At 32.6% G+C, this 72,089-nt stretch overlaps 1 protein-coding gene across 1 annotated transcript; it reads left to right on the top strand.

The window, feature by feature from the left end:
* The first annotated feature begins 30,226 nt into the window (after nt 1–30,226).
* Tfec (transcription factor EC) lies at nt 30,227–58,582 on the top strand. Its single transcript, XM_026410300.2, has 6 exons — nt 30,227–30,406; nt 48,709–48,823; nt 50,753–50,809; nt 54,163–54,238; nt 57,162–57,309; nt 58,202–58,582. Exons 1-6 carry the CDS (start codon nt 30,227–30,229, stop codon nt 58,580–58,582), a joined length of 957 nt encoding a protein of 318 aa, XP_026266085.1.
* Nucleotides 58,583–72,089: the final 13,507 nt, after the last annotated feature.

The raw sequence follows: 72,089 nt of genomic DNA, 5'->3' as shown, positions 1-72,089 counted from the left end.
AATTTTGAAAAGGATTGGATAGTCAAAAAGGAGAAATAAGGAAAGGAGAAACAAACAAAATAAGGAAAGGAAAAACTAAAGAAACAAAATGTTCTTATACCTTGGTTTCACAAGTAAACTCAATGGAATATGATTCAAATGGAATTATGACATGTATTGACATAATAAACACTGCATACATATAGAAAAGCCATCATTTAATCTTATATACAGCATTGCACAAATAAAGCTTCTTAAATCAGTTAAACATTCCAGATTCTTCATGGAAATAAACTCTTGTAGTCAGAAACCCTGGTTTAAGAAATGGAGCAAGATCTAGAAAGACAATGCTTAGAAACAGCAGATTGCTCTTGGCATCTAAGCAAAACAGATGTAGAGTGTAAAATATAGTTGTTGCTAAGGTTTTGCTGGTGATATTTACTAAGATCATGGAGAATCATTTGTGAGACATAGAGCAGTAGCAAAAATATAACCTATGAAGAAAAAAGTTAATAGTGGGTTTGTAGGAAAGGAAAATTAATATACAAAACTATATTTTACAGAATTGTGAATCACCAATTAAGGAATCTATGGAGTTGGGTTGTGAGTGTTTGGAAAAGTATCAAAATTTGGTAGACTAATGAAAGTATAGTTGATGGTAAAATAATTTCGTGATTCTTTTAAATTGGATTCATTGGGACATGCCTTGGCCACTTCCCAACAACAACAACAACAAAACCAAATAATAGTAGAATAGAGGTAGTTTATGTTAAACATTAAGAAAATTGAGGGAATCCATTTAATGAAAAAGTAAAATACTCATGAGATATCCTTAGGTAACCAGATTTAAAAATGGACTGTTCAAGTAGGAGAAAACTCTTGTTCTTCATTTATTAATTGCTTGCAGGATCCAGAGACATTGAGCCTGATGATATTAAAAATCACAAGGTTGCATTTTTCTTTTATCTTTTCCAGTTTGAAAGAATAAGTAAAAGTTTGATCTCAAAAAGATCTCTTTGATCTTTTTTAGAGAATGTATCTAAGGGAAGCAATTGAAGGAAAATGAGTCTAGGAAGTAGAGGTGGACTTTTGATAAGGATTCATATGCCCCATGTTTGTTCCCAAGAGTTACCATGGAAGAGTGTTTCCAAATCATCTCTCATCTTTTCTGAAATATTCTCTTTCTGCTTGCTTATCAAAACAGACTGTATTCAACTTTCTTTCGTTGGAACAGACTTCTTCCATCATCCCTTCTTTCTTTCTATATTTCTTCCTCACAATTATGTTCCAAATGCAAAAGATGAATAAATTAAGTTCTGGTAGATATTTGTCTTCCTTTAGATGTATTTCCACTCAAGTAAGAATGGAAGCCAGGTTATCTGTTTAATCAGCATTTTAGTTTTATCCGTTTTTCCCCCTCTTTGCTAATACTTATTTTATCAAGCATCTTTCCCGACTCTCTAAAAACTTAGGTCAATACTTATTACCCTGGCAATTGGGTTATAGCAGGTCATGATCTCTGCCAGTTTCAACAGGGAATTCCCTTTACCCTTTCTGCTTCCTCTGAGTCTGTGCAGATGCAATACATTTGAATTTATATATATATATATATATATATATATATAATTTTTAAATTTTATTTTTTTACGTGGCCCTGAGGATCAAACCCAGAACCTGGCACATGCAAGGCGAGCTCTATACCACTGAGCCATAACCCCAGCCTTACTAAATTTACTGAACCTTCTGCAACAGAAGTTTTGTCAGCAGCATTTTCACCACCAAACTTTAAATTTTGGTAAAATTCTGAGTTTTTCCTTAATTAATCTGAAGAGACATTCATTTCTTTAGTCATGCTCTCAAATATTTCTTTTCAATAACTTTCTCTCTTCTATAGATATGATTGCTCTTCATATCTGCAAGGCAGTTTTTCACATGAAGGATGATTTGTCCTTTCCTTGAGATTTAGACCTAACATTAAAGACTGTTTCAGTATGTATATTCAACTTCTTTTTAATTTTCTCAAAATTTGAAACATCTGTTGATTTGGTGGCATTTTTATTAGCCTTTTGAATACTTCTTGTGAATAGTTGGTGAAATAATTCTTGGAAAACTCTGAGCCTATCTACCCTTAAGCTGAGTAGGAAGAACCAGTAGGATAGTCTGCCCAGTGAGTTAAGTAACGACACCATTTTCTAAAGAGGGCAGAACATATATTATTTTAACATATTAATATTTATGCAGATTTAAATATGTTGAAAATATATAAATAAAGAAGTGCACCTGGTGCTAGGCTAGGTCCTGAGGATGCTCAGATGTCTAAGATAATGTATCTGCCAATGAGCAGTTCAGGGATTTCCACAATTAATTGAAGAAACCAGTGTATAATAAAAGTATATGTGAATTCTCTGTGAGTTTAGGGGTATGGGAAGGAGTCAAAGAGATGATGGTTAAAGCATGTCTTGAAAATAATTAGCTATTCTCTATGCAGGAAATTGGTGGGAGAAAGGCCAGAAGACTGGAATGTGCAGAGTTATGAGGAGCAAGGCATATCCAAAGGCCCTTGAGCAGAGCTTGGGCTATTGTGGGAAATAACATGAAGTCCAGAGAGATAACGTGGAGACAGACAAAGGAGCACTGTGCTTTTAAGAGTGGTAGGACTTTAACAAGAACAATAGTTCAATCGATTTATGTGTCAACAGGATCTCTCTGTCCTAGCCATTTGGAAGATTAATTGGAACATGAAAGACTGAAGTCATTAGTTTTAGGTTTTCATTGATAGAGCACTCCTGAATCTACTTTAAAGGAGTAAAGGTGTGTGTGTGTGTGTGTGTGTGTAGAATCTGGGTAATACTTTGCAAAGTAGTTGTGCCTTTGGGCAAGAACAGGGTGCGTTTGCTAAAAATATGATAGAACCTACTTCATGAGATAATCAAAGGTGACAAAAACAGTCATCTTTTCCACTGGAGAAATAACTATTTAAACTGAAAATGGATTAGTCCCCAAGCAAGTGGCCCAAGCCAATATGTGCAAATGATTCAGTGATTTCTCTGTGGTTGCATGGCTTGGTGTTGATGGAACACTCTAAAATAGGAAGTCAGAAGTTCAGCACTTTCAGCTTGCTACCAACTTGCCATGTGACTTTGAATAAGTCTGTCTGTGTTTATAGGCGTGTTTCCTGAGGATTTTAGGTTGCATTAATATCTGGTACGGACAGTGAAGTTTTGAGGTTAGGCCTGAGTCTAAAGAATGGGGAATCTAGTGGTGCTTAAATTCTGCTCCTGTACCAGAAGAGTTGCTCTGACTCTGTCTCTAGGAGATCATATCTATGTTGGACATAGGTGCTCTGGGATTGGAAATCCAGCTCACAGCAAATAACTTCTCTTATTCTCCCTATGAGGCCTTGACCCACAATTCTGATAGATTTTCATAACAAGAAACTTAACAATGAGCCAATGTCTCATACATCTGGTTTTCTCCCCCTCAATATCATCTCCTATTTAGACTGTCTTCAATACTCTGCGTTAGGAAAGAGTTTACAGAGAAAAAGGAAATAGAGAAAAAGCAACTCTGCATAATTTGGGAAGTAACTCTTGATTTGCTTTTTCTTTCTAGGGCTTTTTTAAAAAACTGTTCCATGTTTTGTCAAAACTTATTTTCATTTCCTTTGCATTTTCATTGGTTTGTGTTTGAAACCCTGTTGTACTAAGTTGTCTCCAAATTCCCTTAGATTCCTCCCACTGGATTCATTCTGTGAGATGTAAAGCTTTCGAGCATTTTTTAAAAGTATATTCGTCTAACGGTGAAACAAATAGCAACATCAACAAAACTAGCAAGCAAGGTTATTCCAGAATGTGCTAATTTATAAAACAGGCAAACTAAAATAATAAGTTCTTTACTATAGGATGAAAGGGAGACCCAGAATGCTAACTACTTCCTGCTTGTGGGGCAGTTTTCTTAGAAGGGTTTTAGTGCGTATCAAAATCAGCTACATTTCATGAAATCCTTCTCTTCCCTCCTCTCCTCTTCTCAGGTTATATTGATTAAACTCTTTGTGATTAAACTCTTTTCATGTGCTAAGGTTTTATGTGTATCACTTCATTTGAGTCTGACAATACCTTTGAGGAAAGTGCTGCTATCTCCATTATTCAGAAGAGGACAGTGAGGATTTTGAAGGACAGGTAACTTTTCCCAAGACACCAGGGAGAAAGTGGAGTGGCAGAGACTTGGATCTAGGATGATATGGTGCTCAGACCTAGATAAATTATGCAAACTTTTCTGGGACACTTAAATTTAAACTTTATCTTTGTTGTTCTTTTTCTTGCATTTTGAACAAGATCTGGCTTCTATCGAAGAAAAGGAGAAACAGTTTGAGGGGGCAGCATTGGGGGACATCAGAAACCATGGTTATGCTAAAAATGTTTCCTGGGCTTACACATGGATAACGAGGCCTTTGCCTGTATTCGTTTTGCAGAAATAGCAGATGCAGAGGTAACAGGGGAGCAGAAGTGATGGCTCTATTTCATAAAAGGAAGGAGCAAAGTGAAGAGACTCATTAATGTTGAAGCAGTAGATGGATAACCAGTGACAAATATCAAGTAGATTTGCTTCAGTTTGGGCAGAGAAAGGTCATTGATTATTTTTGGTTAAACTGGTTCACAGAGGCCAGGTCTCCACTAAAAAAGGGAATTAATTGCTTCCATTTCCCACTAATTGCCTCAACATTTCCCTTTGCTTTGCCATTGGAGATTTGGTCAGATAGGCGAAAAGTCAAAAGTCAGAGTTTGATGGAATCTACATTAAAAGGGAATCTGAGGAGACCAAATTATGGCATTTGGTGTAATAATGATAATGATATTTAGCATTTTTCCCTGGGAGTGCTGTGGATTTTTAGAGCCCTTTTCAATCTTTAATCAGACCATAGGGCACATTTAAAAGAGTTCACTGTTTTTATTTCCATCTAGAGGATAAGGCATCACAAAGAGATGAACTGACCCAGGGCAGGACTCCTGAGATGTTAATCCTGTATGTTAGATTACACCCTCCGATGCTGAGTTTTAGCTGGAAGCTTGGGCTCTTCCCAGCGGTACCATTCATTCACCCTCCTTCAGAGTCTTTAAGCTTTTTGTACATCACTGTCTGAGATTGCTACCTCTATCGAGAACTGAAAAAAAATCACCTCCCAAAATATTATATTACTTGGTGTCTCAAACAATTTCTTAGCTTTCAGGCTTTAAATTCATGCATGAGTTGTCTTCATATAACAAGGCTTTCTACTCTGTGTTTGCTGAATTAACCAGTTTTGAATCCTGTGTATGCCCAGATTCTTTGGATCCTGCTAGTTTTACCTTTCTGATATTTGTTGTTTGGGAACCCAAAGAATCAATTTAGAAAATAGAAACAGCATAGGAAGGACTCAGGATATGATGGAGCAGGTTTGAATCATCCTGGTTCCTCTTATTTACTCTTAATACCTTTGGAAATTCAATAGATGAACATTTTTCTTTAGGAAGACACAGCCTGCAACATCAGCCATTCTTTGCTATAATATCCATAAATATGGGTAATTATTAGTTAGATTTTTTTTTTGCATTATGAGTTCTTTGAAACATGATGAATTAGAATGTGCATAGGTTTAAAAACCAACTTTAACTGAGAATCTGTTGAATCTGAGACAAATTGTGCCATTTAATTGGCATTTACTTCCTTCGTCTGTGAATCTGATGTACTTCTAATATTTTCATGGTTGTTAGAGGAGAAAGTGAGGGTGAAGCATCTGGTTAAAGTCTGCACAGAATGGGGAGCTTGTACTGTTGCCATTATGCTTCTCAGAGATTATGAAGATATGGAATGATCGAACTGTTAACTAAGATATGATTTGAAACAACATAAGATGCTGATATGAAAAAAAATTCAATACTTTATAAAATCCTTTATTTAAATAAGATGGTCTCATAGTTAGCACTGCGTTTGAGCTAAGCCTCCTCTGGCCCACAGTAAGTCCTCCTTACCCTATTTGATATGCTGTATCCACATTAAGTTATCTAGGATTTAGAGCAACCCTGGAAATTGAGTAATACTATTGCCTCCATTGTACAGTTAAGGGTACTGCATATAGGTAGGAAAATATCTAGCCCAAAATTACACAGCCTGTCCGTGGGGAGCTCAGGTTTGAAGTCAGGTTGATTGATTCCAAGCTTGTGATCTTAACTGCTGCTCTCACAATGCATTTGAAACCATTGGATTGCGTTTCAGTGTTGGCATTTGTTCCTGCTAAGAAATTAAATTGCCTTCACCCCATTTTAAAATTTATTAAGGAACTTTTTTTTCAAGCTTATCTTTCTTCTGACAAAAATGGTTATTCACACTAGGAATACATAACCCCTGTTAACATGATATCAGTATTACCCACCCCTCCACTGGATTCTTTTTAAATGTTTTTATTTAATCCCAGAAAGTCTGACAAGCCCATTTCCCTGTCAGGACACATGTCTTAGTCCCCTAACTAGAAAATGTTAGCAGCAGGGCATGTGGATGACCTCCATGACCAGCTTCTGTTCATGGCTCTCAGGCAGGGCCATGAGGCTTTTTCTCCTGGGTGGGGAAGCTGGGGACTAACTCAGAGGGGATCTTAATTGTCAAACTAGTTGCTCACAACTTTTTCAACTTGTTTCTCTTCAACACTGAAGCTTGATAATACTTCCTTCAAACATATAAACAGGACACGCCTACGGAAACAGCAAGCGTTGAGACTGTGTATATGGGAAATGTGGTTTGACTGTTTTGATGAACTTGACTGCTCCAGTCAGTCAAAAAGTAATCACCAGTGAAGCCAACCATTTTGACAGATTTTTGGCCCACAAACTGCCTACTTAACTGGTTTGCCTGTCAGGTTGAAGTGGTCAGATTGACTGGAGACACTCTAAGAGGGAAAAAAAATTAACTTGGGAAGACGTGGGTGTCTGTATATCAGAATCTACTTTAAATAACTTTATTTGAATCTGTGTCTAAGTTTTTGGGACCAGCGAGAGAACTTCGAAAGACACATTGCAGCGTTTGGCTTTCTAGAATGAGATGTCTTGCTGCTTGTTAGAGGTGACAGTGTATTTATAGGCTGTAACATGGTCCCATTTTCCTATACACACAGTTATTTCAATATGATGGAGCCTCTACCCCAACTCAGGTAGCATCCTAATAAGGCATCATATTCTCTTGCTTTTCTGAAGGGTTGATGATAGATATGTGACAGTAAATCACTTCCTGGATATTGGGTTATCAATTCATTGTCACTTGTGGTAAGACATAGTTGACCTTGCCATTAATAGTAGTCCTTTTAAGAAGAAATTGAGAGAAAAACCAAAGAAAACCATTTATGAGAGGCAAGAGAATGTGGTTGAAATTATTATTTGAGCTACTTTTTAGAAGCAACCTTCTTTATGTATCCATTATTGTGTTCCTTTAGTAAACTCAATTTGAAATGAGCTCCTGGATTTGGGTAAAATAAAAATAACACTATAGAGAGAATGATTTATGCTCACATTATAGTCTTGGATATTATGAGAAGAACACAACAAGGTTATTGTCTAATGTAAGAACAGTTTTATAAGATTGGGCTTGTGTTGGTGGAGCATCCCAATGTATTTACATTGAGAATTTGAAATATCCTGTTATGGTTTGAAATATTATTCACATGCTGCTCCCTAACTTTCCTAAAGTTCTAACTTCTCCTGTGAAAATGTTTTGTAAACATTCAGGACTTAGATGCTATCTCACATGATTTTTAAAAGTCAATTCAATGGTAACACCAGTTATAAGTTAGGATAACTTTAAAGAACGACTTTAAAATGGTGACACATTTCTTAAAATAGCTTAACAGTCATATTTTCTCTGTTCGAGTCACTTTATGTATCTTTTTTTTTTTTAAATTTTGTGATTAGTAGAGGAAGAGGAACTTCCTTTAGCTTTGCTTCCCAACTTTGTACTTTCTAGTCATTCCATGAGCCGTTCCTATCAATAGAGCCTTTTGACCTGAGGAAATGAGAAAGAAATAAAATCCTACATTTTAAAGAACGCTATAGGGAGGTCATTGGCGTATATATTTAAATGTTATATGTTCTTGACATTCTAGAATCACAGTTCGTATGGTTTCAATGATCATCTTGATGCTTCAAATCTTGTACATATTTGGGATAATTTCCTCAGGCTATCCAAATGTATTATACAAATTCATACCCTTTGTGGCATTTCCACGGGTATCTTACATTGCTCCATCTCAGCACTATATATTCTCATTAAAAGTATTTGTTCATTTAGCTAGGCACAGTGGGTCATGCCTGTTATCCCAATGGCTCAGGAGGCTGAGGCAGGAAGATTACAAGTTCAAAGCCAATCTCAGCACAAGTGAGGCATAAAGCAACTCAGTGAGACCATGACTCTAAATAAAATACAAAATAGGGCTGGGAATGTGGGTCAGTAGTTGAGTGCCCGTAAGTTCAAGCCCCAATACTCCCTGCCTAATAATAATAATAATAATAATAATAATAATAATTTGTTCATGTGAAAAACAAAATTTTAATAATATTGACTTGAAGCAAAGAATTAGTAGTGAAACTAGTGTGGATCTGAGTTCTTGTTTTGCTCCAGTGCACTTTACTGTTCTTTATCTCTGGCTTCTCATGGATGTGTGAAAGAGCACAAAGGTGCTGGCCTTGCTGGCCTTATGTGATGATGATATGAGCAATTCATGTTGGCAATTCAAGTGAAGTAGAGGCACAAGCAATGGGCCTGATTCAGAGCAAGCTTTCTGTACCTAGTAATTTATGTGATGATGATGATTAATACTGTAATTTATTATAGTAATATAATTTAAATTTTATTTTTAAATATATTCACTAATTATTTATATAATAATTATTTATTTACTCACCATTGAAATGAGATAGTAATAGTTCCTAACTCATAGAATTATTGTGAAGATTAAAGGATTAGTACATGTTAAATGCTTAGAATAGTTCTTGACATATTGTAAGCACTTCATACATGGTAGTTATTAGTGTCGTTATTTTTTTCTCTTTTACTTATTTGTTTATTTAACAAATGCTTAATGTCTTTTATGAAGCACAGTGCACAGGACTGAATTTCCAATGATTAACAGAAGAGACAAATTCTTTGTCCTAAAGCAGCTTTTAATGTGGTAATAACATAGACGATAAATTAAAAAGCCAACATGAATTGCTTGTTACAAAATGCTGACATTATGAAAAGTTAAGAAATGGAAAATATTAAGGAAATATCTGTTTAAATAGTGGTCAGGAGATACTGTAACCAAGTCCTGAGAAGAGACTTGTAGAACTCAGGATAGAGCATCCCATGCTCCTTTAGGAAGAAAAGCACCTCCAAAGGTTCTGAGGGTGAGATGATGCCTTGCTTATTGCAGAAACTGAGCAAAAGAGTTCAGTATGGCTGGACCCTAGTGAGCTCAGGGAGAACAGTATGAAATTAAGCTGGGCAGGTAGCTTGGGTACCACCTATTCAACTTTTAAGCTATGATAAGGAAATTGGATTGTATTCTAGATGAAATTGAAAGCAACTAACTGCAAGATTTGAGACAGGAGAAAGAGTAGTGCATTTTGTGATTCTAAAGGTTCATTCTGAAGGTGGCATAAAGAATGGTTGGAGAGAGCAACCGAGGAAACTGTCAGTATGGAAGGATTTACAATATGGAATGATGGTGGCTTGAACTACAGATTTGGTAGTAGAGATAAAGCTGGATCTATGTGAGATACATTTGTGAGCTAGAAAGGATGGGAGGTTGTATGTTGAAGATAAGGAAAATGAAGGAATAAAGGAAGACTACCCAGTTCCTGAAAGGGGTTAAAAATGAATATTTGGGGCACATAAATTTTAAATTTTGAGATGTTTGTGATTATAGATATTGACATAGTATACAATACTTATACTATATTATATATATATGGCCTTCTTTAAATAATATACTACATATATAATATATACTATTGATAATTTTTATTATTGATATATAATACGCTATATATCTAGCTTTTATATGATATATATTGCATATGTATAAAGCTGTACCTCCTGGAAAGAATGAAAAATTTCTGGAGCAGAAACATACTGTTGGGGTTTATGGTTTGGGATTTATGTTTTATTAGCATGTAAATGGTATTTCTACCTCTGGGAGTAGATCTATTATTGACATAGGAAATAGTAAATAGGGAAGAGGGCATCTCCAATTCACATCTCAAATCATTGCATTCTAGCTTCTACCTCACACAGATCTGGAACAGAAATGCAAACTGGAGAGTTATTAGCATGTTGGTGGTATTTCACACCAGGAGGACAGATGAGTCCTCCCTGTGGAGTGTGGAGAGAGGAGCTGGTTCTTCTGGACCCTGAGGTTTCCTCACTCAAAATTCTCTGAGTCCCTTCAGTCCCTGCAGGCTGCCTGCAATTCTTCATTCATCCCTGAAAATGTACTCCTGAGGATCACCAGTGACCCAGTTTTCCCCAGTCTGCTGGCAGTACCTTCTGCTCTTTCTCGTCCCTCATCTCTGTGGTATTTGGCTTTGTTAACCACTTTTTTCTTGAAACTCTATTTGACATTGGCTTTGTTATAGTGCACTGTACTCATTTTCCTTGTCTTTTTTTTTTTTTGGAGATTCTTTCAGTTTCTTCTTCCCCTTAGATCTTGAAGCACCTCAGAATTCCTGATTTAAAGCTCTGTCCTTCTAATTCTAATTCTTCAACCTGTGTGACTTTATCTTAAACCCTAATTCAGTGACTTCTGAACTGACCACCAAGTCTGTGTCCCTGACTCCACACATCCAGCTGTGCATGAAGCCTCCCTCTTGGATGTTCCCTAGGCACTCTGATTTTGTTACGTCAATGCTGAATTTATCACTTTCCCTTCAAAAGTTTCTCTTTTACCTTTATTCCTTATTTTGATAACTTCATCATCTCCTTTTCATAACACAGTATTGTATTGGAATTTTTGCTTCCCCTTTGCCACCTGCATAAACCAATCAAAAGTCCAGCATGTACTTTTTCTTCAATTCCTCTGTATTATGAATAATATTTGGTCTATTTTCTTTTTACAATTCCAGATATCCACGATTGCCTTAGCTTAAATCATCTATTATCCTCTCCCAGAATATTACCCAAATACTACATATATATGTAATACATATTGTCTACATTATATATAAGGTACTGTATAGTAGTATATATTATATATGTATATCTCTCTATATAATTATATATAATATATAGTATTATATACTACATATAGTATTTACATAGTATATACCTATGTATAATATATATCTTTGTACCTAGGATGGTCTTTCAATAACTCAGTCTCCATATGATTGTGTGAGGGATATTTTTGAGATTCTGATTGATCATGTTTGTATCCCACTAATATCTGTGAGTGGGTTAACAGGACTTTGAGAACAATTAGGACTTGCATATTGTTATGAGCTATCTTCTGCTAATTTCTATTTTCATCTACACTTTGTGGAAATAAAACTTACAAAAGAGAGGAGGAGACAGGGAAAGAGAGAGACAGAGGGATAAGGGATATTTTGCCTCTATAACTTCTGCTACTGGGCATCTTAGTGACATCTAGAAGTTAGTTAAAACATTTTATTTGAGGAACTGATCTTTCTTTGAATTTTCCTCAAGGAACTTCAGCTGTGAAATGGGAAGTTCATATTATCAACATTTCCAGGCAGGCTGTTTCTTAGAAGTCATCAGCAACATTTATAATGTTACAAGAAGGAGAGAATAAAACTCAGAATTAAAAAAAAAAACTATAGATTCATTTCTTTCCTCTTGTTTCTATGGCAATTTTACCAAACATTTAATGATTTTAAACCAGGACAGAAATGTATTAGCGTTCAGTTCTAGAGGACAGAATTGTAAAATGAATTGTACTGGGCTTTACTCTGTGTTGTCAAGGTTTAGTTCCTATCTGGAGAGTCCAGGGGAGGATCTGTTTTCTGTCTTTTCCCATTTCTGGAGGAAGACCACATTCTTGGGCTCTGTGCTGCACACCCCCCTGACATTTGCTTCCATAGGCACAATTCCTGTCAGATTCAGTCCTGCCTTCCTATTAAGAGCCCTTGAGATTGCACTACATACATCAGCATCATCTCTCCATCTCATTATCCTTAATTTACTGGTACCTACAAAGTACCTTGTATAATGAAAAGCTACATATCTAGAGGTTCTGGGAATTAAACTGAAGACATATTTGGTGGAGGAGGGATTAGTATACTTTCAACAGAGTCACTGCAAATAATTGGAAAGAATTTTAAAAGACTAAGACAATTGTATTTTTAATGTATTTTTGTTGTCTCCTTTTAGTTTTCATGATAAATCTTTTTTTTCTTTTCTTTTATTAAGTTGGTATGTCTGCTCAAATCTGTATGGAAAAAGAATCCTGAGTCATCCTCCCTGAAATAATACTAAAGTACTTTACACATAACCCAAACTACATTATTACACAGCATTTGATTTTTTAAAAATTTTTCCAAAGCAAGATCTTACAGAGAACTTTTCTATCACTTTAATTCTTGCCAACTTCTTATATGCATTTGTTCTTTTCTTACATTTATTCCTCAGAGAAAGAAGTTAATAGGTACTATATGGAATAGTTATATTATTTGGTTAGAATAAGCCAAACTAAAAATAAAATTATTTTTTTACCCTCCTGCTCCCTTCCTCCCGGCCCACACTTTCCCTCTTGTGAAAAGGAGTTAAGAGATTTTGGGGAAGTGAAACATTAAGATAACAGCAAAGATGGTATAAGGAAACAAAATTTCTCTTGGGGAAGAGGGCTGGGACTTCAGTGTGCTTTTATTACATAAATCTTGAGACTAAAGTGGAACAAGATACCTTAAAGAAAGAAAACACTTCTCTAGAGTTAATATTTCCTGGTGGTAGATTTTGGTTATAACATTGTCCTGCACTGTATGGAGAACCCAGATTTTACAGCATGAAATGGTAACAAAATAGACAATTAAATATTCAGTGAAACAAAAACCAGAATAGTGAGAGAATCAAAGCAAATTCTACTAATAATGAGAAATAAACTGCAACTAGTTTTCATCAGAGTCAGGTAGCTTGTCTCATATTTGTATATCTCTATAGGACACACTTTTTCACCTTAATGGAAGAGCACAGAGTTAAATTTGATTATTGTTGTGCACTCATAACAAAGAGCTTTCAGTTTGAAAGAATTAACTACTTAGAATCAAAAGATGGGAAACTGAGTTTACTTTTCCCCTGTGTTGATATAGCAAATATAACCGACTTGAGCTTCAGTTTCTTCATGAAAGTGGGTAGGGGGTGTCCTTACTTACATCACTAGGATATTTGATTCAATTTAGGATGACTATTACTATTATTTTACATTCTGGTGCTTTGACTAGTGCATGGGTCCTGTTATTATTCTTAATCAATTAATGTTTCATGGCTATGTGCATTTTATAACCATAAAAATTTTATGCAGAAGTATGTTTCTTTGATTCTAAAGGAACATTGTTCTTTAGTTATGAGGGAAAGATGAAACTATGACAACAGTATAACTGAAGATCTTTCCCACAGAGAAGCATAATACTTGAGAAACTTGATTAATGTAGATATTCTCATAACAGGTGCCTATAAAGCACGGAAAGCAAAACCTGCCATATTTACTAGTTAAGTGAAAAAAGACAAGATCCATTTTATCATTTCTCAGAAATGCGAGCAATATCTACAAAATTTGAGTGATAGAAATGTACTTATGAAACAAAGCCATTTTCTGCAGTTTGTCAATCAAAATGAATAATCTAAAAGTCTCATTTTCAATTAGATTATTTTAATATTTAACTACCTAAAATGCCCCAATCATATTCTTTAGAAAATGGTTAGACTAGAATACTGCAGTTCTAATGATGACATTTTATTATGATAGAAATGACTTCATTAATTGATGATAATATATCAACCCATAAAGTAAGTGGATAAAGGGTATAAAGAGTTTTCCAGCTAAAGATAGTATAAAACCATTTTAATTGTTTAGGATTTTTTTCAAGAGTAAACCTTTATGATCCTTGTTCTTGCCAAACTGTGCAAATTTCTTTATCATAAACTCAATTACATTAAGTAGCCTATGAATTTCTTTTATAAGGTCTGAATAGTTTGATGCTATATTGATGTCATCCCAAATCCAGCCATTAGGATGAAATAAAAAATGATAAATATAGTGCATTTGTTAACAGAATGATATGAAAGATGGCAAACATATTAAGGTATGGATTTTTATCGTAGATGTTCCCATTTATTGGTTTAGATCTATTTTAGAACATGTAGGTTTTTTAAAGTGCATTGATGAGTTTCTAAGATATTTGAAATATGACCTTTTAAAGAAGTCATTCTTGTTTCTCCTTTCTTCTCTGCATCTTTGAAAGAGCATTCACAACTTCATAATGAAAATGATATCAAAAGGTCACTGTACCAAGGATGAAAAATAGTACATTTAACCATTACAGTATAGCTTTGTTTTAACTTGAAAGTGACTGTCAAGTATGAAGCCTCATCTAAACACGGTTGTTGATTTCTGAAGCAAATTGTATTTTGTCTTCTTAATAAATATTAAGTATTTTAAAATAAATATTAATATTTAACCTCTAATGCAATAAGATAAACTTTTTTTAAAAAAAATGAAGACACATTACTTAATATAATTTAAGTAAACAAACCTGCATATATCTACACTATGGTAAACTATTGAATTTTAGGGGAACTTAAATTACTAAAAATCATATAAATTATTATAGTTTAGCTTTGTAAATCCTAAAGACAAACATGTTTAATGCCTCCAAATAAACTGTTGTTATATTGGACAATGCATTCCTATTAAATGAAGAATAGATTTTTTATTCATTGAGTTGGTTTATTTGGTTGAAAAGGATATTTCCTTATCTTGTTTTTTTTCTTCAAGACAGCATATGCTCAATTTGTATTTTACAATCTGATACATTATAATTTCTATAAATAATGGGAAATTAAATATTGCACTGACATTTCCATTATATATATATATATATATATATATATATATATATATATATATATATATATAAAGAGACAGGGTCTTAGGTTGTCCAGGTTGGCCTTGGACTTCTGAGCTCAGGCAAGCCTCCTGCCTCAGCCCACCAAGTTCATACTCATTTAAGTTTTAATCATAAAACGTGTTGTGAAATTTTTGTTATATTAATATTGTGAATTTTATGATATAATGAAATTAAATAAGTTAATATATATAAAACATGTAACACAGTTTTTCACATGTTGTTCACTCAATGAACAACAAAAAAGATACAAATATATTATTCAAAAGCCTACGGCTTAATGTGTTTCAGAAATCTTAATGTTTCAGATCTACGAAGGTAATAATATAGTCCATATATTATTTATAATTTGACACCCTCTAGGGGCTGAAGACAGCATTCTATAATTAAACACATTAATACATCTGCAGTAAATCATATTAATATTTTCTCTAAGTGTGATAAGGAAGAACATATTAGCAGCCTCATTTCATTTCAGGTATGATTTTGTTAATTAATGAGATTGTGTGAATCTAAAAGAAAAAAAAAACCTCTGATTTTTTCCATATTTTTTTGTTGGTACATTACAGTTGTACAGTCCCTCTAATTTTAAATTTTTTTTGCATTTTGAAATTGCAAGCTTGAGGACTGTTAATATGAATGTTCTAAGACAGTTGTACTAAGAAAATAAGGTACTTATTATGTCAAAGAAATGAGCACCAGAATTTTGGGAATGGAACAAACTAATATAGTTATCTAATTAAGAAAGCCTTAGCTGACAATGTAACCCACAAAAATTTCAAATAAGCATTTTTTACAAATATGCATGCATGTGCACACACACACACACACACACACACCAGTGGAACTGAGGAAAAAGGGTTTATTATCAGAAAAGAGTTTCATATGTGCATTTAGAAGTTGGGAGTCTACCATATTCAGTTCTAGGCCTCTCATCTTTATCTTTCTGTGATCATCTCATCTATTTTCATCTAAGTTTACGTAGGATGGAAATTCTATCCTGGACATAATTAATCCTAGAACTTACTTCTGAGTTTCAGACACACAGAACTACTACTTACTTCATATTCTTTTTTGACACCTTTAAGTCCTCAAAAATGTAATAAATTCAGAACCGAATTTACAATTGCCTGTCATACCCAACCCCCATCTTCTCAATTAAGAACATCATTATACATCCAGTCACATAAGCTAAGAACCCTGGTATGATTTCTTAATTCATTTCTCAACATCGTTTTAATCTTTTACTTGTGTCTACCTGACCACCAGGGTTTAAACAACACTTTCTTCTTTCTCTAATTACTCATTTACCCTTTGAGAATTCATCTTTCTAAACTTTTATTATACCATCCACTGGGGATTTGATGCTATATTGGTGTCATCCCAAATCCATCCATTCGGATGAAATAAAAATGATAAATATAGTGCATTTGTTAACAGAATGATATGAGAGATACCAAACATATTAAGGTATGAATTTTTATCATAAAATTGTTCCCATTTATTGGTTTAGATCTATTTTAGAACATTTAGGTTTTTTAAAATGCATTTATGAGTTTCTAAGATATTTGAAATATGTGATAAAGAAAATAAAATACATTTTGGAATCTAAAGAATTGCATGAGCTGGTGCTACTGGCCTCTGCAGCCTCTGACCCTGCCATAATCTGTCTGTTCTATCCCCATTATGTCTTCTCAGTGCATTTTTCTCACCTCATTTACCCCTACCCCATGTCTTGCACATGATGCTCCTTTTTTTGGAATGCTTTTTCCTGTATTCTTCCTCTAGTTACTTCCTACTTGTCACTAGATTCAGATCCAGCCCTCAGTCCTTCCCCTCAGAAGTCATTTGCCTTTGCCTCGATAATATCCTTTTCCTACATACTCACAGTCATATGTATTTCTTCTTCTCATCACTTATAACACCTGAAAACATATAGTAATTTGTGTGACTGTTGGATTAAAATATGTGTCTTTGACCTGCTATAAGCTACATGAGGTTAGGGACCATATTTGACTTTGTGGATCCTATTGTACTAGGCATTCTTGCATTTGCTAAATGAACGAGTCAGTGCAATTAGCAGCAGAAACTGTCTTTCACTCAAATGACTTGTTCACATTTTATCTAGGTCTCTATGCTTGATTTTATGACACCTTTTACTTTCATAGGACTTGTCACATTGTATTATAATTATATGTTTAAATATTGATCTCTCCTAATAGACTGTGAACTCTTGGAAGAATGTGTTATGTCTGATTTGTTATCATTATATCCCCAGAACCCATTACAGTAGTATAAAACCTGATGTGTAGTAGGCATTCAAAACTATTTACAGAATCATTAAATGCTAAATTTGAAAACACAATAACAAATATATTTTAAAGTCTCATAGCTTAAGTTTTCTGCATGTTTCATATTAACTTGTTTTGGTTATTGGATGTGACCAGTTGACATAGTGAGTGCATGATTATTGTATTGTTTTGAAACCCCCAGAGAGTAGTAAGTCTCTGATGTGATTCTTGATTCATGTTTACAGCTCAAAAAAATTCAAGTATACATACTCTTAAAAAATGGATCATACTAAGACAGTTATTTCTGACATTTGTTCTATTTCTTTTAATGGTATGAAGTGGTAACTTTATCAAGGAACCAGTACAAACAAGACAAATAAACATACACATAAATGGAGTTAGACGGAGTAATAAGAGAAGTTAGACTTCAGAGTCTAAATACAAGCACTTGTTGAGTGCAAGAATTTTGCTGCTAGAACACTATTAAATTAGTAAAACTCTTGCTTAATAATATTCACATCTTTTTAAGTTTTTTAAGTGTGGATCTCTTCTCAATGACACACCAGTGAAATTATCCAAATTCAAATGATTGAGACTGAAGGAATATGTTACAATCATATTTTATATTATTATCCATTAAATAGCTTTGGATTATATAATACTCAACTGAAATATGCTGACAGTTATTCAGAAAACTAAGTAAAACTTTTGATGAACTGAGTCCTACTTTAGTTCAGTAGTTATATCTCAATCAGACAAGCTCGACCGTATAATTTTAGGTTTAGTCAAAATGAGATTTATGGGTATATCATATCCACAGACTGCTGTGAGGAAAGTAAGATTTGAAGAAATGAGTTATTAATCTTTACTGCAGAACATTAACAAATGTCATGTGGCTTTTATGAGATGGTACCTAGGAGGTAGTACATTCATAAACCCCCCAAAATAGATTTCCCCTTATATACCTCTGATACCAGGAACATAATTAATAGTTACCTATTATTCACTTGTGAAGTCCAAACTTTTTACTTCATTTATTAAATTCAATCTTATTATAAAATGAACAAAATTAAATAAGGGCTGTCATACTGTAGTGAACAGAACTGTGTGTCTTGTTTTTTTTTTTTATAATGTGTGTGCAGACATGCATTTGTATTTATTTGGTGGTGGTCTATGAGTTTTTAATTATTATTACCAGATAATATATTTAAAATAAATCTATTTCTGCCTGAAGATATTTTTATTCTTGTTCCCACCTTAATAGTTAGATGTTCACTAATTTGACAAATTGAATTGGCTTGTCAAAATAATGCTGATAAAATGTATTTTTATTGAGATAATTGCTTGTATGGTATTTGTCATCACTTTTTAGTTCTATATTTCTAAGGCCAATATGCAGAAACTGATTCATCTCCTCACAGTTCTTTGCCCTGTTTAGATAAGTGGTCTCCAGGTGAACATGACACATGAGTTACAGCCTGGCTTCTGGAGATGAATGACTCCCCTGGGACTGAATTTACCAAAAAGCAAACTGTCATTAAATGTTTGCTGAGTGAATCCTGAAAGAAACTTTGACCATTATCTTATTCTTTCTCTATAAAGAGGTAATATTTTTAAAGAAACTAAGATAAATGTAAACCTACCTAAATATGAATTATACTTAAAATAATATTATATGATATCTAGCAATATTTAAGGAGTTATAATACCAGTAGATAGTGTAATAGAATAAAACTCATGGGGTTTGTGGAGCTTTTCAAAGTTTTCTGACCTAACTGCCCATTTGTTTCTTAAACTTCCTTGTAGAATGCAGTTTGATATCCATTTGGTAGGATCTAAAATTCATATAAGAACTGTCAGAAGACTAAGTTAAAGAACATTGCAAAGTAAGTTGGAGGAATGAATGCATTCAACTAGAAGAGTAATTTGAAAACTACTATGTGAAAATAAGCATATTTTCACATGGGGAAGAGAATCTTCCAACCGCACTGCTTGGCTGACCTGTTACTTCACATCTCTTCCACCTACTAGGCAATGTTAAATCCAAGTGCAAGCAGATCAGTTAATGATATTTACTTGATCTTAATTAATTTATAGCTAAATCTTTGGTTATTTATAAACTTGAACCCTCCCAAGATTAATCCAAACTCTGGATATATATATATCTCGAGGGAGAGAGAGAGAGAGAGAGAGAGAGAGAGAGAGAGAGAGAGAGAGAGAGAGAGAGAGAGAGAGAGAATCTCCTAAAATAACATGTCACTGTTGTTTCAACTGCAATTATCAGAGAACGATACCTGACTTCTTCTATGTCCTGTGCTATTTTTTTCATGGATTTCCAGTAATTCTCTTAGTGGACAGAATTCCTGCACTTATTCTAATCTAAAAACAAATAGAAAAAGGAAACAGATGAAACTCATAGATACATACATTTTATATTTGTGCTTATGTTTTTCTAAATATTGTGCTTCCTGTAATTCAGAGATGGCTTTTTTCCTTCTTGATCAACTCTTTTTTGCTCATTGCAATGAATTTATGTGATTCTAATCTTTCTTAAATACTTTTATTTATTCATTAACCTCATTGTCCCCGGTTCTTTTAATACATCTAACCCTCTGTTAAATTTTTACCAAAGACTTCATTTTTTTTAGAGAAGTTCAAAGCAAGATTGTCGGGGGTACTGAGATTTCTCATATATTTCCTACCCTGTACTTGCACAACCTTCCGTACTGTTGATATCCCCACCTGAGTGGTACATTGGTTAGAAGTGGTGAACCTGCACTGATGCTTTGCCCTCACCTGAAGTCAATAGTTAAGGGTGTGCTTTTGGTACTGTATATTCCATTGTTTTGAAAAAGATATAATTATGTTATCCACCATTATAGTATCATACACATAAGTTTAATTGCTTTGAAAATCCAATCCTTCCCACATTTTAACCTATGGCAAACACTGATCTTTATAGTTTTGCCTTTCCCAGAGAGTAATATAGTTCACACCTTAGGAGGCACTTTTAAAGATTGGCTTCTTTCATTTAGAAACATGAACTTCAGTTTCCTCCACATCTTTTTGTAGCTTCACAACTCAATTCTTGTGGTGCATGATCCAGTTCCATTGTTTGAATGTTTTATAGCTGATTTATCCACATGCTAGGAAGAATATCATGATTGCTTCCAAGATTTTGAATAAAGCTGATATATAAATATCCATGTTTGGTATTTTGAGTGGACATGTTTTTAATTCATTTGTATAGATAACAAAGTTGCAATTGGTTGATTGTATAGTAAAAGTATGGTTAGTTATATTAAAAATTGCAAAACTGTCTTCCAAAATACCTGTACCAATTTTGCATTTTGACAAGCAATGAATGAGAATTCCTCTTGCTCCATATTCTTGCCAGTATTTGATGATGTTAGTAGTCCAGATTTGGCCATTCTAATAGGTGAGCTATGGTATATTATTGTTGTTTTAATTTGAATTTACATGATGACATAAGATGTAGAACATTTTTTTTTTCACATGCTTATTTGTCAATTGTGCATCTTCTTTGTTGTAATGTCTGATAAGGTCATTGGTTCACTTTTATGTGGTTGACATTTTTATTGTTGAGTTTTGAGAATTCTTTAAACATTTTGAATCATAGTTCTTTATCACATGCATATTTTCTTCTAGTCTGTGTCTTGTTGTTTCATTCTTTTAAAAAAATGTTTATTTATTTATTTATTTTAGTTATAGGTAGATATAATACCTTTATTTTATTTTTATGTGGTGCTGAGGATTGAACCCAGTGCCTCACACATGCTAGGCAAGCGCTCTACCTCTGAGCCACAACCCTATGAGCGCAACCCTCTTTTCATTCTTTTTGACAGAAACTTTTGTTAAGCAGAAAATTTTAATTTTAATGTAGTCTAGTTTAATAAACTTTTCATTGTTTTTAAAAAAGTTTACACCATACCAAAGGTCATTTATGTTTTCTACTATGTTATCCTAAATAAAGGAATTTTTATACCTTTTATTTTTACATGTAGATTTGTGATTCATTTTAAGTTAATTTTTATGATGTGGTTAGGATATGTAGTTAATTTTCCATTGCTGTGACAAAAGACCCAAGAGAAATCAACTTAAAGAATGACAGCTTTACGTTGGCTCCCAGTTTCTCAGCTTTCAGTTTATGGTCACTTAGATCAATTGCTTTTGGGCCTGTGGTGAGGAAGTAAGTTATTGCAGAAGTGTATGACAGAGGACATCTGTTCACCTGTGGTGGCCAGAAAACAAAGAGAGAGAGCTCACTTTTATAATAAAATCTGTTTCTTAAGACCCATTAAGCTATGCATTTGTAAATGGATAAATCCATTAATGGGATCAAAGCTCTCATGATCCAATCAGTTTCCCTGAATCCCTTCTCTGAATACTATTGCCCTGGGAATAATGTCTTCAACACATAAGACTTTAGAGGACACTTAAACCCAAACATAACAGTATGTGCCTAGATTAACTTATTTCTGTATGTGGATGTCCTCTTGTTCCACAACATATTTGCTCCATTGTATTGACTTTGCTCCTTTGTCAAAGACAGTTTACTACATTTGTGTGTCTCTATTACAGAGTCTCTATTCTATTCCTTTCACCAATTTGTCTCTATTGCTAGTACCACATTTTCATGATTACTGTAGTTTCATAGTAAATTTTAATGTCAGGTAGTGTCATCCTTTTAACTTCAATCTACTTTAATACCATGTTGTTATTTAGAGTCTTACATTTCTGTATAAACGTTAAAATCAATGTGTTTATATTCACAAAATAACTTTGCTGAGATTTTAATCAGATTAATATTGAATCCACTGATAAAATTGGGAAGAACTGACATCTTGACAAAGATGAGTCTTCCTATTTATTAAAGAATATTTATCCAGCTATTCTTTGATTTCTTTCATCAGAGTTTTATAGTTTTCCTCATCTTGTATATATTTTGTTAGATTTATACCTTAGTATTTCACTTCTTGGGGTGCTAGTATAAATGGCTTTTTATTTTTATTTTCAAACTTCATGTGTTCATTGCTAATATGTAGGAAAGCAATTGACTTTTGAATATTAACCTCATATTCTACAACCATTCTATACTTACTAATTAGATCCAAGAGTTTTCATTTTTCTTGTTAATTCTTTTGGATTTTCACATCAATGATCATATTATCTGCGAACAAAGAGAGTTCTGTTTCCTCCTTCCCATCTATGGTGTTTTATTTACTTTTCTTGTATTACTGCTTTAGTAATTACTTCAAGTACAGTGTTGAAAAGAAATGGTGATAGAGAACATTCTTGCCTTGTTCCTGACTTTAGTGGAAAGCTTCTAGCTTTTCACCAATGAGTATGATGCAATTTTCAATAAATGCTTTTTCTTCTTTTATTGAAATGATTGTGTGATTTTTCTTCTTTAGCATGTTGATTATATTAATTCAGTTTCAAAAGTTAAACCAAGCATGCATACCTTGGATAAATCCAAGGTGGTCATGACGTATAATTATTTTTATGTATTTCACTGATGATTGTTGTATTTGTATTTGTGATATATATATATATATATATATATATAGGTCTGAGTTTCTTCTCTTGTAGTATCTTTTTCTATTTTTGACATTAAGATAATGCTGGTCTCACAGAATGAAATATTCCTTCTGTTTCTAATTTCAAAAAAAAAATTATTACAGAGAATAAGTATTGTATTTTTCTTAAAAGTTTGGTAAAATTCACCTGTGAGTGCATCTGGGTTTATAAATATCTGTTTGGGAAATGTATTGGTGATTAATTAAATTTGCTTAATATATAGGCCTAATAGATTGTTTCTTCTTTTTTGAATGTTATCAAGTTACGTCTTTCAAGGAATAGGTCATTTTATGTAGATTATCAAACCAGTGGGCATAGTTTTTCACTGTAGTAATTTATTATCCTCTTAGTGCCTATAAACTCTGTAATAATGTCCCTTCATTTATTTTCTTTTGATCCTTCTTTTCTTCAATTTATTTATTTATTTTTTAAGTATGTGTTGCTCTAGCTGATTTCAATCCTCCCACCTCAGCCAAGTAGCTGGGACTATAGCACTATATGTACCACTCATGCCTGGCTACCTTTTTTGATATTTGTAATTTGTATCCTCTTTCCTTTTCATTAGTTCACCCAATTTAAGACTATTGATTTTTATTTATATTTTTTAAAACAGGCTTTTTTTCTATCTGCTTTATATTATTATTTTCTCATTTTTTCTATTTTTTTCTTCTTTCTTTCTTTCTTTATTTTTAGGTGAGTCTTTCTATGTTGCCTAGGTTAGTCTCAAACTAATGAGTTCAAGTGATCCTCCTTCTGTAGTCACCTGAGTAGCTGGAACAACAGGCATGTAGGTGTGGTTGGAACTTAGATTTTTAAAATATAGAATTTAAATTTATTCTTCTTTTCAAATATTTGCATCAAATATTATAAATTTACTTCTAAGCATTATTTACAATGTATACCATAAATTTTGAGAAGCTGTCTTTTTATTGTTATTTAGTTCAAAATGTTTCAAAAGTCTTAACACTTCCTCTTTGACTCGTCTAGTTTAGAAATGCATTTCTCTAATATTGTTGGATTTTCTAGCTATTAGTGCTATGGGAGTTCTAGTGTAATTCCATCAATTTAGAGTAGACATTTAATGGTTTTTATTCTTTTAAATTTGTTAATGCATTTTGTGGCCCAGAGACTGATATATTTTGGTGTTTAGTGTGAACTTGAAAGAAATGTACATTATGTTATTGTTGGAAGAAGTAGTCTATAGGTGTCAATTACATCCAGTTGTTTGATGACATGAGTTCAAATATCTTCTTACTGATTTTCTCCATGCTGCATCCATCCATTTCCCATATAGACATGTTGAAGTCTCCATGTATAACAGACTCATTTCTTTCTCCTGGCATTTCTGTTTTTACCTTGAGTAACTTGTCATTCTGTTGTTAGGTGTCTTACATTAATCCTTAATGCCTTAAGAACTGTACCACTTTCTGGTGTAATGTTTATTCCTGATAAATTTCCTTGCCAAAGGATATTCTCTGTCTGAAATTATTATAACTATTCCTGTAATTTTATGTTAATGTTAATGTATCTTTTATATACATTTGTTTTTAATTCATATGTGCCTTTATAGTTAACCTGTATTTCTTATTCTCTTTTCATTAGTACATTTAGATCATTGATTTTCACAGTATTTATTGATATAGTTGAATAAATATCTACATATTTACCACCATTTTTGTTAAATTTATTTTTTGTACATTTTTTTTGTTTTCTATGCTTTTTGCAATACTTGTGGTTTTAATTGAGCATTTTATTATGATGTCATCTTCTCTTCCTTCTTAGCATATCAGTTATATTTATTTTTAAAGCTTTTTTTTCAGTAGTTGCCCTAGAGTTTACAATATACATTTATAAATAATAAAAGTCTGCTTTCAAATAAAGCAATTCATGGGTAATGCAAACACTTTATAATAACAAAATAACACTAGTATTTTCCTCCTAATTCTTGTATCATTGCTTTTGTTCCCTTATTTATAAGAATACATAAGCATATGCATATATATTGATATATACATAAGCATATACATATATATGATATAGGTATATGTATGAAAATACATAATATATTACTGCTATAATTATTTTTTGTGTTAAATCAATTAAAATAAGAAAACTAAAGATTTTATTTATTCTTCACTTGTTCCTTTTCTGATGGTCTTTTCTTTATGTACAACTGAGTTTTTGACCGATATCATTTGTATCCCTGCTAAATAACTTCTGTTAACACTTCTAGTTAGGCAGATCTATTAGCAATAAATTCCCTCAATTTTTGTTTGCTTGAGAAAATCCTTATTTTTTTTTCATTTTTGGAGGGAAATTTCACACACAAAAAAGAATTTTAGGTTGGTATGTCTCAACATGTTAAATATTTTACCCTACTCTCTTTTTGCTAGCATGGTTTCTGAAGAGTAGTCAGATGTAAATTTATCTATAAGTGAATCATTTCCCTTCCCTGCCCCTCACTTTTTTCAGGACTTTTCTCTTTGTCTTTGATTTTTTTGGTACTTTGAATATAATACATGCAATCATAACTTACTTGCTTCTTCCTTTCCTCTTTTTCCTTTAATTTTTATTTTCTCTTATGTTTATCCTTGGGATTCTCTGAATTTTCTGGATCTTTACTTTTGTTTCTGACATTAATTTGGAGAAATTCTCAGTCATTACTGTTTCAAATTTATCTCTGTTCATTTCTCTTATTTTAATCCTTTGGTATTTTCATTATGTGTGAGTTATGCCTTTTGTATTCCACAATTCTTCAATATTCTCATTTTTTGAAGATTTTATTTCTTTTTGTATTTTAGTCTTCCTTCTTTTCTTTCTTTCTTTTGTCCTTCCTTCCTTCCTTTCTTCCTTCCTTCCTTCCTTTCTGTTGAGGACCAAACTCAAGACTTTGCATGTGCCAGGCAAATGCTCTACCACTGAGCTAAATCCCCAACCCCTGAATTTTGATTTTCAAGTTTTAGTTTAGAATCCTCAGGTTATGATTTTTTTATTTAATTGTATTCCATCTACTGATAAACCTATAAAAGTTATTCTTTTTTTCTGCTACAATTTTTTATCTCTAGCATTTCTTTTAAATTCTTTATTGGAATTTCCACTGCTCTATGTACATTGCCCATGTGTTCTTGAATGTGTTCCACTCTATCCATTAGTACCAGTGGCATACTAACCATAGTTTTTAAAATTCCCAGACTGATAATTCCAATTTTCATGCTATATCTGAGTCTGGGTTGGATGCTTTCTCTGTGTATTCAAACAGTATTATTTGCCTTCTAGTATGCCTTGTAATATTTTTCTTAATAGGCAGATAGGATGTGCTGGGTAAAAAGGAAAAAAAAAAGAAAACTGTTATTAAGAGAATTTTAGTAATGTGATGGTAAGGGGTCAAGAAAGTGGAAGCATTACATATAGTTTTAGTTTGCAGCAAATTAAGGGACTAATTGTTGTCTGGATATTTGATTTTTTTATGGTTTTCTTTTTCTGAAATTTTTTGTTTGTTCTACTTATTTGTACATGACAGTAGAATGCATTTTAATTCATTGTACACAAATGGAGTGAAAAGTTTCAATTCTCAGATTGTACACTGCATAGAGATGCACCATTTGTGCAATCATACATGTACCCAGGGTAATGATGTGCATCCCATTCTACCATCTTTCCTATTCTCATAACCCTTCCTCACATTCCCCTTTGCCCAATCCAAAGTTCCTCCATTCTTCCCATCCTCCTACCCATAGATCAACATCCACTAATCAGAGAAAACATTTAGCCTTTAGTTTTGGGGAATTGGCTTACTTCACTTAGCATAATCTCCTTCAACTTCATCCATTTACCGCAAATGCCATACTTTTATTCTCTTTTAATGCCGAATAATATTCCATTGTGTATATACCTTTTATTTCAATGATATTAATCTATTTGGCAGTCCCTTGAGACAAATCACAATCTCAACCTGCAGCAGCACTAGCCTTCTAGGTGAAGACTTTGATATTCTGAATATGATTTTTGGGTTCCAAAAACTTTGGATTCCCAAAGCTCTCTATGATCACCATAGTACCTTCACACTGCGTTCTAATTACTTGGTATTTCACTTATGAACTTCATACATACAAGAACATAATTTTTAAATTCCTGCTGTGTATAATTTTCTGGATTATGTACAGAAAACATGGCACTATAGCACTCATTAAAATAAATATAATTCTTGCCCTTGGAGAGTGCGTTTTCTTGATCCCTGTCCTGACTGTGACTTTACCATTAGCCATGTGAGAGCAGGTGCTTCTCCCTCTTCTTTCAGTGTGCTGTATGTGCCCAGATGTTTTTGACACTCAAAAGAGGTTTCTTGATTAAGTGAATAAATGATTGTTATCAACCTATAATTTAATTTACTTTATTCAATGAAACATGGGGATAGTCAGTAAAAGAAATGCAATAGATCTTTTTATATCTTTAGATCCTATGCAATTTAAAAGTGTTTTAAAATGGGATGTACATGTTTTAACTAGTGTTTCACACTGAGTTGTGCCATTGTTCTTATATAAGTATGTGATAGCAAAGGTCAAAGATTTTCTGGGGAGTAGTGTAATTACATTTCATTGAATCTTACCTGTTCCATGAAGCTTTTAGAATCTTCTGCTCAGTTTTCAAATGTTGCATAGAAGCCAGGTACAGTGACGCATGCCTGTAATCCCAGTGGCTCAGGAGTTCAAAGCCAGCCTCAGCAAAAGCAAGGCTAATTAACTCGGTGAGACCCTGCCTCTAAATAAAATACAAAAAGGGCTGGGCATGTGGCTCAGAGGTTGAGTACCTCTGAGTTCAATCCACAGTAAATAAATAAATAAATAAATAATGCATAAATAGGATCTCAGACTGCCCTTACTTTTGCCTGCTAGGCCTTTGTAATTCTACATATGTAGCTAATAAGGTAGTTAGAATTAGATTTGGTCCCATTTGTATTGTATCCTATGTCTATACTGAATGGTCTGAAAAGGAGATGGTAGTCTTGCTTTAAAAAGGGAAGTACCTGTGTGACTTGCTCTTTTTCATGAGCAAGATTTGTGATTATCTTCCAACTCCTTATGTTATTTCATCTTGAGATTTCTATTCCTTTGCTACCTGGGCAGTACCATCTCTTTTTCCAACACCTGGCTTATTATCAGTTTCTCTTCTAATGTGTTTTTAGAAAAGCACTATTTTTGTGTCATTTTCATCTCATTGCATGCACTACTGGACACTTCCTTTGTACTTCAATTATTTTAGTCATTGTAGGGCTTAGGAAGGCAAATTATGTATTGCAGTTCTACCCCACCAGGTGAGTAATAATAGCGGACACATCATTTAACCTTTCTAAGTCTCAGTGGGTATATTAATAAACCCTATCTCCTAAGTTTATAAAAAAGATTAAATAAAATAATACATGTAAATTGCTAAACATGGTACATAGTATATATTGTTTATTTTTGTTGTTTCTATAATTTATATTAACACTGCCTGATAGATTGTAAACTCCTTAAACCCTGATATCATCTCACAATTTTTCTTGTACTCCCTCATAGAACAGGAGAGTATGCACTCCAACAAATGCTCTTAGAGTCAATGGTTCAAGAGCAAAAAATGAATTAGCTAATGAATGCTGTAAATTTTGATTAAACATGCTTTTCTTACAAATTAAAGATATTTCCCATTTGTCAGTATACAATGTTCTTGAGCATTCAGTTACATAATGTAAAGATCATTCAGATTCTTGAAACTGAAAATGCTATCTATAATGTATATTTTGTAAATGTATACAGATTAAGATGGATTAACTTAAAACTGTAGGATAATCTAAATAGCTACCCTTAAAAAATTACCACTGGCATTTTAATGAAATGTTATTTTACAACTTTAAAGCTCATAGCAATATAATTAGTAATATGTGTAATCTTTATTACCAATCTTAATCTTTTTTATATGACTGAAAAATTATTTTATGGTAGTACAATTAAAATAATGCTAAAAATGTCAGCATAACAGAATTAAACTAAAGTAACTACGACAATATTGTACCCCAAACCAGCTAATTTAAATGCAAAATACTTTGTAAAGGCTATTTATCTGGGCTAATGCATGTTAAGGGATTTAAGGAGTAGTTTGTATAAATGAAATAAAAAGAAAAAAATAAGCACTGTACAGCAATCTTTACTATTGTTTAACATGAGGGAAATATTAAATAGGTTTATATATAGGCCACTTGAGGAAAATATATTAGAAGCCATATCACTACATAGTAAATATAAAGGCAACTGGCAAGCAATGCTGCATTCATAGGCTTTTAAAGGGAAAGCTTGAGATGCTTAAAATTGTCCTTTTACTGCTGATGGTACATTAATTATGACAACTAGACTGAAGATGCCCAGAATTTTACTGGTATGATCTGTAGAAGGGATTTCATAAAGACATAGCATTTGATGATTAGTGCATTACAGTGGTTAGATTTTTTTCCTGAATCTGTTTATATGTCAATTCATAAGAATGACTCTGCCAATTCATTGTTACTATAGGTTAGAATACAGAAAGGTTAAAAATAATAATTGTACAAAATAAAACTAGGCTTAGTGTACAAACTTTAGAGGCAAAAAGTAGCAAAATTCACCTAGATTTTCACCATCCACAGAGTATCACGCTTGATACTTGGTACTTGAATTTATAGTTTCTCTTACCTGATAAATAATTTTTAAATTTTCTTAATTAAAATGTTTTATTATATTCCATAGAATATTTATGTGTAATTAAAGGAAGACCAGGAATATATATTATATATAAATCATGTATAATAGTGGATCAGATAGAGTTTTCTTGAATCATTTTAGGCCTTCCTCTTTTTAGATCTTCAAACATAATTGTTGCTTTTATATTTGTTCCTAATTGTTATAGTCATTTCTATAAAAAGACTGGTGAACATTGAAGGTATTTTAGTATAGCTTAAAAACTTATGGTTCTTAAAACCCATAATCCATTCAAATTGTATGTAACAGAATCATAGACCATGGATCTGAGAGAAACTAGATGTTATAGTATTTATTGTTAGAACTCCACTACTGGAAGGAGGATTCTGATTTACCAGATGATGCACCACATGGTATTTGTTTGGTTTTGATTCTGTAGGTCCCAGCACACCTGGAAAGTCCTGCAAGACCTCAACTACAGCGATCCCAGAAACAGCAAGTAAAACCCTTCATGACCCTTGACCACCAAATCGTCCACCAAACTCTCAAACAGTCACACCCTCCAGGGCCAAGCTGTGTGCTTCTGCCACAACATGGACTTAGGAGTCCGGACAGTGATGCTGGCCTCCCAGGAAACCCACTCACCAAGTCACTAGCTCTTGGGAAAGAAGATGGCAGTGAGGAATGGCATGTATGTCTAATGGATGGTTGTGAAAACTGTGACAGCAGTGTTTTGAGAAAAACACTTAAAGGAATTGCAATCAACATGTTTATAGTAAATATTCCAAATGCAAATTAACTTAACATAAGTAATGCTCTAATTAATCTGTAATCATGCATTATATACATATTAGTTATTGTGCATAGTTAATTGCAATGATTCATTTTAAATATTTCAATTAGATACTAACAAGAGTCAAAATAGGTCCTAAGAATAACATATGTTTATAAGATTTAACTTTAATTTTATAGATTTCCTGAGTAACTTCAGTTGAAATATTTGTCAAAAGTTATATTATCTTAAGTGACCACTAATATAAAACAGGTGCAATTTATTTAAATAACAGTAAATTTGTGCTTTAAAAATATTCACTAGAATAAAATTAAAAATCTTATTGTACTTACTATTTCATGAAATTGCATCTGGATTTAGTTTTACTTTTTTTTCAGTATATTAATGTCTATTTTTAAACATAATTGTCTACCACTTGCTAAATAATAGGAATTTAGTGGGGCTGAGGATAGAACATTCATAAGGTTTTATGGAGTTTATGTTTATTGTGACTTGCTTTTAAATGAATCTTCAAAAAAAAAAAAACCTCTTAAGGATGAATAGAAATAGGACACAACTAGAACTTGAAAAAGCACTTTAATATCTCAGTGTAGATAAACTACAATAACTGAGCTCTCTTTTCTTTTTCTTTGTCCCCGTTTGATTTGTTAGATGGATCCATGTTCCTATGATCTCCCAGGATTAATATCCCAATCTAAATTCCTGTGATTACTGCTGATTTCAGGATGATACTTTTCAGCTATTAAGTCTATGGCCTCCAAGCCCAAAAGAGCAGTGCTCAGAAATTCCATTATTTGAATCCAAATTAAAAAGAAGTTTTTTTAGACAAATTTTATATCAATCTGAAAAAGAGAAAATAAAGATCTGGTAGGTGGTTTAATGAAATATGAAACAACCACATATTAGGACACTGTAAAATTAAAAATGGAATGTAAATCTCTCCACATGTTTTTACTTGAAACTTTTTTGATAGTGGACACATAAAGAACTTTCCAAAAATACAATGTAGAACCAGGTTGTCTATTCACTCTGCAGAGATCATTAAAATATGTGTTGGATGACAATCATCATTTCTACATTATTTGTTAGAACTACACCAATACAATTTATCTTACAACTACCTTTTACAAAGTTTATTTTCTTGTGTGGAAGATGGATTTTTAAAGGAAAACAACATTTCCCAAGTACATGAATATACCAGTCATATGTAGGCAAAATCCAGAAAATGTTCATGTATCTTATATATCATGCCTTTTAAATTTCGATGGATAAGCAATATATATATGTCTCCAGAGATTTTTTTTGGTATTGGGGATTAAACTCAGGGGCGCTTAACCACTGAGCTACATCTCCAGTCCCTTTTAAAAGTATTTTATTAGAGACAGGGTCTCACAAAGTTGCTCAGGCTTGCTTCTGCCTCAGCCTCCTGAGCCAGTGAAATTACTCCTAGCATGTTTTTCATTCCTTAGATACACATCTTACTTTTGTCTTTATGATAAGTTTGTACATACACAGGAATTTTGTCTTTATTGGTCCTTTAGGTGTTTCCTGGGAAGGGTTGAAAATCCTAAGAAAGGAATTCATTTGCTTAGGGGCAATGTGAACAATGGCTGCAAAGAAAGTTTTCTATTTTTTAAACAATTGTACTTTAAACTGTTTATACAGAAGTGCATTATAGCCATCATTAATGTTAATTTAATCATAGTTTTATTTGTTCTTTAATCATTTTAATCAGTATATGATGTCTTTAGCTTATCATGTACATATAGTCCCCCCCCCCCCCCGCACAATCATCCACAGACCTACTATCTTTAATAGGAGTAACCCTGTGCTGTTGCAATTTCCTAATATCCTTTGATTGGTGCTAGAAGTCCATGCCTCATAGCAGAAAGTCTCTTTGCACAGAAATTTTAGTAGAGAACCACAACCTATTAGTTGTGGGGCCTCAGCTCTCAACCTTTCTCACCCGCATTTCTATACCTTGAAGAGTTATTGATGTTAATGTTTTAAGAGTTCCAAACACAAAGCTCAGAGTGGGAGCTGTTACCACTCTTTGGTGTTTTTTCTTAGCATTGTCCTCCTATGACACCAGGGAAGATTTCTTTAATTCAAAGAATATTTCAGAAATCATAGGTACCACAAGACAAGTCAGTGAAAAAGCATCCTTGGATTCAGGATATAGTGATTGAAATTAGTAATAACTTGGTTATTAAAGGTCTCTTAGAGACATAACATCAACAGAATGATTTTATAAGCACATGTCTTTCCAGGATACAATTTAAATTTGTACAGAGAACACATAGAGAATCTTCTATACTGGACCCTTACACCTGGCATGGAGTTGTCAGTCACCATCCCATGGGGCTCTGCCCTTCAGCAATATGAGATCCCTAGTGGTTCTCATGGTGGTTCTCCTTCTCCTATCTTTCTTTCCCCCCTTTTCATTCAATTTCTACCTGTTGTCTGAATAATCCCACTCACCCTGAAAATGGATTTCAAGTTTCTTCTCTAAGATGCTTTCCCTGGTGATTCTCTGTCTGGATTTGGTGCCTATTCTCTGAGTTTTTATGGCAATGTTTATATCACATGGGATATAAAACTGCACTCCTTATACTGTTTTCATAGCACATCTTCCTTTTTTAAATATTCACTTAATTTTTCTTATTCTCCAGTTCATTAATTGTTTGATGAAAATGGCTTGTCTTATTCATATTTACATACCTAGCTCCTAAGATGACTTTCTGCAAAATTCTAGTACAGGTTTTGGGCAAAATTATGAGTCAATGAATAATTCAGTCATCCAGCCCTTGGTATTCATGGGTTCTGCCATTCATATAGAGTTTGAGCTCCATGAGAGCAGAAACTTCATAGTAATGACCCTTGTGTTTCCAGTTCTTACAATGAAACCTCACAATGAGCATCATTTAATAAGTATTTGTTAAATTAATGTATGAATAGTGATCTGATTTATTGCAAAATTATCTGAAAGTATGAATATAATTGGATAAAAAATATCTAGAGCAACAACAGGGAGAGAGAGAGAATGAGAGAGAGAGAGAGAGAGGGATAAGCATTTTCTTTTTAAAAATATAAACTTTTAAGATATTCTTTAGCTTAAGTCTTCTTTGAAGTAGTAGGAGGATTATTTTAGAAAGGAGCTGAGGATGAGAATAGAAAATTGACTAAAGTTACAACTATTGAGCCAGTGTTAGGAGTCCAATCCTGCCTCTGCCACTCACTAACTATGTGACTTGGGATGAAGTATTGATCATCTATCAGTTTCCTCATCTGTTTAATTCAGATAATAATAGTACCTACCTTGTGGGTTGTTGTGACAATTAAATGACCCAATGTATGCAAAGCACTTAAAAGGGTGCCTGGAACATTTCATGTACTATATAGGTATTTTATATTGTTACTGTTTAATGAATAGTTTTATTGTTTATTGCTATTATTATTATTATTCAGAGAAGGTGGGATAATATGTCTCCACATATTCTGTATCCACGTCTTCTAACCAGCTAAAAATTGACCATTGACATTTGGACATCTATCTGTCAGAGAAAATCAAAACATTTTTTATATGAAATCATCTCTCTATATGTTAAATTTGTGGGCTCTGGGATGAAATACTTCATGTGAAACATTATTTTTATCACTACTGATTTCCAAGGGAGTATCTTTCTCCATTGTCACCTGAGAATTCATGGAAGCAAATGGACCAGAGTGTCAGGGTGACCTCATTTTCAGTCCTAAAGTATTCTGAGTTTTTACATACATATAACCTCAATTTAAACATATTAAAACAACTTAAAAGTTACTAGAATTATTCTCTGTAACTTCAAATTGAAGCTCCACTTTCATCATTATGCACATTATTTTAAGCATATTATATTTTGCTAGATGGAAAACATTTTTGAGAATATGATGGGTATGGAATCAAGTTTTAAAGAGGAAAGAACAGACTCTCCTTTGCTAGCACACACAGACACAGACACACACACACACATACACACACACACACATAATGTTTCCAAACCCAAGGAAGGCAATCAGACTGAAATGCTGAAATAAATAATTTGATGATTTAAAAAAATAAATTTAATTTGATTATCAAAATGTGTTTTCTTCTGCACTTTCAAAACAGAGATAACAGAAAAATATTAATAAGCATTTGTTGGTGCAGACCAAAGCTTATATCATGTCACTGAGAATATTATAGAGTTCATTCTATTATCTCTTTCTGTCTGTACCTCTGTCTGTCTCTTGGGGTATTTGATCTCTACATACATGCATGTAATTATATAGTTAATCCATGACAACATTTTCTATGATTTAATCTTTATATTTTCTATTTGAGCTCAGTATGTAATCTAACATCTTCATGTGGTCATGATTTAGTTTTGACTATTTTACCATGACTAATAGCTGTGAGATTTAGAGGCTCTGCACCTTTGTACAGGACAGAAAAAGAGCACAACAAAAGAATATATAAATTTATTTTGTAGTCAATAACTGGAGCTTAAAGATAAACTTAAAAAAGAAAAAGAAAGATATAACAGGCCTTACCCTACGTTAAAGTATGTGGCAAACTTCTGTGTTGAAATCAGTCCAAATTCCTAGAACAATATTCCATGAAGGCATGGTATCTTATCTCCTATTCAACTGCTGTTGCTGTCTCGTTCATTTATTTATCAGAAAAAAATGTTATCACTGAGGGTATTTAAAGATTTTCCACACTTTTTGAAGAATTATTCTTAGTTTGTCTGTTTACAGGTTAAGACCTTTTAGAAAACATAAGAAAAAAAAGGAAAATGATATATTTTAATTAATTAATTTTTTAGACTGACCAAGATTCTTCATCAGTAAATCAATGGGCTGGACTATGTTGTGGTAGATATTTTAAATTTAAGGCCTTAAGAAACAGTTCAGGAAAGCATCCCTTTTCTTCATTAATTGCTAAACAGACTAATATAAGAAGTATTTCTTCTTTCATTTCCTCTGGCATGCAGGACTCCTTGTGTAACAAGTCATTAATACTAATATTATCTGCCAAAGTTCAGATGAAATTAAAATTAAAATCTATTTTTTAGGATGAAGTGATATATTTGTCCATCTTTTCTTCCTTCAGATTTTTAAATAGCATGGTTGCATAAAAACCAATTTTATAGATAAATATATTACTAAGGCTAATTTTTCCCTGTATAATTTCACAACATGAGGATATTATTTAACTTCTGTATTTGAGGAAATGATATTAATTTCATACAGTTTTATTTTTTCCTGCATGTGGTACTTCACTGAAATCATATATTGAAACATTCTTAGTCAAATTATCTTACCTGTCCTGTAAAGGTGGTATATAATGGCTTACTCAGGGCAAACTGGTGGTAATGACTATCAGAAATTTGTTTTCGATCTACAGAACATACTTTTACAAAGATAGATGTTACTGGCCTATCTGTATTTATATAAAAATATCTATTGCCCAAACAATCAATGATCATTGATAATTCTAGATCTACATATTAAACCAAGCAGTTCAATTAATAAAATATTTTTAAATACATACAATATGCAAAGCTTACTACTCAGCTATGTGAGACTAAACATTGAATGAGACACATCAAGAGATGTCCCACAATGAGATACCCCTGGGAGTTAGGGAGAGAATTGGTGTGGATCTTGATGTGATGCCCAAGTTCTAATCTAGATGTTGCACACATCACTTATTCTAGCTTTACTGTGTTTTCTCTTTTTGCATTATGGGACTAGTTAAAAATATTGGTCTCTGTGGCATTTTAAATTTATACCCTAGTGAACAACATGTGTGTATTTTGAATGCCAGTCAGAGAGTTGTCTTGGGGCCCAAATGAATGAGAAATCATGCAAAACTGAGATTTCCTAAAGACATGTTTTAAGAAGAGATGATTTTTGGAATGTGGACTATAGTCAAAACTTTAAGAGATAAACATAAAAAGGCAGGAAGAAAACGAGTTAGGATAATTGAAGAAGTAAGAAAAAAAGAAAGTATAAGAACAGCTGGTAGAATAGAGGTAGAAAATGGAAGAATTTTTATTGTTCATACAGATAAAGACATTTGATTCAGAGGAATTCTTCGAGTAGTGTATTAGCCAGTGAACTTTTGGTTGAGGCTAATTCATATGAGGAATAAGCATGAAAGGAATGTACTGGTTCATGCCATCACAAAAGTCCCTAAATGATATAGCAAATAATATGTTGTGGTGGATATGTTAAATATCCTCCATAAACGTGCCTGTTTTCTTGTGTGCTAGCTTCATTCTTGGCTGTTGAACAGATTCTCTTAGAGCCTATTCCAGCCATGCATACACTGTTTTTCATGCTAACCCAGATTTTTTCCCCCCAACATCTATTTGTTCAGAAAAAAGGGGATGTTTCTGATTAATTTAAGCCATCCTGGTGTTCCTATCACCTTTTCCAGAAATGATTTTAATAATGGGCTTATGCTGCATTGTTGGCATAGTCAAGGACTGCTAGGAAGTTTCCTTCAGTATATAAAGTAGTCTCAAGAGAGAGAGGGGGTCTTTTGCCTCTCTCTGATGTTATAGGACAATGTGACTTATGGAGTGTCTGTAGCTCTGTGACTTCCAAAGGGTAGACAAGTTGAGGAAAGTCAAAGAAATAAAAAAACATGCAAAGAAATATTGTTTCTAGCCCCCTAGAGAATTGTTTGCCTATGAATTTCACATTATGTACGTTTAAATTATTATTGGATAAGCTATTTGTGTCAGGGTTTTCTGATTCTCATAATCAACATGGTTCCTAGAAGATGTGTTTAGACAGGCATGACAACCTCTGAGAAAAAGTGCTTCTTTTTGTCCTTAGTTACAGTTAAAGCCCTGGGATAATTCTTACTGAAGCAACTTCTATCAAATATTTATCCATAAGCTAATTTCTCTGTCTACCCTTGTTCTGTGGGTTGGGCAGCCCCACACCACAAATTACTTAGATTGAGAATCAGGGAAGCAGGATTTGTCACCAAAGTAAACGTAAATTGGGCTAAATCAACAGACATTGTAGCAAGTTTCAAAATGGAAGCTATTTTTAATAGTAATAATTATTATCAATTGTTCACCTACTATGTGATGAATATTTTTCTGAGTACTATATTTTGAGTGTATTTTTCAGACTTATCACAAAATATATAAGGTTTTGAGCAATCTATTGAGTATACTGTTAGTCACTTTGGGGATCCTTTGCAGTGGCCTGAGCAGAAAAGTCTGGAGGTTACTAAGTTAAGATTTATCCAAAGACCAGTACTACACATAACTTGGAAAGCTGTTTAGGAGGAGTGGGATTTGTGGTGATGCTTCAAATTCATCATGTTGGAGGAAGTAGTTGAGGATTTTATGGATCCATTTAGCACAGGTATTTCTGACCCATCAATGAATGCTGAGCGACTAGAGTTTGAATAATTACCTCTCAATTTCTGTTTGGTCAAGAGAGTTAGCCACCTGTCCAAGCAATTAGTTCCATTGTGACTTTTATGTAAACTGGACTGAACAGAGCCAAAATGCAAGAAGCATCCAGCCAAATCTCTGCTTGCTTGGATGCAACCTCTCAGTCTCTTCTCCTTATCATCAATGGTTTTTCTCTTCTCCATTTCAACCATCCCTCACATGCTCATATCCTAGATTGTATTGCCAATTTTTTCTGTATAATTTTTAATACATCTAATTTTTTCAGAGGACTTCTAGTGTTCCTAGCTCACTAATTGTTTAAGCCCCTTGAGATGCCAAACCATTTGGCTCTATTACTGTTTTCAATTGCTATTACTTCCCTCTGGCAATATTTAAAAAAAAAAATTCTTTAAATTGTCTCAAGTACTGGGTCTGCCACTATAATCAGTTCTCCAGTAAACACTGAATATAATACTTCTCACCATTTCCTCTCCTAAAACAATGGCCTGTTCATTATTTTATTCATACCACCTAGCATAGTACCTAGCACATCATAGTTGCTCAGCAAATACATATTAACTAAATTAGTAAAAATGACATATATTGAAAATAACTTTTATCACAATTTCTATAAGGAATACTGTTGATGGATAAAAGACAGTGGCAACAAAGATAAGCACAACAATTATAATTGCTACTACACCTTTGTTACTATGTGACAAGGATTTGGCAAAACTTTTTTGATGAAAACTGCATTTAATCTTTACAACAAATCTATGAGGTGGAGACATAATTTTATAAAAGAGGAGAAAGGTTTAGAGAAATTTAGAAACTTACTGAAGTTCATACGTTTAGTTAAGAGCAAAACAGAGGCTTGAATCTAGTCTTATATAAAAATCAAATGCAATGAGCTTATCCATTCTGCTGTGCCAGCACATATAAGAATGTAGAATTATAAATTTGAAAGGACCTAAGATAGACCTGATCCTCTGACATACTGCATCTAAACGATTGTTTAGCCTCTAAGTTTAGATCTGTCCCTATGTAATTTCCACTCATTGATCTGTCTCCTTTTTTTCAGAGATGCAGTTATACGGAGTAATTTAGTTCTTCTAGCATATATAGGTATTTTTCAATCAAGTATTTGTAAATGCTGGTGGCATTTGGCAATCTAAGTAAACTGTTATAGTTCAAGACCATTCCAGAGATGAGGACTGAGTAAATATTAACAACTTCCCCCCACCCCATGCTTAGCTAGAACTTGAAAGAACTGCATAACATCAATGAGCAAGTTTCTGTCAGTCACAATCTAGACCAGATTAGTCTTAAAGTCCAAGGAAGAAGCAAAGTTCACCGTAGTGCTGAAATTTCTGCACCTTCTCCTAGTTGTTGTTTGCAAGTTTAAGGAAAAGAAAATGATGAAGGAGAAAGAGAAAACCATTGCTATTGTGAAGGTTATAGACCCTTCAAAGTTAAAACTGGTGAGCAAGTGCATTTTGGAATTCTTACAGTGTTTGGAGATGAATCCAGCTTAAATACTGAATTTAAATTTTATAAATTTGTACTCAATAAAATAAGGTATGTAGAAGTTGAGCTTTGGAATATGTAAAGTACTATTTATTTCATTAATAGGCTTGTTTATTTATAATATTGCTTTCAGTGCTCTGAGCTACATTTTAAAAATATTGCTATATTCTATTTGGTTAAAAATTACTAAAATTTTATTATGATTTTTATATAAAAAGATGAGGGTCTAGTACTTGTCTCTTGTAATGTTTATATTAAATTAACAATTTTATTAATTTAATATAGACAATGTGCATGTACAATATATGATGCAAAAATACCTATAAGTTACCATTTTTCTGTTTTTTTTTTCACTTTTCAATTTATGTTATAAACCAGTTTGCTAAAGACAAGGGGTCTCCCAATGTAGTCCAACTAATTATTTTTCTTTACTCATAAGAAAAAAGAAACAATAAGAGCATTAACAACATTGTGGGATTTTTCTGGTCAATGTTTGTCATTGACACCTCACAGTGATATTTAAACTAACAAAATAAAGTTAGAGTGAAAGAAGTGATATGTAGTCTAAAACTGGGAAAAGCGAGTTTTCTACAACTAAATGAACAAGCACCCAAAAGGAAGGAAACTAATCTTTCTTCATATGACTTTTTCATGTGTGTGACCATCACAGTATACAAACTGCCTTACAGTGTTTCTCTTTTTACCTGAATTTTATCCTTTTTAATATCTACAGTTGCTCTATGTTTTAGTCTCCTGCTCATTTTTGTGATTTTCAGTTCACAATAAATGTCTTCACAGAAAAGCAAAACAAAGGATCTAAAAAACTTGAAATCTTCCATCAGCTTTCCTTAAAACTCATGAAATATTACACATGATATATTACAAATACACAAACTCATATATAAAAATCTGGTTTCTTTTTCTCTTGCTATATATACTGAGAATTTACCTGAGAATATAATGTGTAACTATATAAAATGCGTTCTCATTTTTTGTATTTATAGTGAAATTATCTGGGATAGTACATACATATATGTATATACACACATACTTACCTCTAGAAAATTCTGAGGTAGGGAAATTTCTCTTTAGAAAACGATTTCTATGGTTGCATTTTGGTAGTAAAGAAATATTTTGTCAAAATATTTGTCTTTTAAAAAAAATCTATGAAATGTATATTCTATGGGTAGAATTATTTTATATTAAAATAGGTTAAAATTTAGTTAAAATTTATTTGGGACTGTAAAGAAGTCTCTAGTTGAAGACTTTTTCCTTCTTTCTAAACCCTGACACTACTTTTAAGTTGTTGTCATTTCTACATTTATTATCAACCTTGATAGATAGCATTGGCTTCTCTGCTCTTTTTTATTTTTGGTGTTTCATAATTATACATAATAGTGAAAATTATATATTTCACATGCACTAAATAGAACAATATAAATAAATCAATTTTTATCTCTTTGTTCTTCCTTTGTTTCCACCTCTACTCTAGTGTTTTTCACTAGGAAATATAGCAAACTTATTTAGTTGCTTTTAATTTTGTAAATGTGAAGTTACATGAAGTTACATATGGCATGCTTTCTCTATTATATTCTTTATGAAGAAGTAGACTTATTTCTATGAACACATCACATTTATTCTCTTACCTTAATAGTTTGGCTAGAATTTAATACACAAGTTGACTGTCAAAAGGAATGATGTAAAATAGATGAATTAGAATATTTTCTCAATTAAGAGTCAAATTTGCTGTAATGTTTGGATATGTTTGTTACCAAATTAAGAAATCTCCCTTGTCTTCCTAATAAAGTAAGAATCTTATCATAATGGGACTAACTTTTATCAAATGCTTTTTCTGAATTTATGGAAATGATCATAAATTTCTTTTTCTCTTTTAATATCATAAAGTTCACTTAAGGGAAATCCAACTTCATTATGGAATATTACCTTGCTTGTATTATCTTGGATTCAAATTGCTAGTAATATTTTACTTGAGATTTACAGTGATGAGTGAAATGGGCCCATAATTTCCATTCCTCATAATGTCATTGTGTGATTCTATTCTCAATGAATTGGGTCACATTCCATCTTGACTCTATTATTGGAAAGTTTCTGTACAAAAGTGGCATGATAATATTTCTTGAAAATATGACATTTCCCCCCATAAATCTATCTAGTCCAGATATTTTTCTCATGAAATATGTTCAGTTTGTTTTTATATCTTCAGTAATCATAAGACCATTGAAGCTATTAATTACTTTTTTGGTCAGCTTTATCAAATAACATTTCCCTAAAAATTTATGCATTTTGTCTAAACACAATCACAGACAAATTATCATTGGTAGGATCTCAGCACTTTTTACTGTGGTAAATTTACCATTTACTATTTTAACCACTTTTAAGTATATAATTCTCTGGCATTAAATAAATTCAAAATGTTGTGGAACCATCACCAGAATAAATTTTTGTGAATATTTTCATTATCCCAAACAGGAACTCTACCCATTTGATGATAGCTCTCCTTTTCTCCAACTCTCAGTTCCTGTCGATCTTTATTCTGCTTTCAGTCTCCATGAATGTACTTATTCTAGGTATCTCATGTAAATGGAATCATATCTTATGTGTCTGGTCTGTGTCATCTAGTATCATGTTTACAAGGTTCATCCATGTAGTAGAATGGATCAGAATTTCACTTACTTTTTAAGGTTGATGAATATTCTGTTTTGTGTGTATACCGCATTTTGTTTATCCATTCATCTGTTGATGGACATTTGAGTTTATATTTTTTGTCTGTTGTATACATGAACTTTGTTGTACAGTATCTGTTTAAGTCCTTGCTTTAATATATTTTGGTGTACGATATCTGTTTAAGTCCTTGCTTTAAGCTATTTTGGGTAGAAGTGGAATTGCTGAATCATATGTTAATTCTATAGCTTTTGAAGGAACCACCATCTTGCCTCTCACAATGGTTGTGAGTTTTAACATTCCTAACAGCAGTGGACCAGTGTTCTCATTTCTCCACATCCTTTCCAACACTTGCTATTTTGAAAACAGTCATTTTTATAAATGAGAAGTGATATTACATGTGGTTTTGATTTTCATGTCCCTAATGACCTGTGATATTTGACATCTTCATGTGTTTACTGGTTATTTGTATATCTACTTCGGTGAAATATTTATTCAAGTCCTTTACTTATGTGTGTATAAAGTATATATGAATCCTATATACACATGCTATCATATGATACCCAAATCATGGGCAATAAGAGAAAAAAAAGATAAGCATAAATAATACATATGTGTATATACATATACATATACATATATGTACACACAGAAAAAGAGAGAATGGATATTAATTTTTTCATCAGGTATGATTTACAAATAATTTTTCTTCTGTGGCTATCTTTTCACACTCTTGATATTGTCGTTACTTGTACAAAATTTTAAATTTTGATGAATTCTAATATCTGTAATTTCTTTTGTCATATGTGATTTTGGTATCATATCTAAAAGACCATGGCCAAATCCAGAGACAGGAATCTTTATGTTTTAAGAGTTTTGTAATTTTGTCTTGTATGCTTAGATTAATTTTTGTGTGTAGGGAAAGATAAGGACCCAACTTCATTCTTTTTCTTGTAGATATCCATTGTGAACAAACGCCCACGGTTAGAACTGTTCTTTTCCCATTGGATCTAGTCTTGGCACTCTTGTGAAAAATTATTTGGATTGAGGACATAGCTCAGTTGGTAGAGTGCTTGCCTCACATATACAGGCCCTGGGTTCTATTCCCAGTACCACAAAAAGAAAAAAAAATATTTGAAGATATATCAGAGAGTTTATTTCTGCTGTTGTCATTATGCTCCATATGTTCATATATTTGTTTTCATGGCAGAATCACGCTGTTTAGGTTATTGTAACAATGCAATAAATTTTAAAATTCTGAAGTGTGAGTCCTCCAACTTTTTTTTTCCTGGTCATTGTAGGGTCTCTTGAGATGCATATGAATTTTTGTACGCATTTTTCTTTTCTTTTTCCTCTTAATTTATTTTTACTTTTTATTGGTTGTTTTTAGTTATACAAAAAATTAGAATTCGTTTTGATATACTAAAAGCATAGAGTATATATCAAGTTCAAGTGGATGTATTCAATGATAAGGTTCACTGTGGTATATCATGTATGTACATAGAAAAGTTATGTCAGATTCACTCTACTGTTTTTCCTTTTCTTATCCTCCCTTCCTTCCCTTCAATTCCCATTCTTCATTCCACTGAACTTCTTTATTTCTTAAAAAATGCAGTTGAGTTTTGATATGGATTGAATGAATGTGTAGATTGTTTGGGTAGTATTACCATCAACAACATTGTTTTTCCATTTGTGAACATGGAATGTCTTTTCATTATTGATATTTTCTTTAATTTCTTTCAGTTGTATTTTTTAGTTTGTGGTGTACAAGTATTTAATTTCTTGTCTAAGCATATTCCTAAGTATATCATTCTTCTTTATGTCATTTTAAATTGAATTGTTTTCTTTATTTCTTTATCAGAATGTGCCTCATTAATGTGTAGAAATGCAACTAAGTTTGGTGGCTTCATTTTATGTCCTGTACCTTGACTGAATTCAAGAGTTCCCCCTTGGTAGAATCTTTGGATTCTATAACTATTCTATAACTATAACTATTGCTAAACTATTCCACTATAATGATTGATTATTCATTTTTCTTTATATTCCTAACCATTTTGTGTCACATATTTGAAATTTTTTATGCCTGCATGCTAATTATTGTAAGACCTTTTTTAAAGCTTTCTATTTTATATTGACTCTTTTCCAAATAGTGTTTCTAATTTTAAATTCCATTTTTCTCTAATATTAATATAATTTTATTTAATATAAATTTTCCTATAGTCTTTATCTGTGGGTATATTGGATTTCATTATTTCATTCCCAAGCTTTGTATATCCTTTCACTAGGCATATTTGTATCTTGTAAGCTATTTACATTTAGTTCCTATCTTCTTATTCACTATGTTAACACTTCAGCCAGCTGTTTGACCTATTTACATTATTATTTATTGATTATATTCCACCTGCTTCTCTCACTTTGTTATTTGTGTTTCATATTTAATATATTTATCTTTGATACTTTCTTATCACTTTCATGTCTTTTGTTGCCATGTTAGTTTAATCCACTGATACCGAAATTATACGTAATATCATACCAAGTTATAAGGCTATATTTCACTTTATCTTTGTTTTTGTCCCTCATTGCTACTTTTTTAAATCATGTTAACTGTATCATGATATTTGATCAATTTTATTTTATTTTTTAAAGTCTACCCTTTAATCTCTCTTCTCATTTAGATATAATTCATCCGAACTCTTTTCAGTTTTAGTCTTTGTGGGAATAAATCTTCTTAAACATTTTATTTATTTCACACTGTATGCTTAAGAATATTTTTATCATGGCCTTATATGTGAATAAAATTTGGGCTGATATACAATTGTGTTTTTTTTTCTTTCAATTTCTAAAAATATTGATTTATTTTATCTTTCCATTTAATTTTGTTATTGAAAAATTTTATTAATCTGATTCCAGATTCCTCACAAATAACTTTTTTTTCCCTTTCTTTAGACTTTTAGATTTTTCTCCTTACTCTTCAATTTCAATATGCTATGTCTGGATATACAGTTTTCCTACTATCTTGGTTTGTTAGCATCATATAGACACTTTAATTTTTAAATAAAAATAAAATAACAATAAAATAAAAAAATGGAAGTTTTTTTTACTTAGAGATAATTCTTTGAAATTTATCTCCATTATTTATTACATTTCACTTTTTCACTTTATCTTTCCCTTTCTAAGATTATTATCATCTGTATTTTGATTTTAATAAATTCATCCTCCATATTGTTCAACTTTACTTTTATATGTCCTGTTTGTTGGTCTTTTCCTTCACTCTCCTTTCATGTTACTTTAATCTGATCTTATACTTTATTAGTTATTTTATTCCTTTCCCAATGAATACATTAAGACATGCTTTTCTTGTTATTATTTTGCATGGTTTATTCCCTAAGTAATATATTTATTCATATTTCCTATTTCTGCTCTCGGTTCTTATTGGTCTCATTGGTCATTACTACATTTTCTCATTATTATTTTCTATTGTAAACTATTACAAATTCCTTCTCTTATTTGTTTTAGGCTAATTTAAGAAGTTTGATTTCATTTGCTTTACTTTTTTTTTCTTTTCATGATATTTATAATGCATATTATTTTAGTTTTGTTATAGACATTTTGCTAGGTGTTTTGCAGTTTTGCCTATGAATTTATTTTCTTTAGGAACTACTGGCTATTGTTAATGGAAGTATGTATGCAGAAAGGTCAGACCCAGTATATTTCAATTCTTATGGTTTCAATAATGGAGATGTGAATACAGTCTAGATACCAGGAAATCACTGTTAATCACTCATCACCTCAGAGTAACTTCTCAGATCAGAAGTTCACATTTTTTCTATCAGAGAGAAATATTGTCTTATAGAAAAATGTGTTCCACCTTGTTGAATAGATTCTATAGCAAATTTCTTATTTAATGTCTTTAAACGGTATTTGTTGTTAATAAAAATGTTCATCTATTGCCATGCCAAAGGTTTGCTTTACTGAAAAAGTAATCTGTTTTTTAATCAAAGTAAGTGTTTCTTCATGAAATATCTATCCCATTGCCTAATGATCTTTAAAATGAAGTTAAAATTTAGACCTATTGCCTACGTAACTTACACCTTTGATAACTGTAGATATAAATTTGCTTCATAAGCTCTTCTAGATGTACATATAATTGTTAAATTTCCACTAACATTGTACTCTTACATCTTTTAATAGAGAAAAGGCACTTTAGATTACCAAAGTGTATTACATGCTTGGAAATTGAAATCCAATAGTGTAATGATATTCAAAAAGTGATTAGCCATTTACATGAAATAGAATAGTACCTACAGCATAAAATTAAATAGGTTATTAATCATCATGCTTTAGGGCATAAATTAGACAATAACCAAGGTCAAGAGAAGATGTAGCATAGCTATAGTTAAGCAGGATTAGATTCATTATCAGAATTCTAGCCCCATTTCTAAAGAACAAAATTCATTGGCTACTGTCTAACCAGGTAATATGAACCCATGAAGTGCTATAGTTAGGAACCTCTGGCTTTATTGTTACAGTGTGTATATAGGATAGCTCTTTCTCTTCTCTAACATTTCTGCAATTTGCCACTTCAGTATTGACATCCATTTCAATTCAAGCTCTTCAGAGAAAAGCACTCTTTCCCTAGTTCCTTCCCCCTCACTCCCTATCCTTTTGTTCAATGTGTCCATTATGATTCTCCAAAGCACAGTAGAAATGTACAACTCAGGTTGGTGATTCTTTATCTCATAGCCAACACACTTTTCAAAAACAATCTTGGAATGTTGTACTTTTAAAACTGTGACTAAATGACACACAACATAGGGAAAGCTTTGCTTTTTTCTCCCATCTAAATGTATTTTATCAGATAATTCTAATTGTATTTATCTGATACATCTTTCCAATTTGGTCAACTTTGTCCTCATTTTGCACATGAGGAAATTGAGAAGGAATAGATACTTGACTTTAAGAGTTCCCTTCCAATTTCTATAAATAAAAACACATTCTGAAACACCAAGTGTGTATAAAACAAAGGTGATGAAGTCTAATAGAATCAGTTATAAGATAGCATATCCTATGATCACAACTACCTGGGAAGTTGAGGCAAGAGAATTATGAGTTCAAGGTCAAGCAGGGCACATTAGCAAGACCTTCCCTCAAAATAAAACATTATTTTAAAAGACTGGGGACATAATTCAGTGGTAGAAATTTTTGTCTGTCATTTGTGAAGCCCTGAGTTCAATCCCCAGTATCACCAACAAAACAAAACAGAAGAAGGAAATAAAGAAGTATTATATGCAGTATAGAATGGTCTTCATTGACATGTACATAATTTTTTTTCATTTAAGTAATTTCAACCATGTTTTCAAAGTTCTTTTTCCTTAGAAATATACAACATTTGTTAAATATACTATAGTGGTGTATTACCTTAGAAACAAATTTTGGTCTTAATATATACTTTGTTTGTATTTATTTCCAGTCTGATTTTATAAGTATCAAATAGTTCTCTTGGGTTGAATTGTAGTTTTACAAAAAGTGGGAAGGTGGAGTTAGATTTTCCACAATAATCTTGTTAAAGACATGTTTGATTGTATGTATTGTTCTTAGTCCTTTAAGAAAGAAAAAAAAATGTTGATTCTTAGCTTTTGGTTAATTGCCTAGAAGTGGAATGAAAATCTTTAGAATGGAAATATTTTAAAATTTAAGATCTTACATTGTAAATGTAGCTTGTTGTGGAATAATAGTATCCACTTGGAATAGGAATATTGTTTAAATTTAATTTTCTTGGAAGATCAAGTCCATAAGCATGGTTTAAATAATGAATTGGTACAGTTTTGAATTGTGTATAAAAGGCCTTAGCTTTTCTAAAAATATGTTCTTAAGAAGCACTTCATGAATGGCAGTGTTGCTATAATTGGATGTACTCTATATTCACTAGAGGCAGAAGTAGTTTTAGAGTACTTTTGGTTACCAACTGGCATATTTATAATAATCTAGAACATTAAGTGTGCAATGAGAAAATGTATGTCTTCCAGGAAGGAGAGTTCCTCACTTAATTAGCAGTGTAAAATGCCTCTTGACTGTGAGTTTCTGGTAGCATTGATGGCATTCAGAAGCCTCTCAGATATTCAACCATTATACCTAATTTGTGGTACAGAAGGAACTTTCCAGTTTTGCTAAGATGTGTATTGATTTTTTGTCCAAAATGATAATTTTAGTTGTATTCATTTATAACCACATCTTATGCTGGCTTAAACTTCCATAGCTTTGTAAATATTAATCAGAATTTTCCTTCATGCATGAACTTATTTCTTTTTTTGTTTAAGTATAAATAGATTTTTTCAGCATGTCTTTCTTATCCACAAGCATTTCATAATGTATTTAAAGATAGTTAATGCATACTCACCCTCTTATTTAAAATTAAAACACTATATATTCCCATTATTATTAACAAACCAACAAATTTAAAATAAAGATTTTTTAAAGTCTACAACTAACTAAATGTATCCATGTGCACAGAGGTGTTTGATTGATTGATCTTTTCTTTTTCCTCTAAAGTTATCTGGAAATATTTTGGATGTCTATAGTGGCGAGCCCGGGATTTCACCAGTTAATATGGGGCTTACAAGTGCTTCCTGTCCAAGTGGTTTACCAATGAAAAGAGAAATTACAGGTAATGTTACTTTTATATTTTTATTCTGTTTAACTTTTATTAGCTGTAACAAATATGAGAGACATGCTTGATCATATTAAATAGAATTTCTAAAGAATATCAAGATATTTAGCTAAACAGGAAGCAAATGAGACTAAATTAATCATTTTTACAGTACCTACATTGTAAGTTAATTTAATTCACAGTTTAACTGAATTGATTAATTAGTAATTGTATATATGTGTTTATTATTTGTACACACGAACACACACACACACACACACACACATCCTTCATTTAACATGGACTCATTTTGCTATTGAATAGATGGAATTTATTAACATGGTTGCAAAATGACATATCAAATTAGGGAAATTCTTTTTTGTGATTAGAATTGGATATAAGACAAAAGTTTAATTTTTTTTCTGTTTTAACTTGTTTTATGGATTTCATGAAAGATTTGCATTTAACTATCTCAATTGGGAAAAAAAACATAAATTTTCTCTAGTTTATTTAAAAACTGTTACAACTCAGAAGAGATAAAGGACAGAGTCAAATTCTTCATGATACATAGACACGACATAGGATTGAGGGGTTATTTTCCCAAAGTTATGTATCTGGTAAGAAGCAGAAGTAGTTTAATGTAAGGATTTCTTGACTTACAAATCCAATGTCAGATTTCTTACAATAATAAATATAAAATGTATTTGAAATTTTTATAACAATTTTTTTATACATTTAGAGCTCAAAACTGGTCTACAGTAATTTTACATAGTTAATACTAACATTTTAAGTAAATACAAAATGGTTGGTCTTAGAGCTTAATAACTCAGGCATGTTTAAGCATTTAAATTATTTAGATTATAATTAATGACCACAGTTTTAAATGATTTAAAGAGAATGTATTACTTTATTACCTACTTTAATATTATAATAATTCTAAGACACTTTCTAATTTTCTGCTGTTATATAATAACAAGTTAAATCCCCAGTTTAGCAGCTTGATGTAAACATTTGTGACCTTATGCATTCTATGAGGATTGGGACACCAGAAGAGGCTTAGAAAATTGGTGCTGAATCAGAGTCTATTATGAAGCTATAATCCAGATGTCAGTCAGAGCTCCACAATCTGACCCTTGACTTGGGTTGGAAGAGGCACTGCCAAGGCAGCTCATTCATGGCTCTTACATTTTAATGCTGTTTGTTGACAATCAGTCTTGGTTGATAACTGTGTGAATCTTTCTCTCCATGGGTTGCTTGAGTGTCCTCATGACATGAAAACTGGTAACCCAAGGGGTACAAAAGTAAAAGCTAAAACATGTCTTGGAAGCCACAGTCAACATTTCCACAACATTCTATTGGTTTCACAGGTCAACCCCATTCCATACTGGAGAGAATCATCAAGGGTGTGAATACTAGGAAGTGAGAATCATCAAGGGCCATCTTGAAGGCTGATGGCCATGGTCACAATCACATAACACATGGAGGGTAGGGTCATTTTCTGGAAGAAAGTGTGGAGTTCAATATAGATACCAGAGAAATGTAGTTAGTTCCAACACTTGGGGTGTACAAAATCACATTTATTTATGAAGAATTAAGATTGGAATAATTTCTTTTTGAGTTTCAAAATTTGGAAAATAATAAGTAGGAACAGCAGTGATTGAATAGTTTAATATAGTCTCTGTGCTGCACCGTTTTCATAATCATCACAGTGATTTTCAGGTAGGTATTACGATTGTATTCATTTTACAGTTGAGGTACCTGAGATAAAGAGAAGTCTGGTAATCAATCAGACGGCTATTAAATGGAGAGCCAGAAAACAAATCCAGGCTATACAACCATTTTGGAGGAAGGAGTATTGTTTTTTCATTTAATATTTCTGAATTATGTTGCCTAGAAAAGTTTTGAGGTATAACCAAGCACTGTTTTAATTATTTTTCTTTTCATCAGAAACTGACACTAGAGCTTTGGCAAAGGAAAGACAAAAAAAGGACAATCACAACCTGAGTGAGTATCTTTTTCTTTCTTTCCAAACAAAATTAGTTCAAAAGGAAGTGCATGGAGATTAAAGTGTATGGTTATTCATTATCACTCCATAAGTACCCAAAGTCAGATGAGCAAAATTACACAGTCACAGATGAGCTATTTTGGGAAAGGGGAACCATGTGAACTCTCAAAGAAAAAAGGTGCAGATTTTCACAAAGTGAAACATTCTGAATTCTCTCCTTGATCATTCATTCTTAAGGAGGCTGCCTGTGCCTCAAATGAATGCATTTGGTTACATTGGCACTGTGCTGTGACTCATTGATTCAAAGATTTAAAAAGAGAGAAAATGACTTTAGAAAATGTAAACCATTTAAATATCAGAAGCACAAGTTCAGGTTCTCATTTTTCTGTGTCAATTTGCTCCTTCCTTCCTAATGATATGTTATCTGAAAGGCATTGCTTATGTGGTAATGCTGAATTCCACCTCTGGGAAAAAAAGAGCTTTCATGTCTTCCTCAGGGTCAATTTGACTCTGTTAACGAGTCACATGAGATGGAGAAATACAGGCAAAAGAAGGAGATTGGCAGTAAGGCTGGGCTTTAGAGTGCTTGGTCGTGTCTTAAGTGCTTAACTATCTCAACTGAACCTGATCAATCGAGTGTGAAGCCAAATCAAAAACTGAGAAAAAAGTAAAACTGCACAAAAGTAAATAAAACTATAAAGCCTTACAATGTAATTTCTTTACATGCAATTAGTTGAAATTGATTTTCCACCTATCTATGAGACCTACATCTGTGCATAATGCACTTGCATCCCAAGGTGATGACAGTTGGGTGAGTCTGAAAGGAAGGAGCTAACTTATGGTTACAGCAGTCCTCAGGGAACTGATCTAACTCCCAAAGCCCTCAGTAGGAGAGGGACAAGGTGAGTATGAGTAGGAAGAGCTAATGGCTGTGGAATAAATGAGTACATTGAGGAACTATGTTTTTTTTTTTTCCTTAGTAAACCTGTGAATGATTATTCTCCTTGCCTTTTCCTTTATCTCCTGTATGTCTGCAGCTTATGTGACAGGTCATTTAATATAGTGTATGGTAGTTATCTGGTATGTGCCTTATCAGAGTGTTCTCTGATCTGAATTCTCTTGCTAATTCATCTTGCTTTCAAGGGAAAAATCAACGTTAAAAAATTAATACCATATATGTTGAGTATAATGGATCTAGATCAACTTTTAAAAACTATAAAACCAATGGGGTCGTGGCAAAAGCACAGAGGTCCAATTTACCAGAGTTCTAGATACATAAAAAGTATAAATCAAGCTAGAAAGTGCTAAATTAAATGTGTTTCCTAGAAGATCAGGAGTGATTTTGGAATTTTCAGGTTGTTAGAGTCTGGTGTGGGAATATCAGGGCAGGGCGTGCCAGCCTTCAGCTTGAAGCTCATTTCAATTCTTTTCCCACCCTCTATTCCATTGTGTGCTGCAAATGGCCTCAAACATATGTGTATACACCCCACCTTGTACATTCAAGCTCTATACACACCCCTAAACATTTTGGCCATGTCTTGTATCTGAGGGTCAGTACACAGGTGCCATGTGCCAAGAGGTCAGACCCAGGCTTGGAAGTGGGTCAGGGAAATGGAGAGGAAATTTCTGGTGCAAATTAGAAGAACTAGTTTAAAAGGATTCCCTTGGGCTTGTGGCTGTCTTGCTTAGTGGGGAGAGGTATAGCCAGAGCAGGAATGAGTGTGTCTTGTAAGTATGTATTGGAGGAGTTGTCTCTTTTGTCTGCATCTGGAGAGAGGATTGAGCGACTATGTCAAAAACATGAAGAGTAAAAACCACAAAGTGTATAATAATTTAGTATTTTCTTAAAACATGACTCTTTTACAAATGAACAGCGTTGAGAAACCAAATATATAATTAGCCATTTAAAAATTGATACATACAATCTAATAATACTAGAGAAGTAGCATATTTAAAACTCTAATTTAAAATATAAGGATACTATATGTGAGAATAGAATTACTAACAAATTCTCACTGTAAAATAAACATGTATTCCTATCAGTTTTACCTTTCTTTATTTTGTCTTCAGTGTTTTTATGTGCTATCATTGCTGGGTTTTGGATCACATGCACAGAAGAAACAGGATTGGTACAAGGGGAAAATAAACCCTTTTAAGGATTAGTTATATTCTAATTTTAGAAAGAAATTCAATGTTCTCGACCTGAAGATTAAATCCATTCATAGTAATTTGCTTCATGGAATAGGTTCACCAAACAATGGATGTTCTTTGATGACTTTCATTATTTCCAGTTGTGATTTTCCTTTACAGGTGTATATTTTACTTTTCTTTAAGTATTTTTCAACATTTTTGAAACATATTTCTCTTCTTCTTGGCCTTTTTCTACATTTGTATACCTGAAAGCTTTAAATATGTTAGCTATTGCAAAAGTATTATATGTAAGTAATTGCTATGGTTTTTGATAATAAGAATATAGAGTGACTGCTCATAATCAATATAGGAGGCTCATAATATGCCTGGCATTTTTGAATCAGCATAGAAACAAAATTGCCATAAGTAATTATTGAACCCCAAGTTCAATCTCTGGTACCTACCCTCCCACCCCCTACCCACCCCAGAAAAAGAGCCTATATCAGTAGTTCTCAAATTATGGACCTTCTACTGACTACATCATTATCACCTGAGGACTCATCAGAAATGGATATCTTGGACTCTATTCCAGATCTAGTAAAAGCAGAATCTCTGAGTATGGTGTAAAAATCTATTTTAAAATTCCTCTAGGTATGTCTGATGCATGTCAAAATTTGAAAAAAAAAATTATCTATATGTTATTAAAAACTTTAAATGGAAAATTAATTGATAGTCTAATCAATATACATTTATTTAGCCCTTCCTATATAGGTCAAGTTCTCTAGTGATACAAAAATAAGAAAGATATGACCCTTTCCTCAAGATAGTCTTGGTTAGCTGAGCACACACCAATCATGTGTTATACATTGAAAATAGACAGGAAGAATCAAGTGTGGTGCACGACTTCAAAAGATCACAACCTTGATGAACTGACAAAATATGTGCATGTAAAATAACAAAGACATGTGTGTGAGAGTAAATATTATAACAATGGAAAATACTGTTTTAAGACAAAATGTTTTTAAAATATTGTAAATCATATATTCAATTCTAAAAATGTAACTTAGAATAAGATTCCTTTGAATTCTTATTATTGAGAAGTGCGATCTCTTAACTGAATGTTTTTGCCACTGTTTTTAAAAGATTATTAAGAAAGTTTACAGCTGACCAAAAATGAAGTGTGTTTTAATGAGAATAATCAATAATATTTCTTCTTTAATAGTTGAAAGAAGAAGAAGGTATAATATTAATTACCGAATCAAGGAGCTTGGCACACTTATTCCAAAGTCTAATGACCCGTGAGTTTAAAATCATTTCTATAATAATGTTATGGTTTCAATGCCCCCCAAAATGGGTGGGAGGGGATAAGGGAGGACAGAAGCAATGATTAGGAAAATAAGCAGCTTATGCAAAGCTAAGGCTATTGCTGTCCCCCCATTGTAATATATCTAGACCAGAGTGGTCACTATTAAGCATCTACTCTGTTCCCAGAGTTGCCCTTCTGATGGTAGGAAATAAGTTAATTATTTCTCCTCAGTTCATATTAGGTCTCTTAGTATAACAATACTGGCAGTTTTAGTGGTATGAAGAGCTATTTGTGATGCTGACTGGGATACTCAGTTTATGATTATAGCATCTTTTACAACTTAAGATTTATGTGTACCTAATAATGTAATCGTCAGATTCTTCAGAGGTCTCCAATTTGTGGAGACCCCAAAGTAAAAAATGAAGTTGTAAAAACCTGTTGATTGATGGCGACCAGGTTTTTTTGGCAAACACACAGAATCAAATACATTGTTTGTGGTTGCAAGTCTCAAGAAATAATTAACTGAAGAATTTTGAATGTTTATACAAAAATATAAAAACATGCTTTCCAGAGTTAATAATGATTTGAAAATGACCTCCACAAAAGCTGGCATTTTTCCAGATTTGATGATGTTTGATAAAGTGGTATTTGTGAGAGTTGAATACTCTCCTTCCCTAAATCCAAATATTCTAATTAACATGGATAATTTAATAATGTGTGAGGTGCATGCCTAAGATAACAGTTAATTGTACATTTCCATATTTTTGCCTGGTGGCAACCCCTACCACAATGTATACATTGGTGTTTCCTGATTTGACCCTAATATCTTTCAAGTTTGACACCCTCCAAAAAATGTATTTTCTTAAAAACAACTATTTTACAGAAACTAAAAGATCAATATCAGCATTCTCTCTTTAGTCCTGTCTTTATGGAGGTTTATTGTTTATAGAGTACTATAGTAAATTTTTTATTTTCTGATGTTTATAGAGTACTGTAGTAAATTTTTTATTTTCTGATGCTTGAAATCTTGGAGAGACAGGCAAAAATCCATTTTACATGCAAAAACAACTTTAAAATTTTAAAGAAAGATGTATCATACATTCAAATGGCTTTAGATAGAGTAAATGTTTGAAAACTTAGTAAATGACATCAGGTACAAATTGAAGAAGGGCTCATTAGGTGTTCCCATCACTATTTTGAAGGTTAAATTTCAGGTCTAACTAAACGATATTTTAAATTTCAAAGTTGGTTAGCATTATATTTTTCATCTTATTCCTCTTATTCCTCCTCCTTTAATTTTGTCTTCCCATGAGAAGAAATGATACAAAACTAAGAATCCATAGACTCCTGCCATTGCTTGGGGTTTTGGTTCATGAGACTGCTACTTTTCTCAGTTAGATACTTTCTCAGTACAACGCTGAAAGTAACCTGTCTTCACATCCATCCCATCACAAGATAAATCCCTGTGAGTAGAAAGTCCCAATAGCTATAGTAGAATGTCCCCCTAGAAAATTGATGCATCATTTCCAAGCTTGAGAGACAATAGTTTGTTGTATTTCATAGAAGATGATTCTCACCTGATGACAGAAAAATGGAACTTCCATTAGTTCATTACTGCTAATGACATTGTCCCTTAATCTAGACTCCCAATGAGACACCTTCTGATCAGATCTGTCATAAACTATATTTTCCCACTTTTGACTCTTAATAAATACATATTAAGGTCAATATAATTCACATAGATCACATTAAACCAAAAATAGGGGCATTTAAACAAAAACATTATGTAAGAAAATATAAAACTTCTTTACATGCTTACTTTATGCTCTATTCGAAACATCTCATGCCTCTAATTTGAGAAATTGCCAAGGTTTTTTAGCCGTTTTGATTGATGTTTATCAATTAATTCATTCTTATTTGCAATAGATTCTTATTTGTAATTATAATTAGAATCTAGTCTCATACAGAATTGCATTTATGGACATATGCTTTCAGCCAATAAAATGAGTATAATGTCCTATAATTTTATATTTAAAATTTCTCCTATATTAAAAATAAGTTTTAATAAAATATTTTCTATGCAATAGCAGTATTGCTTAACTACATTACTCATCTTAAATTTATTTTAAAATAGCTATCTGTATCCAGCTTTTTTTTTTAAAAAAAGCTTGATATTGTTTGGGAAGAAAAGTTGGCCAAACAGTTTTAGAAAGTTTGCCTTATTGCATTGTGATGTTGCTAAACTCAGATGTGTTTCACAATCCCCGAGGATCACATTCAGGGGAGACTTTATTTATTTTTCTTAAAAACAAAAGCAGCCTTATTAGGAAGTAGGTTAAAAGATTGGTACATATGAGGGGCTGGGGTTGTGGCTCAGCAGTAAAGCACTTTCCTCATATCTATGAGGCACTGGGTTCGATCTACAGCACCACATAAAAATAAATAAACAAAATAAAGGTATTGTGTCCATTTAGAACAAATTTTTTTTTAAAAAAAGATTGGTACGTTTGAAATGATCTTTAAAAATTTAGGCTTAAGTCGTCAGTAATGTACATTTCCTAGTTCATTAATGCAGAAATACTGCACATAGATTTTAATCTCAGAGTTAATAATAAAAGCAATTTTCACTAAAAATATAAAAACTGTAATGGTAGAATCATGATATTGCATTTAGCTCTCCCACAAAAAGTCACTTTATTACTTTCTTTTGACACTTATTTTCATTCTGGGATTAATTTTACTATATAAGGGCTTCTTAACTATTCTATTAAAATTTCTATTCAGAAGCAATAATATCTAAGAGTGAATAATAGTCATGTAAATCATTATTTCATATTAATGTAAAAGATTTTGTAAGTTCTTATGAATTCTGCTGACATGCACAATTGTGAAAAGGTTATCTCTCCGTTCTACAGTGATATGCGCTGGAACAAAGGAACCATCCTAAAAGCATCAGTGGAGTACATCAAGTGGCTACAAAAAGAACAGCAAAGAGCCCGGGAGTTAGAACACAGACAGAAGAAATTAGAGCAGGCTAACAGGCGACTTCTACTCCGAATTCAGGTTTTTATAAAAACGATGCCATGCGCTGTGCAGCTAACACATGACTCACTTGTCATGGGTTTTATTCATTGGTGTCATTTATTCTTTTTTCTTATTAACAGTTATTTTTCCTTCTAAAAGATCATTTTATTGCCTTTTAGAAGTTCATGAACTGGTTTCTTTCGATTAGGTTTTGATTAGAAATCCAGGATCAAGATGACCTAAAATATGCATACAATGAATGACAATGACTAATCACAAAACTCAGAAAATAGAGCTCATTTCATAACTACACAATGTTATTTCACCAAAAAAAAAAAAAAATCAAGTAGAACATTTGTTTCTCTAGATAATATTAGACACTAAATTCTCCCCTCCCCCTTGCATTCTTTTCGTAACATGGCAGTAGATTTCATTGCCTTAGGGCATATCGTACCAGCTTATATTATCAGCTTATGTCAACTGTTCATGTGACCCCCAAATACCCTAATAGGGGCTTTCATAATTCTCTCTCTTTAAAGTGAGCATGCTTGTAGCCAGGTAGAGCATTTACTCTGTGTCCATGCAATGGTCCTGAATTATGGTGAGAAATTAATCAGAAAGAATAAATAGAAGATTTGCTACTATTTCCAAATGGCTATATTGTAGTATGAACCACTATGGGACCATAATGTGACATGAATTCCTTTAGAGAACAATGAGAGCAGAATTTTTTAAAAATCTGAGTAATTTTCCAGGGTTAATTTTCAGGTATCAGAAATGCCACACATTCCTTTATTTTGGGAAAACACATGTAACTGTATTAATCTTTGCTTTAAAAGCCTGTAAATATTTTTGTTTTGTTTCTGGTTTATTTGCTAGCATTATGCCTACTTTCAAAGGCATTTTAAATGAGTTTTGTTTGAAATTGCAGGAACTAGAAATACAAGCTCGAGCTCATGGTCTGCCAACCCTGACTTCACTTGGCACTGTTGATTTAGGTGCCCACGTCACCAAACAGCAGACCCATCCTGAGCAGAATTCAGTAGACTATTCCCAACAACTAACTCTGTCTCAGGGGCCAAGCCCTGAGCTCTGCGATCAAGCTCTGGCCTTCTCTGATCCTTTGTCACACTTCACAGATTTATCATTTAGTGCCGCTTTGAAAGAGGAACAAAGATTGGATGACATGCTACTGGACAACACAATATCCCCGTTTGGAACAGACCCTCTGCTATCTGCTGCTTCCCCTGCAGTTTCCAAAGCAAGCAGTAGGAGAAGTAGCTTTAGCTCAGAGGATGGTGATGAGTTTTAAGAAATAAACAAGCTCAATCCATCACCTGGGAAGCAAGTCTGTGCTGGAGCTATGCAGTTGTGTTCTGTGTATTGCTTTGGCTTAATTTTCCTGACGGGAATATGTTGCCCGTGAAAAGCTGATTAGAAGCAACAGAAGAATTCACAGGAAGTAAAGACAGGCTGTTGAAGAATTATTTAGGACTAAATATTTTCTTCTTTCTTTAAAGAGGCTACTTAAATTTTGTTTTCCTGGAAAGAGGCACATCGTAAGAAATAGCTCCGTTCTGATGCGTAGTATTGGGACTAACAGCCTGTGAAATATACAAACTGACTGAAATGTACAACACTTCTCTCAGCTGTTCACTTCCTTGCTAGTCACATATCAAAGCATCAGTTTCTAAGAATGAAGATCAACAAGTCCTGTGGTCATTATATTTTTCTATGTTGTCTAAAGTTCAAACCTTATAGGGAAAATAAGTATAAAATAGACTATCTGTCACTTATAACCCAAAAATGACTATAATAAATATGAGAATTTTCCATTATAAACTATAGAAAATTTACAAAAACATGGGTTACCAAAATGAGACCCTTGTTTCCTGGTCAGTTCAATTACATGAATTCTAAAAACATTCTTGCATATTTATGTCTCCATGGTCTGTTCATAAAATGAACCAGTTGAATAATTTCCTCCAGAACATGGTCTAGAATTTTATCAGTTCACGCAGACACTCATACAAATGCACACAATACCAAGTAGTACGTATTCTTTTATTTTCATTCATTTTTCTGTTTATTTAATTAGGATTACAAATCACATTTCAAATTGTTTTCTTCTTTAAGAGAGTTTAAATAATCAATTTCAGTATATAAAATATAAAAGGTCCCCCTATTAGGAAATTGTGTGAGGTATCTAACATTAATCATCATGTCCAATGTTGGATATAGATTAATGGTTGATACAGTTTTGCTCTAAATTGAACAAATATTGAAAATTTTACTGGTACAATTTTATAAAGGGATTCTTGGAATTGCAGTAGGTCCTGGGAAAATATTAAACAAATGAAGAAGATGATGTTACTACTGGGTGGGAAGATTAATAAAACTAAATGAAAGGCAACAAAAAAGGATAGAAAACATACAGAATAAAAGTCTAAGCATAAGCTGTAACATAGAGACATTCAATACAATGAAAATGAATGACAATGTCTAGGGAAGCCATGGAATTCGATTTCTCTTTAAAGGCATAGTTGGGTGAAAGAGAGGTGGTGTATGGAAATAATATCAACCAAATAATAAAAATAAGGATTACATTGTGAAGGTACCTTCATGAGACATTCATTAATGGATCTGAGCATTCTATTAACATGCAGTTGGAGAGTTCTGGAAAAAGAAATTGGCAACAAGTTGTGGGGGTCCTTGAAAATGAGAATAAAATGATAATGTAGCAATGGAAGTTTTTAGTAGGAGTGAGCAACCAAAAATTAAAATATATATTGCTAATCTTACTAAGACATAATCTATCAAGAATATTAAACTTTGAGATAAATTTTTGAAAGGGTCGTATTTTTTCACATGGAAATATGTCATCACAAAATTTGAGATTTTTAACACTGATATATGTGGGGAAATATGAAATCCTATGGTAGAATGATTACCTCATGCTTAGTTTACAACAATAGCTCCTATTTTGAAGAATTAAAATAATTTTAATTGATGTGGAAAAATAAGTATTAATTTCTCAGAACAGTCATTAAAAGCAGGTAGCTTAGTTTATAGAAACTTTTCTTTGTGAAAGAGAAAAATTAGTTTCTCCATAAATTTTGAAGAGGCTATTGAATATGTAGAGCTATATAACAAAGTCTACTTTATTATCTGAGTTGATAATTCATTCAACTTTGCAAATTATAGTGAAATTATAGCTTTGGAATCAATGGAAAGCACACCATTGTAGGGAAGTTGGTTTCTGTTCTTCTACTCACAGTTCTCCTTTCTTCATATTCTAAGATGGCTTGACCTGATGATGCTGTTATGACATCATTTTCCATTCATTTGAAGTTCTGCTTGTCCTTGACCCTATGTCTCATATCTGGGCTGACATAAGGACTTGGCACAGGATAGTAGAGCCTGTTGACAAGAGATCTGAAGATGGGACTAATATTTGCTGCTGTGTTCTAATTATGAGATAGATATCAGGGAATTGTAAAATGGGTAATGGATTTTTAAAGTCAAGGTGAAGAGTGTTACTGTGCCTGTCAATGGAAATAGGCAAAAAATTAATTATACAGTAGTTTTAATTTTTTCGTGATAAGAATCCCTTCAGAATCTAGTAGAAGATGTATACCATCTCCCCAGAGAAAATGGAGATCTTTATATTGTCAATATAGGACAATAAATTGCATGCTTCAGAAGGTTTTAGAAACCTCCTGAATGTCTTCTTGAATCACAAATAAAAAATATCTGCACCATTTCTATAAATTCATTGATAGCTACTTAACTATTTATCAAGAGACAGGTGTGTAGTTATTGTCATACATAATGAGGGAGCAGGGAACACTACTTATCTTAATATTATTATTCAGTTGTAATGGTATTGAAGCTGCATAGCATGGTAAATTTGTACCAATTACTAGATTATTTGCTAATTAATTTGTTCATTTATAAAGTAGTCCAATTTCAAATATCCCCTCCCTACTCAACAAATTATATTTGCCGTATGTTACATATTTGTGGAGCTGTTCTCTATCATTATTAGATGCTGTACACATCCAACCATAACATCTGGAAATGATGAATATACATTTCAAAGTAAAAATAATGAGAATTCAAAAGCAAATAATTTGAGTATCTAAGAATCAAGAGAGACTCTTAGGAAAACTGATAAGTATCTAGAATACTTTTGCAGTAATGAGACTTCTCATAACAGCAAAAGAGGCAAATTGTTTATCAAGCAATTTGTTCATAAAAATATCACTTTATCACAGGACTCTTAATAATTAACCAGGCTTTGTTCATTCAAAGAATTAATTCATAATTGTAATTAAGATTTTCTTATTTTAGTAAGATAATATTAAATAATTTTATTATCTTTAGCTATATTTTCAAAATAATGTCCAGCCAAATCTTTTTTTCTATTTATGATAAAATGTTGGATACCCTTTAGTGTATTCTCATTATGCAGCTTTTTCTAATCCCCAAATATCTTGGGGATTTCCTATGAGTAGCTATATCTGTTTATAATTTTTTCATTTAGTTTTTTCTCTTGAACTTTTCTATATGAATTTTAGGACATATATACCAACAATATTTCCTCAGTTTTCATTCATATCAGTGACTATAGCTTTCTTAATATAGGTTAAAAATTTTTGAGAATAATAAATAGTGAGATGAGCTAATAACATTGAGAAGTATCTCCCCTCCTTTAAAAAATCTGTTTTCCCCACTCATATAATTGTATATAAAACACATAACAGCTCTTATTTTAAAGAAATAGACACAAATAATTTTTTTGGTTTAGTGTGCTCATTTATCTCATTATCAAAGAAGTTAAATTTCAAAAATTAAAAGAAGATATATTTTTCTTCTATTTGGATTGACTGAGTCATATTGGAATTTTCTTGTGCTTCAAGGTATCAGTAAAATACTTTTGTTTTTCTGGCATTGTGGGATTTAAATACATAAATGTCTCAACTAAATTTTCCAATAGATTTTTAATCAACACCTAACATTCATATCTTGGTGAGTGTAATTAATAATAATCTATTACATATATCAAAATAGAAGACAGGAATTTGAATAAATTCTTTAACATTTTCTATAATGCTGGTATTTACTGATCTTTTGATATCTATTATGTGGATAAAACTGGAATCAATTAATCCGTTCACTGTGTAATCAGCATTAGATTAATACCTGAGTTTCTGGAAAACACCTGAAGTGTTGAATTTTGGTTCCATATTGATAATGGCTTTCGTGTGTATGCTACATGGATCACGACCTTTGCCCCTCCAGTAATCTGAATGTCAATAAGTAGAAGAAGCCAATTTGAGTTTCTATAAACTCAAGTTTATATGAGTTTCTATGTGTAAAGGGATTTCATTATATTTATTTAATAAATACTAAAATCATTAAGTGTGCTGATGATCTAATGTGTCTTATGACCCTCCTGCCATTATTATTCATAAAACAAGTTAAAGGGGGAAAAACAAATTAAGCTTTTGTCTTATATCATTTCTACACACAGTATTTTAATTCTTATAAGATTTTTAATTCGATATCAAGGAAACTATTCAAAAATTGGGAAAGAAAATCAGACTTCCTTAAAGTTGTCTGTGCCACGCATTTCCCTGTGAGCTTCATAGATAACTTGAGTGTATAAGAGAGTCTCAGAAAACATTTTAATTTTAAAAAGCCTCTTCCACTATCACACCAATTTGAGGATAAAATACTGCTACCTACAGCTTTATACATAAAAGGGAACTTTTTATCTTCTTGTAAGGGATTTGTGTGTATATTGCTATATGATCAAATGATTTCTGTTGTCTTCTGCTGATAAAATCCTCTGTAAAATGACTTTTTTTCTTACATTATACAACAGGATTAAAGAATAAAATTAAAGACTTTTGTGTTTGCATCACTACCTCTCCTATTCCTGCACTACCTTTTTATTTCAAAATTCTGTTTTTTCCAGAGAAATAAATTTTGTTTGTATTATTTATAGTGTGTTTTTCTACATAACAAATAAAATGTACAAAACAAAGGGTAGACTGTTATTCTTCTGAAAGAATTATAAAATTAGTAAGTTACACATTGCATTTTCCTTTAAAATATAACTTACTAAAGTTTAAAAGCAAAGTAAGTTCAAGAATCTTGTCTAGCAGCATAGCAGTTGCTTATGGCATGCTAGGCTAAAATTAATTCAGCTATTTAATCTTAATAATAACAATGTAGTTAAAAATATTTGACTTTAATAGCATTTTATATATATGAATAGCTGAAGTAACATTCCTATAATTTTAATCTAACATTGGTTAGATCAGGAAAACAATGTTAATGTAATAAGACTGCAGACTTTGTAATTATTGCTATTTTTCATTTTTAATAACAAAGTAATATGTCTTATTTTCTAAGAAAATGAAGAACATTGGTGTATTTTAATACATACATGAATCTTTGTACAAGTACTTTTAAAATGCACCAATATTTTCTTTGCACATATTAAATGAAAGACTATAATTATTAAAGGTTTTAATATACTTTTTGTTCTGCCTCCATATATAGACTGCACTGGAAAATAAAATGTGGGTTAATCATTAAAAAGGATAGTTAACAGCCATGAGACTTCACAAGTGATAACTGCTTACTACAGAGTCCAGGCTGAAAACCATGACGCAATATTTCCCTATTATCGAAAGAAATTGTTACATTCATTGTGGTCTCCTGCCATCTGTTTCTTCATGCTCTTATGGCTTTGATTTATGGACAATATTTATCAGGATGTTGCAAAATTGCTAACAGGAATAATAGTAGCAGGCAAATCACTAAGAAATTCTGAAATACCTTTCAATATACTAGATGTTTAACAGAAAATCTAAGATATATAGAATACTGTATTCTAATATGCAAAACTTTTAAAACTGCTAATTAGTATTAACTAGAACTATCCCTTGGTAATGAAATTAATAAGAATTTTAGCTGTGTTAACACTTTCTAGTATTTTATACCATGCTTATGGATTTCTTTTAAATATTTCTGCTTCAAATATGATGACACAGCACTGCTTCCTGAGTTAACTATAAAGAAGGATATTCTATGTCTAAACATAGGCTCATTGGTTTTTTGAAAATTAATGCTACATAAATAGATATTGCAAAAGACTATCAATGCCCCAAATACTGCTCAATATAATAATTTATGTATGGAAAGAATACCAAAACTAATATAGAAGAAGACTAATTATTATTTTTTAACACTTTAAAGACTAAAAAATGGATGACTGAATTAATTTTATATTTGACAGGTGTTGTATGCATATGTATATGTATGATGTGTTTACCTGATAGAGCTTATTGAAAAATTTTCGAATCTCTCTATATTGCTAAAGGTTACACATATAAAATGCTATTTTATGTTATTCTTTATTAGATTATTCAGGTAAGAAACATTTTAAGCTATCTTCAAATCTCTTCTATTGGGAATGTGCGCGCGCACGCACACACACACACACACACACGCACACACACACACACACACACACACACACACACACATAAAACTTACCTTAAGTCAAAAAGATGAAGAAAGCTGTAATGCACTTTAGTATTTATTTTCTAAAATATGTGATATCTGCAGCTCTATAGTATTAAAATGTAAGACAAGCAATAATTTTATTGACCACCAAAAGGAAGAGTAAAACCTATTTCAAGTAGGTTGTTATTGTTATTGTTGTTGTTATCACCTGAAGGGTTCAATAAAACTTATTGGTTACATAATGGGTACCCATCATTTTAGGTAGATATCAGTTTCATTAATTGGCAACCATAAGACAAGAGTACAATGTTTTCAATGGTGATGATTTAGAAAGGATCGACCACATTGTGGTTAAATATATGATTCACATAATAAGAAAAAGGTGCCTTCAGGCTATTGTTCCTAGCATGGATTAAAATTTACATATTGCTTCTCCTTATGTCAAAACATCTGGTGCCTGCAAATGCTAACATTTCGTTAAAAAGTTTCATAAGCCAGGAAAAGTGGATTGGAAACATTGCATGTGAATCATTCAAGCATTATAATAAAATAAGAGCTATGTTCAGGAAAAACTAAATTGCTGCAAACAATACTATAATTTATTTACATATACAAATGAAAAATAAGTATAGAGGAAAACAGTGTGTAAGTATAGAGGAAAACAGTGTTTGAGTTTATGGTTCTCTTTTCAAAAATACTTATTTCTAGAAACTATGTGGAATACGTAGATTTCCAAGTCCTTCAAGATTTGCAATCACTCTAATGGTGATAGAAGCAGTATGTAATCATTTACAAACTGTTCTGGTATTCCTAAGGACAGAAAATAGGAGATTGAACATTATTCATTCTAGCATTAAATTTATATTAATTCACTGGTAAATATAAAAAGTCAATTTGAGATGTGGATGGATTACTTTTTCTATAAAAGAGCTCCAAGTCAATCAATCAGTTTTTACAATTTTGTTAGTCAGCTTTTCATCACTGTGACAAAATACCTGGCATAAACAACTTAAAAGGAAGAAAGATTTATTTGGGCTCATGGTTGGTTTCAGTCTTTAGTCACTTGACTCTCTTGTTTTTGGGTCTATGGTGAGGCAGATCATGACAGGGAGGGCATGGAAGAGCTAAGATGCTCTCCACAAGGAGGATGGAAGAAGGTGAGGGGAGGGAATTTGAGGAACTTGAAGTGTAATCGCACAGGATACACAACATTCCCATTCCAAAATAGATGAATGGGAGGAATAGGAGGAATAGGAGAGTATCAGGGAAGGATGGGGCCCAAACCAAGACCAAAACTCAGGAGGGCAAACAAGAAATCCTGCAGCTCCATGTCTATCATCTGGGCTCACAATTGGATGTGATTTATAAAGGACTTTGGTAAAAACTTGCATTGTATTCTGGCTTTTGTAGTCTAACAAGGACATTCAAGATTTTACCATCTTAAAGCTTTTCCTCATTGCCATTGTCAGTGGTTACTCCCATAGTCTTTTAAAGATGTACTAGCTAGCTGCTACTTAAATTCTAACTTTGTATTTCTGTTTAATGTACAGATTACCTTGTCAGTACCTGGATGGGCATTGGATGCAATATTTGACTTTAATAGCATTTTATATATATGAATAGCTGAAGTAACATTCCTATAATTTTAATCTAACATTGGTTATATCAGGAAAACAATATATATATATATATATATATATATATATATATATATATATGTACATGGAAGGTACATATGGGTTAGTTTCTTCAGATAAGGAAATGGTACTCAAGGCTATAACCATTCATTGAAATATTTGTCTTTCAATCTTTCTTTGCATTTCTTTCAAATGCTGTAAAATAAGTATTTTTCTCTTCTTTGAACTTATCTAAAATATGACTTAGAAATGAAAATAATGTTAGTTTTTTTAAAATAATGGTTCTATTTACTTATTCCTTCAAATTTCCTTTAATACGCATCCCCCAAGGGGATAATATAGAAGATGCAGGTCATTGAAATTCTCAATAAATAATGGTAAATGTTATGCTGGTGGAACTAAGAATGTTCTGGAAGGCATATCAGGATATCTGAATGAGTCTCAGGCAAACTAAAGGAAGAATGGGAGCTAGCCTGGTGCAGAGGGGAGGCCAGGAGACATCTTAAGTACAGGCAACCAGGAAAATTACCATCACTCATCAGGGGTTTTTTATCAGTGCTTTTGACTCCCTAGGACATAACTTTTTATTATTAGATTTGTGTCTATTTGGAGTAATAAATTTAAAAACTCATCTTTATCACATGTGATTCAGGTTTATTTGGGAAACAGAGTTAGCCAGAAGATCCTTAGATTCTTGTGTCACTTCTCCTAGGTACAGATTAAAAAGCACATGCTTCTCTCTCTCTCTCTCTCTCTCTCTCTCTCTCTCTCTCTCTCTCTCTCTCTGTGTGTGTGTGTGTGTGTGTAGAAGGAAATAGGAGGAAAGATATTGAAGTGGCAAACCAGGGAGTACTGTGCTCTCAAATAGCTTTACCACTACTCACCTCTACTTTCTTCCTCCTAGTATTAAGTATAGAGAGTAAACAATATACTCACAGCCAGAAGCTTTTAGTTCATCTCCCACACTAAGAATATACAAAGCTACCAATAACACCTTGCAACTATCTTCTCATGAAATGTCTAAAAATATCATTTAAGAAATCTGGTGTTAAAAGTTACTGCCTAAGGAAGATGGGATACAATATCCCTAAAAGGGATGACTCAATGCAATAAAGATATCAATGCTCCCTAAGTTAATTTATAATCTTTATGGAGAGCAATAAAAATATCACTCTATTTTATATACCAGACAAGTTGGTATTAAACTTTATAAGGAAATATAAACAAGTGAGAAAAAAAAGTATCTGAGTAAAGAGGAGCAAGGAGGGAAGATGACGACTCTGATATTAACACACATCCTAAAGTCACTAATTATAACTCAGATGTGTAGACATAAATAGACATTCCAAAGGGCATAAATATGCCTAAGCGCATTGAAACCAAACACCAAAAAGCATTGCAAACAAGCGTAGAATACACTATTCTAGAAATGTTGGAATTTCACCAAATGTACATTAATGTGAGATTTAGAAGTAACCACAAAAAGAAACACTATGCCCCTGTGTCCTGTGTTCTGATATGGAAAGTTCCCTATGAATAGTTTTTACCTAGTACTGCATGGTACAGAACTGCATATAGGGCATTTTCTTCTCAGTGATGGGGAAAGATAGGGCTATGTTTTCATATTTGTCATATATGCAGCAATAAAATGCAGAAAGATATATAAAAACTTAACAACTCTGTTATTGGAGCAAATATGGGAACATTTACACTAGATACCTTTACTATTTATTTATTTATTTATTGTTTATAATCTTTTGTATATCTTTAAATAATATAAATGAGCTATTTATTCAAAGAAAAAATGAGGATTCACAGTATGCTTACATAATGATTTATTGCTTTTCCATTGGTTCCTTTTCCATTCTCCTTATATACATGTGGTAATATTGACTTTCAAGTCTCTTTAAACTGTGACCATTCTAACTTTTTCATTTAAACATAAGAAAGGCAGAGGAAACAAAAGGGTTGTGGTATTGGCACTTATTTTGTGGGGGGGAGTTCTTAGAAGTAACTGATCACCATCCTAATATGAACATTAGCTGTAAAATAGAGCCCTATGATTAGCAAAATAATGGCCTCCAAGGACATCCACATCCTTTTCCTGGAACCTCTTGGATATATTATCTTATATGAAAAGAAGGTCTTCACAGGTGTGTTTTAAGTTCAGGATTTTAAAATGTGAGATTATCCCAGTTTATTAAGGTGGGCACAATCTAATCTCAAGGAACCTTAAAAGCGATTGTGGTCCTAGTGATTGGAAGTGTCAAGCATGTCAATACTCATTTGAGATGGGAGTAGTGGTGTGGCTTGTTGCCTGACAGAAGTAGGCCTAGGACTAGAATCTCAGAACACAAGTTTTAAGTCTAATAGATCTTCATGCAGGTTGTGGGGTCCCTGTCTGGCTACAAAAGCAGCTGATTGTGCTTGCAGTACAATAATTTTTCTCAATAAACATTCACTGGATGAATAGGATTAGAATTTATCAGTGAATGGAGGAGTATACAGTAAAGAATTAGTTCACGGTTTTAATTGTAAAGATAAGGAAATTCACAGTGCCTAAAAAGACTTGAGGCTTTAAAAACATCCGATTTGGAATGATATGGGTAATACGTACAGTTTATTTGAAGGTACACTGGGGTAGCTGTTAGTTTTGTAAATTACCACTAAAGAGCATCTCAAGGAGATGGTGTTTTAGTCCATTCAAGCTACTATAACAAAAATATTATGGACAAGGTGGCTTATCAACAATAGAAATTTCTTTTTTATAGTTCTGGAGAAAAGTGCGCATAAGATCAAGGCATTGAAACATTTGGTTTCTAGTAAGGACTTGCTTCTTGTTCAGACACATCCTCTTCTTGGTGTGTTTCTACATGGCAGGAAGGGGCAAACCTGTCCTCGGTGCTCTCTTGTGAGGGGTGCTAATTCCTTCTGGGAGGGCTATGTTCTCGAAAGGCCCCATCTCCCAATATGACCAGCTTTAGAGTTACCACTTCGACACATATTTGAGAGTGAGGGACACAAAAATTTGTTCTGTAACAGAGATTTGTCATGATAGATTTGGTATTCAAAACCTTGGCAATAAGCAGGATCCTTGAAAAGACAAAATCAGAAAATGGATAGAGTAGTCAAGAATAAGAGGGAATTAAGAGGAGAGAGAAAGAGCAAAGGAAAAAGGAGAAAAGGCAAAATGGGAGGAAGAAAGAAAGGATAGAGAAGAAGAGGAGACAAAATTGAAAAAAATCGAATTAATAGCCTAACTGGTTGGATTTATTATTCAAATGAAGAAGGGAGGAAGATTGAGGTGTTTGATGATTATTTGCTTTTCAAATGGTATTGTTCTCTCGAGATCTTATTGTTTTCAGCATTTTTTTTTTTTTTTTGAGTAACCCATTCACTTTAGGTACTTTTCCTGACCAGTCACATTCATTGATGAGGTAAGGAAATGCAAGGAATCTCTTGTGGTAAATTTGTAGAAGACTTTCATAATGATTCTGAGGCTCTATGGAATATTTGACAGCTCTACAGTCCTTTTAGTCAAAAAAAGTTGGTTCATGTTTGTACTCTGCAATTTAAGAGCTTGTGATCTTACATGTATAACTAGAAAGATAAATAAATAAATAAGTTAATTAAGAGTTTGTGACCTTGAAAATTCATGATGTCTCTTCTTGTGTATTAGTCTCTTCTTGTGTAAAATGGGAACAAATTTAATAATCACATATTGATTTTGGTGGGGCTTAAGTGAAGTAGGTGCATAAAGATTTTAGCACAATTTTTCCCATACAGTTTAACACCCAGTAAATAAGTTATATAGTTATCAAAGATAATGTGTTTCTCACAATTTCTGTTCTCCCCCCAAAAACATTTATTTATATTTTGGTCACATGGTTTTTATTACATTTCCCAGCATATCTTTCTATTTGCTTTGCATCTAGCCATTCATCAAATAACTTCTTTATTACAGAAATAATTTGAATTGCATACAACCTTATAATTTTCAATGTTTTCCTATATAATAGCTCATTTATACACCCTCAGTATCCAAAATCTCAGAACAAAATGGATGAATGGCCAGCCTCAGACCGTATAACCCAGACCACAGCTCCTAACTCTAAATTAGTTTTTTTTTTTCATTAATCACAAAATTTGGTGATAGGCATGGTTATAGACACAGGGTAAAGGTATAAATAAGACCAAGACCCAGCTTTCATTTAGCTTACATTTAAATAGGGAAGATAAGCAATCAACAAATAAAAATTGATAAATAGTAAAGATTAGAAAAAAATAAACTAAGTAGTGTTCTAGAGTGCTATGAATTTCCCAAAGAAAATAAAAGAGGATAAAATAAATAGTGACAGCTGTTGAATCACATATCAGATGACAATGAAACAGATCACAAAGCTGTACCAGTACAATCCATGCAAAGGATCAGAACAGGGAGAAGAAAGCAAATGTTCAAAAAGACTCAATGTACATACAGCCTAGCTTTTATGAGGAATAACAAGAATGTCAATATGCTGAATTACAGAGAAATAGGAAGAATATAGAAGAGGCATGGGTACAGAGACAAATGGACTCTTCAAAGTTATGCAGGTTTCACCTGAATTTGTTCCTGCAATCTGTTGTTCTTCCAAACTCTCACATAGTAGGACAGATCCGTTTGGATTAACTAGTAGGCTAGAATTATGGGCACATGTGTCATATGATATTAAGTTGTTTTTCTCCAATTACACCATTACCAGATGCTATTTGTACATCTAGAATGTCTCCCCAAAAATTCATGTGTTAAAATCTTAGTCCCTAGCTTGGCACTATTGAGAGGTGGCAGAACCTTAAGAGGTGGGACTCAGTGGGATCTTTTAGATCACTGAGAGTGGGGCTTGGTGATAGACATCGGTTTTCTCTTTTGCTTCTCAGTTGTTGGTATAGCTTTGTTTCACACATGCTTCCCACCTTGATAAACTGCTTTGTCTCATATCCAAAAGCAACAGGGTTCACCAGTCAGTGAAACTTCCCAAACTGTGAGCCAAAATAAATCTTTCATGTGTTCTTTTTTTTTTTTTTAAAAAAAAGTTGATTAACTTGGGTATTTTCTTACAGTATCATAAAGCTAACACATTAAGTTATTAGCAGGCTATAACAAGTTATTTATCATAACCTCTCACTAATATAAATAAGTTGTTTATACTAACCAAAGTAGTGTGATTAGCACTGTGGTGGCTAGAATATTTCTTGAGTCAATTATTTCTATATGTTGAATGCATTTGTCTTTCAAATACTGTCCAGACAAATATGACTCAAGAATATTAGAAGACATTACACTTGTAAACATAACAAAAGCACACTCTAAAATATTTGATTGTTGGCAGAAGTATTCCAGGCCCTATTCAACAGTGTAGATGTGGTATAGGCTATCAATCATTTCAGCCCTTCCCCATAGGCTGCAGCTATATTGCTTTGATGGGCCTGATTTCATCCTGAGTTTCAGGAATGGGTTCTTGCCATATAGATTGGTTCAGATAACCCAGGCAAACAACAATTTGTTCATGAATTTTCCTTTGCAAAATAATTGGTTCATGTGTTTTCTTTTGCAACACAATTGGTACCAGGGTGGTTCAATCCTCAGGAAACTCAGAAACT

The sequence above is a fragment of the Urocitellus parryii genome, chromosome 3 (assembly GCF_045843805.1).
Source record: "Urocitellus parryii isolate mUroPar1 chromosome 3, mUroPar1.hap1, whole genome shotgun sequence".
In the NCBI taxonomy this organism is placed as follows: domain Eukaryota; kingdom Metazoa; phylum Chordata; class Mammalia; order Rodentia; family Sciuridae; genus Urocitellus; species Urocitellus parryii.
Note: the sequence above shows the minus strand (reverse complement) of the source record. Positions and strands in the feature narration are given on the sequence as shown.

What these genes read in the sequence shown, in the direction of transcription:
- Tfec (XM_026410300.2), top strand. Translation starts at nt 30,227, where the DNA reads ATGACCCTTGACCACCAAATCGTCCACCAAACTCTCAAACAGTCACAC. An exon ending in AATGAAAAGAGAAATTACAG is followed by an intron (nt 48,824 to 50,752) that starts GTAATGTTACTT and finishes TCTTTTCATCAG; the next exon opens with AAACTGACACTAGAGCTTTG. An exon ending in ATTCCAAAGTCTAATGACCC is followed by an intron (nt 54,239 to 57,161) that starts GTGAGTTTAAAA and finishes TCCGTTCTACAG; the next exon opens with TGATATGCGCTGGAACAAAG.